General features: G+C 41.4%; 2 protein-coding genes, 1 long non-coding RNA gene and 1 other non-coding gene across 5 annotated transcripts; 2 read left to right on the top strand and 2 right to left on the bottom strand.

Moving 5' to 3' along the window:
* Window positions 1–27,616: 27,616 nt before the first annotated feature.
* LOC120017906 (hydroxycarboxylic acid receptor 2-like) lies at window positions 27,617–29,839 on the bottom strand. The gene is made up of 2 exons (XM_038960863.1): window positions 29,661–29,839; window positions 27,617–29,107 (listed from the first exon to the last, which is right to left on the bottom strand). Exon 2 carries the CDS (start codon window positions 29,007–29,009, stop codon window positions 28,002–28,004), a length of 1,008 nt encoding a protein of 335 aa, XP_038816791.1. The 5' UTR covers window positions 29,010–29,107; window positions 29,661–29,839; the 3' UTR covers window positions 27,617–28,001.
* A 3,621-nt stretch (window positions 29,840–33,460) lies between these two features.
* On the top strand, window positions 33,461–44,088 carry LOC120017560 (transmembrane protein 229B-like). The gene is made up of 2 exons (XM_038960402.1): window positions 33,461–33,766; window positions 42,813–44,088. Exons 1-2 carry the CDS (start codon window positions 33,715–33,717, stop codon window positions 43,295–43,297), a joined length of 537 nt encoding a protein of 178 aa, XP_038816330.1. The 5' UTR covers window positions 33,461–33,714; the 3' UTR covers window positions 43,298–44,088.
* Window positions 44,089–44,310: 222 nt separating this feature from the next.
* LOC120017561 lies at window positions 44,311–48,311 on the bottom strand. Of its 2 annotated transcripts, XR_005472123.1 has the most exons (5): window positions 48,055–48,311; window positions 47,622–47,695; window positions 45,180–45,248; window positions 44,944–45,027; window positions 44,311–44,712 (listed from the first exon to the last, which is right to left on the bottom strand). It is a non-coding gene; the product is annotated as an uncharacterized LOC120017561 (long non-coding RNA). The 2 variants fall into 2 exon arrangements; XR_005472122.1 differs by having other exon boundaries at window positions 44,311–45,027.
* An 8,977-nt stretch (window positions 48,312–57,288) lies between these two features.
* trnai-uau lies at window positions 57,289–57,382 on the top strand. Its single transcript has 2 exons — window positions 57,289–57,326; window positions 57,347–57,382. It is a non-coding gene; the product is annotated as a tRNA-Ile (tRNA).
* The last annotated feature ends 14,707 nt before the right edge of the window (window positions 57,383–72,089 follow it).

Genomic DNA, 72,089 nt, shown 5'->3' with positions numbered 1-72,089 from the left:
AGTCTAGTTCGTTTTCTGTCTTAGTTGTTTTGTCGTGTCTTTATTAAATCATGTCATTTCACAAAGCTGCGCCTTGGTTCAATCACTACTCCTCCTCTTCGGTTGAAGAGGAGGAGAACTACCGTTACAAGTCTTTCTTAGTAAAGGAAGTAAAGTCAAAGCTGGAATCCTTAATTGGTGAAACTGCCACGTCTGTTTGGAATATTTCAACAACAAAGAAGTTACTGCGAGCAATGAACACAGTTTTCACTCTGACATCACTGCGTGTACGTTCGAACAGCAGTGTTCAAAACCTGCTGTCGTAACTTTCATGTCCGTTACATGAACTAAGCACAGACGTGGTTGTTTGTGAAAAAAAGAGATAAGAAGAATAACATGCTTAGAGATCTGCATAATGTACATCCAGAAGTGTCTGCATGTGATTACTTCATGCGTATGTGTGTTTGAGCGAGTGTGTGTGTGTGTGTGTGTGTGGTTGGGTGGATTTTTGTGAGTTCACAAAGAGGGTTATTCTGTCATGTATTTCACATTCAAACTTCCGAGCTTGGAAGGACTTGATGCAATGTGCTCCTGGTCAACATTAACAGACAGATAGTTACACAAGATAAAACAAGATCAAAGACTTGAATAAATGATTGAACTCAAGAAGATCTTGGAACCAGAGACATGTAGGATTCTCATCTCTACACGCAGCAAATAAGGGAATATTTTATGCCTCCCATGCTGGGCAGACAGATCAACACACACATGCACACAGACACACCAACACGCTCACGCACACACACACATGCACACCAACTACCCATCTTCTCACCCACTCACAGACAGCTTTGCCTTGGCCTCTCTCTCCTTCAGCCAGAGCTACAGCAGACCACGGACAGGTCGAGATCGCTCTCACACTGTGTCTAATCAGTGAGTAATGCTTGGCCAGGTACAGCGTCATCAAACATAGGCCTGCTTTGCTCTCCTCTCCCCTGACCATAACTCGTTTGTCTCCCTGTTATGGATTTTATGTATAATGACTAAATGATGTATACGTTTAAAGTAATGATAGGACTCTAACTAACAGAATTCTACCCTGTCTCTGTATAATGATTTGAATGTTTGTGCAGAGGAAAAGAGGAACTGTGGACAGACAACTTGTGACAGGCAACTTGTGTCCACTGTGAAACTGGTAACAGGAAGAAAGTCTCCCCACTCAGGGAGGGGAGAAACTGTTAGGCTTGCAGTAGATTATGTAACATGATGCAGAATATGATAAGCAATGTATGTGTTGGTCACTGCAAAGTAGGCCTATTGAATACCGATCGCTGTCCATGGTGCTGAAATTGTGAGATGTCTATGCGGCTGCTTGCCTATCGATTCGATCATAGGCTTTCTGTGGTGCCAGGGTATGTATAGCTTTGCTTTCGCTAAGGGATAAATGTTTATTTTCTCATGTTAAGCCTTACATTTCATGACGCTATACACGGTGTCACAATGCTGCCATTTTTCGACTGCTTCTCTCCCAGCTTGGATAGAAAGTTGTTCTGAGTAAAACCCAACTCTCTCACAGTCTCACTTCAGAATTAGATGTTGATCAATGGTTCTCAAACGTCAAATTTCATAGTTGTTGCAAACGTCACATTTCGAAGTGTTTAAGGTTAAGTTTAGCATTCATTTTGAATTGTTAAGATTAGGGTTAAGTTTAGGCATTAAGTCCAAATGGTTAAGGTAGAGGTCAAGGTTAGGGATAGGCTTAAAACAAAAAACGCAAAATAATCTTTCTATTTCTGGATTCAAACTTGCAACCTTTGGAATCAGAGGCAGATGCTTCCCATCCCATCCCCATCCACAATTCCCTACCAAAACTGAAACCTACTTGAAGGTAACAGCACTCACTGTTGCCCCTAGTGGCCGGTTTCCACGTCATCTCCAGACGTCCTCAGATAAGGATGGACATCGAATACTGACTTGTATCATGGGTGACCTGGCTGGTAAAACCAGTCTATTAGTGCTAAATAATACAGTCAGTCAACAATTTAAAAAAAAATAGCTTACTAGGAATTGTTTCATTATGCAGTGTATTAGCTATAGCTATATACTGTATTTAGCTGCTTTTTATAAACGTTTTACAAAAATAATAAATCAAATAGCCTAACAATGAGGATTTCATTTTCTAAACTCATAAAGAACACCCTAAAAAGCATTAGGCTCTCGGACTGATGTGCACTTTTTAACACCTGAGTAAGATCCACACATTGCACTGGCTCCGTCGCAGCCTTGATCATGACATTTGTTCACCGATATCCCCTTATGCTTTCATTCAGTTAAAAAGGCCTGAGACACTTTTTCCAGTCACATTCCTGAATCCCAAGAAACAAACACTTAGCTTCCTAGTAAATATGGAAATTAAAAAAGTTCAGGAATTACTTTTTGAAGGGTTACTGTCAAAATTATTTATAATTTTATTTTATTTTAAATTACATTGATATCAGGCGCATGGGCCCCCAGAGCTCTTGGGCCCCACCGCCTTGTGGGAGCTACAGGAGTGTCCAGTATACCAGTGGCAAAATCATTGTGCAAAGTGGGAAAATGTACCATTAAAACCTCATCACAATCTGGCAGCATAATTTAATTTGAAACTTTTCTACACCAACGGGTGCTATAAAGAGTCAACTATTTATTTATTGCTCAGTTTGCAAAATTCTAGAGAAATAATTGCCTCCTTATAAAACATATTGTTAAAGAAAAGTTTCAAATTAAATCACACTGCCAGGTTCTAATGAGGTTTAAGATATTTTTTGCACTTTGGACTGCTGAAATATTGCTATGACATATGAATGAATCCCTTCTTGGATACCTACACTACATAACCAAAATTATGTGGACACCTGCTCATCGAACGTCTCATTCCAAAATCATGGGCATTATTTTGGAGTTGGGCCCCCCCACTCTTCTGGGAAGGCTTTCCACTAGATGTTGGAACATTGCTGAGAGAACGTGCTTCCATTCAGCCACAAGAGCATTAATGAGGTCGGGCACTGATGTTAGGCGATTAGGCCTGACACGCAGTCGGCATTCCAATTCATCCCAAGGGTGTTCGATGGGGTTGAGGTCAGGGATCTGTGCAGGCCAGTCAAGTTCTTCCACACCAATCTTGACAAACCATTTCTGTATGAACCTCGCTTTGTGCACGGGGGCATTGTCATGCTGAAACAGGAAAGGGCATTCCCCAAACTGTTGGCACAAAGTTGGAAGCACAGAAAAGTGTAGAATGTCATTGTATGCTGTAGCATTAAGATTTCCCTTCATTGGAAATAAGAGGCCTAGCCCGAACCATGAAAAACAGCCCCAGACCATTATTCCCCCTCCACCAAACTCTACAGTTGGCACTATGCATTGGGGCAGGTGGGGTTCTCCTGGCATCGGCCAAACCCAGATTCGTTCGTCGGATTGCCAGATGGTGAAGTGTGATTCATCACTCCAGAGAACGCATTTCCACTGCTTCAGAGGCCAATGGCGGCGAGCTTTACAACACTCCAGCCGACGCTTGGCATTTCGCATGGTGATCTTAGGCTTTTGTGCAGCTGCTCGGCCATGGAAACACATTTTATGAAGCTCCTGATGAACAGTTCTTGTGCTGATTTTGCTTCCAGAGGCAGTTTGAACTCGGCAGTGAGTGTTGCAACCAAATACAGACATATCTTTTTTCTACGCGGTCCCGTTCTGTGAACTTGTGTGGCCTACCACTTCTCGGCTGAGCCATTGTCACTCCTAGATGTTTCCACTTCACAATAACAGCACTTACAGTTGACCAGGGAAGCTGTAGCAGGGCAGACATTTGGCAAACTGACTTGTTGGAAAGCTGGCACCCTATGACGGTGCCACATTGAAAGTTGCTGAGCTCTTCAGTAAGCCAACTCTACTGCCAATGTTTGTCTATGGAGATTGCATGGCTGTGTCCTCGATTTTATACACCTGTCAGCAACGGGTGTGGCTGAAATAGCCGAGTCCACTAATTTGAAAGGGTGTCCACATACTTTGTATATCTGGTATCTAGAGCTTTGGAACAGTGAACCTCGAAATTCCACAAAATTTGTTAGGGTCCCAAGTTGTTCATTCATTCCCAAAGCCTGTGCATAGACAGGGGTGAAGAGGATCAAAGTAAATTAAATAAAATTACGATTTTTAAATCCTGCTATAGATCATAAGGAAATACGTAGGAGTGAAATTATATGTAAATAATTTGTATTTCATGTGTCACATGTTTGCAAAAGGGGGTTACTGTGATTTGTAAACGACGTGTCAATCTCATGCTATTAACCCACCCCTTTGTGTGTAAGTGAGCCCAAATCATGTTAGGTTGCCTCTGATTACCTGAACGGGCGCACATGTTTCGCTGCTCTTATAATGAGAGATGGACGGACACGCCTTCCTCTGATCAAGCGCGTGAAGCAAGACGGTGGGTGGTGGTTGGAAGAGCGTGCCTGTTTGAAATGGAAAAGTGTTGCGGTAGCTTTTGATAAAGAAGAACATCAAGACGAAACAGCTGCTTTATAAGTGGGATGCACTGTTGAGCGCTATATCCTGAGGGGTTCGTGCTGACTGTACGGAGATTGTGACAGCCGGTTAAATGGCTGTTGCGGCCCTTGAGAAGGCAAGAACAAGATGTATGTCAGGAGAAGTGCAGTATTATCATAAGGAGACGTATACTTGGAATACGGAGGAGGAATGGAGGGAAAAAGAGAGGCAGAGGAGGTCTAAGAGAGAGAGGGAGGAAGAGGGTGAGCTTGAGCCGGTTAAAAATGGCAGGAAAACGGGAGATGGTTTGTTAAAGAGGAATGGTAGAAAGTGTAAGCAGAATGAGCTGAAGACAGGAGGAGAAATGGAAGTGTATGAGGTCAAAGTATCGGAGGTGGTAGGTGTGGTGAAGTTCTCGGAGCCCGAGGCTTGCACCGAGGGTCAGGATAAAGATGCGTCTGTGACAGTAGGAGTGAAGTTTTTGGAAAAAGTGGACTCTTGCCTTTTGGCTGATCTATTTGTGGTTTCAGGGTGGGTGAAAACAGAGTTGGGTGCTGTGGAATCAGTGAGGGTAACCAGAAGTGGTCTTGTAATAATGGTTTGTGTTTCTGCTGGTCTGACAGAGAAGGCTCTCCGCGTTTAACAAATTGTTTTGCTCTCAAGAAAAGGGCGCCATTGAAAGGAGTGATTACTGGGGTAGCGGTAAATGTAGAAGTTGACCCGCTGGAGGGGAAGATTCCTGGGGTGTGTGATGCTCGTTGTTCGGTGCAACGCAGACAGGGTGGCGTGAGTGGTGAAACAGAAGAATCGTTGTCTGCTCTTTTGAGTTTTGATGTTTGGGCAGAACAGAACCAGTGCCGAAACAAACACAGATGAGAAGTAGACGAATAGAAACAGACGGATAGAAGCAGATTGCACCACGTATACTCCACAAGTCGCAACACCACACTCACTGGGAGTTTGACAGGGCCCATCGATTCCTGGGCCTCTGGTGAGCTTGTCCAGACCTTGAGTGTTTGCTGAAGTGTGGAGGAGATACGTAATTAATGAAGAGGCCAAGAATTGCTGTGGTAGCCTACTTGTAGCAGGTGGTAGAATTTGTGTGTGTGTGTTCATTGACTAGCGGAGTGAGTGAGCACTGGAGTAAGTGTGGGTTTTAGACATAGTTATTAGTTTAATTGTTGCCACCTTTTGTGGTTTTACTGTTTTTGATTTGGTTAAGTCCTTGGGCATATTGTAAATCTTTTTTTCTTTTCTTTTTTTTCTGTCAATTTAATAGACTGAATTATTCAGGATTCAGACATTATACTGTCACCAGTTTTCTGTCTTTCATTTCTTATGTGAATGTTGTGAGTGGCCCTGAAGCGAGCCCAGGAACTCTGAACGATCGCCACGCCAATTCCTCAAATGCACTACTGCTAATCTGTTTGATATCAGTTTTTTTGGTTGAAGTGTGATTAAATTACTGACCAGTTATCTAAATGCTACTTATTTAATAGAAACAAATCTATATAAACACGTGCATAGTGTTTGTGGGCCGTGCACCCATTGCATATAAAACATATGAACCATTACAACAATTAATATTGGAGTAATGGTCTTTTTCAGCAGGGTTTGCATGATTCAGTTTAGCACACTTGGCAAACAGCTGGCAGAGCTCACCAAAGCAGGGTCAGGGTCTTGTGGCATTTTGTACCCAGTCAACACACTGGGCTCAGGCCTATTCCGTTTGAGACCCTGGGGATTTGGCCTGGACTGTGACTCAGGGTGGGCTTCATGCAGGCCGAGCTCTTCCCGAATCCGGCAGAATCATATTACTCTGGGCTCCGGGTAATGGTACTCGGGCCGAGTCCACTTCAGCTTATCCGGTCCTATTAACTTTTTCAGGAGTAAAGACATTTTGAGGTTTTCATTTGGCAGGTGATGAAATGCCAATTTTTTTTAAACTAAGAAATATGATATATTTCACCTCCAAGTCATCGAATTTGCTAGTTCATTAAAAGCTCAAATTTGTGATAGCTATAGGACTGCAGAGACTATCAGAGATGGTCCCTACAGCTATAGATCCCCCCGCTCAGGCAGCCTGCTCAAGCACATCTGTCAACATTCTGTATGGCAGTTGTTTGGGATTATAATGATACCCAGCAGTTTCAATTTAGCTAGCTATCTAGCTAACGTTAATGGCATTCATATAAATTATCAATCAGATTGTTAACTAGCAAATATATTGTCCCCTCCTATCTAAAGCTGCCTGATAAAGCTAGCCAGTTGATGGTAAAGCTAAGATCAATGTCAGAGGCCAGTAACTGTAACTCAGTAAAATCTTTGAAATTGTTGCATGTTGCGTTTATATTTTTGTTCAGTATAGAACCCTTTTCACAGAGGGTTCTACCTGGAACCCAAAAAGGTTCTACCTGGAACCAAAAAGGGTCCTCCTATTGGGACAGCCGAAGAAACTATTTTGGAACCCTTTTTTCTAAGAGTGTTGTGTAAGTAGATCCAATTGAAATAGCACCCCTTCTAATAATATAAGATTGTAAAGCAAATCCAATTTTAACTTGCCTTTTTTTTAAGTGCAAAAGGTGATTAAACAGACAGTTCCCTTGGTGAGAAATGTAATGTTTCTCCCATTTCTCTCTTGCTCATTCTCTATGTCGCTCACTCAAACTTAAACGTGTGGAGTTACAGAGAAGAGGAAGAGATTAACCAAGTACACCCATTTCTAACACTGTTTGTTGCAGGAATGTTTAAGTAGATTTGTAGAATGGCACCGAAGAGGATGGCTGACGTTTTACGTGTTCTTAACCAACTGTATTATTATTTATTTATTTTTTTGCGTTCTTTGTAACATATTTTTTTACTTATTTTGTACATAATGTTGCTGCTACCGTCTTTTATGACTGAAAATAACTTCTGGACATCAGAACAGCGATTACTCACCACGAAATGGAAGAAGTTTTTTCGTTTAACGAGTCCGACGAGAAGGACATACTGCTTTCCCTGGAACAGGCCCAAATCCCCGAAATTTGCATTAAGAGAAGACGGAGGAAAAGGGGGCGGAAGTCGGGCTGCCTTTTGAGAATTCGTAGGCGATCGAGAGACAAAAAAAACATTGCCATCCGTTTTATTGGCCAACGTGCAATCATTAGGAAATCAAATCGATGACCTACGAGCAAGATTAAACTACCAACGGGACATTAAAAACTGTAATATCTTACAGTGGCTGAACGACGACATGAATAACATACAGCTGGCTGGTTTTAACAGCAGCCTCTGGTAAGACAAGGGGTGGTGGTCCATGTATATTTGTAAACAACAGCTGGTGCACGATATCTAAGGCAGTCTCAAGGTTTTTCTCGCCTGAGGTAGAGTATCTCATGATAAGCTGTAGACCACACTATCTACCTAGAGAGTTTTCATCTGTATTTTTCGTAGCTGTCTACATACCACCACAGACCGATGCTGGCACTAAGACCGCACTTAATGAGCTGTATACCGCCATAAGCACACAGGAAAAAGCTCACCCGGAGGCGGCGCTCCTAGTGGCTGGGGACTTTAATGCAGGGAAACTAAAATCCTTTTTACCAAATTTCTACCAGTGTGTTAAATGTGCAACCAGAGGGAAAACAAATCTAGACCACCTTTACTCCACACACAGAGTGCAGACAAATCTCTCCCTCGCCCTCCATTTGGCAAATCTGACCATAATTCTATCCACCTGATTCATGCTTACAAGCAAAAATTAAAGCAGGAAGCACCAGCGACTCTGTCAATAAAAAAGTGGTCAGATGAAGCAAATGCTAAGCTTTAGGACTGTTTTGCTAGCACACTGGAAAATGTTCCAGGGTTCTTCCGATGGCATTGAGGAGTACACCACATCAGTCACTGGCTTCATCAATAAATGCATCGAGGGTGGACAAAATGGCGCCGTAGAGAGAACACTGTGTTTCAGCGAGCTCCCGTGGCATTCGTAAATTTATATTTTTTCATTCATCTCCTAGCTTGAAAAAGTGGTAGAATTGGCTAAATAAGTTATCCTACAATGAGTCTTGACGGCTATTTCTCAAAAATCTCCGACAACATGCCCAACAGAACTACTAAGAACTCGACCAAAACCACCATCCCTGTAGATGTGCAGGAGGAGCTAGCTTACGTTAGCGAAGCTAACACCATTGCGGATCGAGGCACAATGGACCTGGTGATTCAAAAGATGACGGATAACATAACTAAAGGGATCAATGTTAAGATAAGAACGGTCTTGGAAGCAATAGCAGGCCATTCAGCTGAACTACAGAGGGTTGTCAAACGTGTTGATGAGGCGGAAGGAAGAATTGCTACAGTGGAAACTTCAACTACATCTATGGACACTAAGATAAAAGCACTTGAGAAACAGGTGCGCAAAATGGCGGAACACATTGACGACTTGGACTTAATCGAGGACGCAGATGCAATATTCGTGTTGTGGGACTCTCCGAAAATGCTGAAGGGACACGTTCAGTAATTTTTTTTGAGGAATGGATCCCTGACTACCTACAAATGGACACTAAGGCTGGTCGTGTGAAGCTGGACAGAGCCCATCGCTCTCAAGCACCGATACCCGGTCCCAACCAGCGCCCACGGCCAGTGGTTATAAAGTTTCACAACTTCACTGACAAGCAGCGCGTCATGGATGCGGCTAGAAACATCGGTCCTGACGGTAGTCAACGTAAAGGTCCAAAGGTCTCATTCTTCAATGATTATTCCACAGCGGTTGCACGAAGACGCAAAAGGTTTGATGAGGCGAAGGCTCGACTCAAGAGAATGAAGATGGACTACGCACTGCTGTACCCGACCACATTGAAGATTATGGTCAACGGATCGCCTAAAAACTCTACACACCTGAAGAGGCTGCTGCGTTTATTGACTCTCTCGGGTAAATAACTTTAAGCTGCACCTCCGCAGCATTGGATAACTTTTTTAAAAATTTGAATCTGATCATGAGACAGTGGTGTGAGTTCTCACGTGCTTCGGTTCAGTAATATTCGTATCTTTATTATTTTTCTTGCTAAAGTAACTGCCGCTATAGCTCAGGCTGAGAAATGGGTGAATCTATATAGGTGCCCAGGCTTGGTTTTAGGTGGAAGAGCCTCAATCTTCTTCTATTGATTTTAATTTCCATATATATAAAGGATGAGGCTATTGAGTGGCAATGCAGACTTAAGAGTCTACATTGGAAAGTGGAAATCCCCTGCTAGCTAGTGGGAAAACCCCCTTTTGGATCTTTACATGTTTAATTTTTGGGTTTGGTATAGTTCGAGTTCAGGGTTCATATTGTTTGTTTATGCTCGGTGAGATAGAAGAGAGTTCAACACATGGAAAAAGGTACCACCCCACTTTTACAGTAGGATTCAGTCTAGATATTGAATGGTCAAAGTGCAATGGCAGGTAACAGACTGCGTGTATGTATATGGAACATTAGAGGGAGCCATAACCCCATTAAAAGGAAGAAGGTACTGCCTTTTTTGAAAAAATAAAATATTGATATTGCCCTGTTGCAAGAAACTCATTTGGATGATAAGGAGCATCTAAAATTACAACAAGGGGGGTTTGGTCAAGTGTTTTTCTCATCATTTACATCCAGAAGTAGAGGTGTAGCAATTCTTGTGAAAAAGAACTTACCACTTAAGGTCTTGAATTGTGTGAAAGATACATTTGGTCGCTTTGTTATAATTAATGGTACTTTACAAGGGCAGAACATTTCCATAATGAATATTTACTTCACCCCTGCCCATCCCCCTGATTTCCTCACTAAGGTATTTCTAGACTTTTCAGAATTAAACTCAGACACTGCAGTGGTTGGAGGAGATTTTAATTGTTTGTTGAACCCCCTTATTGATAAGTTTCCCAGCGGTATAGCTTCACTCTCTCCTCGAGCTAAGTCACTTAAAGCTATTTGTGATGATCTGGGGTATGCTGATGTTTGGAGAACTTTTCACCCCTCCAACAGAGAGTTAACTTTTTTCTCTGCACCTCATGGATGTCAGACTAGAATAGATTACTTTTTTATGCCCAGGACGTCTTTGCAGTCTGTTGTATCCGCTAGGATAGGAAGCATAGTCATATCTGATCATGCGGAGGTGATCCTGGACATAAAACTCAACGGGGCATTCAATCTGTCAAGACATTGGAGGTTGAATAATACCATCCTTAAAGACCATACATTCACATCATATTTCATTACAGAGTTTAAAGCATTTTTCTCTATTAACTCTCAATCAACAGATAACCCCTCGCTCCTTTGGGAAACCTGTAAAGCGTACGCCAGGGGTCTGATTATGTCATACACAGCCACTAAGAGGCGGAAAAAGCGTGAAAAGCAAAAAACGTTAGAGGGTGAATTAAGAACTAAAGAGAAGGACTATATTAAAACTCCCACTCCTGCCCTATTAAAGGAAATATCAGTTCTTAGATCAACGTTGGACTCTCTCTTAACACAGGACGCTGAAAAGAAAATGAGATTTGTCAGGCAAAAGCTATATGAACATGGCGATAAGCCAGGAAAGTACTTGGCGTACCTAGCTAAAAAGAGAGCTGACTCACAGTCAATTGCTACTATTACTGATTCTGATGGCAGTCATTTATATGAAAATAAATTGATAAATGACTAATTTAACCTGTTTGGGCTGCAGGGGCAGTATTGAGTAGCCGGATAAAAGGTGCCCATTTCAAACGGCCTCGTACTCAATTCTTGCTCGTACAATATGTATATTATTATTACTATTGGATAGAAAACACTCTCTAGTTTCTAAAACCATTTGAATTATATCTGTGAGTAAAACAGAACTCCTTTTGCAGCAAACTTCCTGACAGGAAGTGGAAAATCTGAAATCGATGCTCTCTTCTAGGGCCTGCCTATTAAAGTCCTTGATATTTATTCGTTTAGATGCACTTCATACGTCTTCCACTAGATGTCGACAAGTAGTGAGAGAAGAAATTGAGTGTGTAACTTGATCTGGGCTCGAATTATAGCTCTTGGCATGACGTGTCACCAGTTTCCTGTTTTCTGGAGAGCGCGAGCAGGGACCTGGATTTGCCTTCTGATAAGCTGTCGTTATGGACGACTAATATCTCCGGCTTTGATTTTATTTGATACATGTGACAATATCATCGTAAAGTATGTTTTTTCAATCTAGTTTAATCAGATTATTGAAATTTTTTTGGGAGTTTTGCCGTGTTCCGTTCTCTGACTTTGTTGACGATGGAGAGATTCGCGCCACTTGGCAAGTGTGCTTGCTAAATCGAGAGGGAAAAAGGCCGTTCTAAATCCAAACAACGATTGTTCTTGACAAAGGACCCCTTGTACAACATTCTGATGAAAGATCAGCAAAAGTAGGACCCATTTTATGATGCTATTTCATATATCTGTCGAACATGTTGTGCTAGTCGTTTGCGCCCAGCTTTTGGGTACTCTCTCGCTATACCTAAGCTGGATGTCGTAATGAAGTTATTTTTAGAATTCTAACACGGCGATTGCATTAAGAACTAGTGTATCTATCATTTCCTATACAACATGTATTTTTTAGTTATGTTTATGAATAGTTATTTGGTCAGAATATGTGTGTCAGAAAAAGTGTCAGAAAAATATCCGGACGTTGTGGGAAAAAGATGCTACGTTAGCACAATGTATAACCACTGATTTCAGCTCTAAATATGCACATTTTCGAACAAAACATAAGTGTATGTATAACCTGATGTTATAGGACTGTCATCTGATGAAGCTTATCAAGGTTAGTCAAAAATTATATATCTTTTGCTGGTTTGTTACGATCGCTAACTTTTGCTACTGGGGAATGGCTTGTGTTTCTGGCTATTGTGGTAAGCTAATATAACGCTATATTGTGTTTTCGCTGTAAAACACTTAAGAAATCGGAAATATTTGCTGGATTCACAAGATGCTTGTCTTTCATTTGCTGTACACTATGTATTTTTCAGAAATGTTTTATGATGAGTATTTAGGTATTTGACGTTGGTGTCTGTAATTATTCTGGCTGCTTTCGGTGCAATTTCTGATTGTAGCTGCAATGTAAACTATGATTTATACCTGAAATATGCACATTTTTCAAACAAAACATAGATTTATTGAATAACATGTTATAAGACTGTCATCTGATGAAGTTGTTTGTTGGTTAGTTTGGTTGGTTCTTGGTTAGTTAGGTTGGCTTTGTGCATGCTACCTGTGCTGTGAAAAATGTCTGTCCTTTTTTGTATTTGGTGGTGAGCTAACATAAATATACGTGCTGTTTTCGCTGTAAAACATTTTTAAAATCGGACATGTTGGCTGGATTCACAAGATGTGTACCTTTCATTTGCTGTATTGGACTTGTTAATGTGTGAAAGTTAAATATTTCTAAAAAATATATTTTGAATTTCGCGCCCTGCACTTAAAGTGGCTGTTGTCATATTGTGGCCGGCTTCGGGCTTGTAGCCCAAAGAAGTTAAGAAATTTTATGCAAATCTTTATGCCTCAGAACTGCCAAATGATGCACCCAAATTAATGGAGAACTTATTTTCTAAGATTGAGCTCCCTACTATCTCCGAAGAACAGAGGTCTCTCCTTAATGCCCCTATTACCGAGGAAGAGATCATGTTCGCAATTAAGAATCTGCAAAATGGTAAGGCCCCAGGACCAGACGGGTTTTGTAGTGAGTTCTATAAAGAGTTCCATGGCCTGATCCTTGAGCCATTGCGTGATATGTTTAACCACTCATTTTCAAATGACCAGCTCCCTCAAACGCTGAGAGAAGCCAACATATCCCTTATTCTCAAAAAGGGAAATGTCCAGAGTCTTGTTCCTCATACAGACCAATTTCCCTTCTGAATGTGGATAGAAAATTGCTTTCTAAAATTCTAGCCACAAGATTAGAGGACTCACTGCCACTAATTGTGAAAGGAGACCAAACTGGCTTCATTAAGGGCCGTAAGTCATGCAACAATGTCAGGCGGCTTCTTAATGTAATTCAAGCCTACCAACAAAGTGCTATGGATGGTCTTGTGCTCTCCCTAGATGCTGAGAAGGCATTTGATCGTGTGGAGTGGTCTTACCTATTCTTTGCTCTAAATAAATTTGGTCTAGGGGACAACTTTATAAAATGGGTGAAAGTTTTATATGATGATCCTCAGGCTACTGTCCTTACTAATGGCCTAAGGTCAAATAGCTTCTCTATATACAGAGGTACCAGACAGGGCTGTCCTTTGTCCCCTCTCCTATTTGCACTCGCCTGCTATACAGGGGCTGCTCATTGGTGATGTTCACCATAAAATAAGCCTGTATGCTGATGATGTCCTGATATTCATCTCTAGTCCCGAGACTTACACTACATCTCTTATTAATATTATTGAATTATTCAGCGAATTCTCAGGCTACAAGATTAACTTAACTAAATCAGAGGCTATGCCACTTGGTAACCTTCACTCTGTACCTAATACTTCTCCCCCTTCCCTTTTAAATGGTCTCCCTCAGGTTTTACGTATCTGGGTATATTTGTAACTCCTAAATTCCAGCAAATGTACAAAGCCAATTTTGTTCCCTTGTTTGATACAATAAGATAGGATCTGGAGCGCTGGAACTCTCTCCCGATTTCTTGGTTGGGTAGAATATCCCTCTTGAAAATGAACATTTTACCTGGACTACTTTACCCAATCCAAATGATCCCAGTATTACTCTCCAATAAGATAATAAAGGATGTAAATGGATGGCTAAGTTCCTTTATATGGAGTAAACGCAAGCCAAGACTTAAGATGGCAATATTGCAGCTGCCAAGTTCTATGGGTGGCTTGGATCTGCCCAATAGCAGGTTCTATCAGTGGTGTGCCCACCTATGTAATATCTATGATTGGATCACAAACGATGACTCCTCTATTTGGTTAGACATTGAGACTTCTCTTTCAAAATACCCCTTACAGGATCTTTTATTTTTCAGAAGTTTCAAGTCTGTAGAAGATCACTGCAATAATCCTATTACACTTAACACACTCAAAGTATGGAGGTCAGTTCAACGCTTCCTGGGAAGGTCCAAACTAACCTCTGCTCTTACCCCAATTCTTAACAACCCAAATTTTGGTCCAGGATTGCTGGATGCTGGCTGTAACTTTTGGCTTAATAAGGGCATATGCAGACTAAATGACTTATTTGCTGATAAGATTTTATTGTCATTTGAGCAGATGGTCGAGAAATATCGACTCCCAAAGCAGGACTTTTTCCGCTTCCTACAAGTAAGACATTATATTGTGAAGAGCACCACCTTAATTCGTAACCCTGATATGTCTGTCATTGAAAGAATGCTTTTTTTCCCACGAAGGAAAATGTCTGTAAGTCTGTTTTATGATGCTTTAAGGTCATTTTCTGCTGTCGACACACAGAGGGTGAAACAAGTGTGGGAGAAAGAATTGTCTGTTACTATTGATGAAGAGATGTGGGAGGACATTTGGAGATATGCAAAAACAATATCTATATGTAATCGTACTAGAGCAATCCAATTAAGAATAATACACAGATTGCATATATCCCCAAATCGCAGACATGCTTTTAGCCCCTCTTCCTCTTCTCCTCAGTGTCTTAAATGCAAAACTGATACAGGCACCCTAACACATTGTTTATGGTCATGTACCAAAATACAAAGATACTGGTCTGGTGTTCTGCAAGAATTTGAAAAGATCCTAGGGGTTGATCTAGAATTGGACCCAGTTTCTTTACTGTTGGGTCTCCCTAGTAGGCATGTTACTTCTGTGGGTAAGAGGAGGCTTTACAACATCCTTACCTTTGCAGCAAGGAAAAACATCATTTTACAGTGTATTAGTGATAAGGTTCCTTCTATTAAAGATTGGCATAAGATACTATTTGAATGGGTGCCTCTGGAATATCTGACATGTACATTGCACTCTAAAACAGATCAGTTCTACAAATTATGGGAACCTTATCTAAATGACCTAGAACCTGAGGTATCAGCTATTATGCTGCAAGGATTCTCTTAGAATGGTGGTGATCTATGTATTTCAGAATTACACTGTACGTTCCATGTGTGGAACCTAACTTCTTAGTTTAAACTGAGCTTTTTTGTTTAATTTCTGTTTGTAAGTTTGTTTAAAATGTATGTATTGAGAGACGCAATGATGGGGATGGGGTGAGAGAAGCGCCGAGTGGGGAGAGGAAAATGGTGTACAAATGTATGGGTGTGTATGTGTATGTATGTATGTATGTATATGTGTAGGTATGCGTATGTATGTATGTATGTATGTATGTATGTATGTATATATATATATATATATATATATATATATATATATATATATATATATATATATAGTGGGGAGAAGAAGTATTTGATATACTGCCGATTTTGCAGGTTTTCCTACTTACAAAGCATGTAGAGGTCTGTAATTTTTTATCATAGGTACACTTCAACTGTGAGAGACGGGATCTAAAACAAAAATCCAGAAAATCACATTGTATGATTTTTAAGTAATAATTTGCATTTTATTTGGCATGGGTCCTCAGATCCTCAAAAGATTCTACAGCTGCACCATCGAGAGCATCCTGACTGTTTGCATCACTGCCTGGTATGACAACTGCTCGGCCTTCGACTGCAAGGCGCTACAGAGGGTAGTTTGTGCAGCCCAGTACACCACCAGGGCCAAGCGTCCTGCCATACAGGACCTCTACACTTCCGTTCAAAAGTTTGGGGTCACTTAGAAATGTCCTTGTTTTTGAAAGAAAAGCAAAAACAATTGTCCATTAAAATAACATCAAATTGATCAGAGATACAGTGTAGACAATGTTAATGTTGTAAATTACTATTGTAGCTGGAAACGGCTGATTTTTAACGGAATATCTACATAGGCGTACAGAGGACCATTATCAGCAACCATCACTCATGTGTTCCAATGGCACGTTGTGTTAGCTAATCCAAGTTTATAATTCTAAAAGGTTAATTGATCATTAGAAAACCTTTTGCAAGTATGTTAACACAGCTGAAAACAGTTGTGCTGATTAAAGAAGCAATAAATCTGGCCTTTAGACTAGTTGAGTATCTGGAGCATTTGTGGGTTCGATTACAGGCTCAAAATGGCCAGAAACAAAGCACTTTTTTATGAAACTCAACAGTCTATTCTTGTTCTGAGAAATGACGGCTACTCCATGCCAGATCCTTAAAGAGGATCTACCCCATCACACCACTCTTATTAATCAAATATAACAATGCGCCTTTATACCCCCCCCAAAAAATATACTTTATGTACATAACTAGCCAGACTCTTTCCTATGAGAGTCGAAATTGAGATCAGGTGCGTCTTGCTTCCATTGATCATCCTTGACAGGAGTCAACCTGTGGTAAATCCAATTGATTGCACATGATTTGGAAGGCACACAATTGTCTATATAAGGTCCCACAGTTGAGAGTGCATGTCAGAACAAAAACCAAGCGATGCGGTCGAAGGAATTGTCCGTAGAGCTCTGAGACAGGATTGTGTTGAGGCACAGATCTGGGGAAGGGTACCAAAACATATCTGCAGCATTGAAGGTCCCCAAGAACACAGTGGCCTCCATTCTTAAATGGAAGAAGTTTGTAACCACCAAGACTCTTCCTAGAGCTGGCCACTCGGCCAAACTTAGCAATTGGGGGAGAAGGGTCTTGGTCAGGGAGGTGACCAAGAACCCGATGGTCACTCTGACGGAGCTCCAGACTTCCTCTGTGGAGATGGTAGAACCTTCCAGAAGGACAACCATCTCTGCAGCGCTCCACCAATCAGGCCTTTATGGTAGAGTGGCCAGACGGAAGCCACTCCTCAGTAAAAGGCACATGGCAGCCCGGTTGGAGTTTGCCTAAAAGCATCCAAAGGCCTCTCAGACCATGAAAAACAAGATTCTCTGGTCTGATGAAACCAAGATTGAACTCTTTGTTCTGAATGCCAAGCGTGACGTCTGGAGGAAACCTGGCACCATCCCTACAGTGAATCATGGTGGTGGCAGCATCATGCTGTGGGGATGTTTTTCAGTGGCATGGACTGGGAGACTAGTCAGGATCGAGGGAAAGATGAATGGAGCAAAGTACAGAGAGATCCTTGATGAAAACCTGCTCCAGAGCGCTCAGTCTCTGAATGTCCTTGTGTGGCCCAGCCAGAGCCCGGACTTGAACTCAATCCAACATCTCTGGAGAGACCTGAAAATAGCTGAGAGAGCTTGAGAGGATCTGCAGAGAAGAATGGAAGAAAGTCCCCAAATACAGGTGTGCCAAGCTTGTAGTGTCATACCCAAGAAGACCCGAGGCTGTAATCACTGCCAAAGGTGCTTCAACAAGGTAATGAAAAAAGGGTCTGAATACTTAAGTAAATGTGATATCAGTTTTACATTTTTTTGTAAATGTGCAAAAATGTCTAAACCTGTTTTTGCTTTGTCATTATGGGGTATTATGTGTAGATTGATGAGGGAAATAAGGCTGTAATGTAACAATGTGGAAGAAGTCTATGGGTCTGAATACGTTCCGAGTGCACTGTGTCTATGCATTTATTTTCTGTGAGTGAATTCTGAAACAATTACTGTATGCAGATGTGTGAAGAATTGTGATGTAGATTTGTTTTTGCCATTGCTTTTTCTATTTTAAATGTATGGAAATAAAAGGGTTATTTGGCTGTCCCCATAGGATAACACTTTGAAGAACCCTGTTTGGTTCCAGGTAAACCCCTTTTGGGTTCCATGTAGGACCCTTTCCAGAGAGGGTTCTATATAGAAACCAAAAGCCTTCTCCGTGGTTAACATACTTGCGTGGATCCAAAAAGGCTTATTCTATGGGGACAGCCAAATAACCCTTTTGGAACCCTTTTTTTCTAAGAGTGTAGGTAATAAATTGTTGTCAGGTGGTCATTCTCAGGTTATGATGAGGTCTTAACTATGACCAGTTGGCTACATAATATAGCACATAATAAAGTGGTCACAATTATGACCCACTAGTCATATGGTGGTCAAGAAAAATATGTTAACTTCCTTTTTCAACCAGTTTGCGACCAGAATAAGATGTCATACTGATGTCTTTTGTTGTGGTAATTTCCTGTATTACTCAATAAAAAGAGAGAGAGAGAGCCAACCACACACAAGTCAGAGTTATATTATAAAGCACATTTTTAATATATATACAAGCTTCACCAAAGCCCTTTTTTGACTCTCAGATCAATTCAGTGTCTATAAATGAATTCTCTGAGAGTGCTTACAAAACAATTCTTAGTTTCATTTATAGCCAAGATACACCCCTCTCAACTTACAAAGAATCCTTTACCCGAAAAAGGAGTATCATATCGCTAGACCGCATCAGCTATAAATCATCGTTCAGTTTGATCTCCCAAGACAAGGTTTCAATCTCATGCTTGGTACTTCACTGTCTACCAACCATTACCTCATCCAATGGCATATATCAATTGTCATTTGAGATGCTCCCATCTCAAATACACCCCCTCCTGGATAAGCTCAGAAAAGACAGTGGGCCTCTTAGGTCATATACTAGATCAAGATAATGGCAACCTCAGAGGGGAAATACAATGGTTCCAAACACTGCCAAACTCCTTCCCCCTATGAGAAAAGTAGGGAGTGACTCGCGTACAGACATTGTATGAGATAACTAACTGGTTCCCCAATTAATAACTCCATCCCGTCACATGGTTTAGGAATAGTTACAGACATGTTCCCATAAGAAAACAACGTTCCCATAAGAAAACAACGTTCCATTCTGTCCTCCTCCCCTTCTGATATTCTACTTAGCACCACATGGTTTAACAGATACATTGACTTATGAAGACAAGCCTGACCTCTCCCCTCTCTGGCCCCAAGTTACTAATCCCTAGCTCAGAAGATTCCAATGACAAGTATCTCACAAGCATATGATGAAAATAACATCTTATCTATCTATGTTACCTAGCTAAATCTGATTCTGCCACGACACTTTTCAACCAGGTTTTGCCCACTGGGATAATCCATATTAATTAATGAGAATGTTATTTCGGTCTCTGCCTCTTCCCTGGGTAAACAGTTTGACCTCCCACTAGCTATATGAACATGTATTATTTGTATGGTTAGGCTTAGCCCCTTGCTCTGGTTAAAGTTAACCAGTGGGTGGTGTAGAATCGGCTACTTTTTTATTATCCTTTACTTAACCAGGTAGACCAGTTGAGAACAAGTTCTCATTTACAACTGCGACCTGGCCAAGATAAAGCACAGCAGTGCGACAAAAACAACAACACAGAGTTACACGTAAAAAAATGTACAGTCAATAACACAATATAAAAATCTATGTACAGTGTGTGCAAATGTAGAAGAGTAGGGAGGTAAGGCAACAAAGGCCATAGAGGCAAAATAATTACAATTTAGCATTAACACTGGAGTGATAGATTTGCAGATAATGTGCAAGTAGAGATACAGGTGTGCAAAAGAAGAAGAAGATAATTTACAATTTGGGGATGAGGTAGTTGGGTGTGCTATTTACAGATTGGCTGTGTACAGGTACAGTGATCGGTATGCTGCTCTGACAGCTGATGTTTAAAGTTAGAGAGGGAGATATGTCACCAGCTTCAGTGATCTTTGCAATTCGTTCCAGTCATTGGCAGCAGAGAACTGGAAGGAAAGGCGGCCAAGGGAAGTGTTGGCTTTGGGGATGACCAGTGAAATATACCTGCTGGAGCGCGTGCTACGGTGGGTGTTGCTATGGTGACCAGTGAGCTGAGATAAGGCGGGGCTACACTTATTTCCTCTATCACCTCGCAGTTAGATCATGGTATTGCTGGTGAAAGTTGAGGACTTCTCATTCTGCAGACAGACATATTCATGTTGGTGTGTTAGTAAACACAATGTTAGTAACTACTAACAGAAATCAACTCGTACATAACAAACTGCTGACAATGAAACCACATAAAGCTATGAACAATTCTATAATACTTTTTATTTAGGGGGTAGATCAGCTTTAATATTGCAAATAGATTGTGGCTTCTCTCAATGTAATTGTCTGCATTACTTCCAATCCCCCATCTATATTATTTTTTATAAAGATACAGTATATAGAGTTGAAGTGGGAAGTGTACATACACTTCGGTTGGAGTCATTAAAACTCATTTTTCAACCACTCCACAAATTTCTTGTTAACAAACTATACTTTTGGCAAGTCGGTTAGGACATCTACTTTGTGCATGACACAAGTAATTTTTCCAACAATTGTTGACAGACAGATTATTTCACTTATAATTCACTGTATCACAATTCCAGTGGGTCAGAAGTTTACGTACAGTAAGTTGACTGTACCTTTAAACAGCTTGGAAAATTCCAGAAAATTATGTAATAGCTTTAGAAGCTTCTGATAGGCTAATCGACATAATTTGAGTCAATTGGAGGTGTACCTGTGGATGTATTTCAAGGCCTACCTTCAAACTCAGTGCCTTTTTGCTTGACATCATGGGAACATCTAAAGAAATCAGCCAAGACCTAAAAAAAAAAAAAAATGTAGACCTCTACAAGTCTGGTTCATCCTTGGGAGCAATTTCCAAACACCTGAAAGTACCACGTTCATCTGTACAAACAATAGTACGCAAGTATAAACGGCATAAACGGCGGCAGGGTAGCCTAGTGGTTAGAGCGTTGGACTAGTAACCGAAAGGTTGCAAGTTCAAATCCCCGAGCTGACAAGGTACAAATCTGTCGTTCTGCCCCTGAACAGGCAGTTAACCCACTGTTCCTAGGCCGTCATTGAAAAATAAGAATTTGTTCTTAACTGACTTGCCTAGTTAAATATAAAAAAAAAAGGTACATTTGTAAGTCGCTCTGGATAAGAGTGTCTGCTAAATGACTTAAATGTAAATGTAAATACTGCTCAGGAAGGTGACGCATTCTGTCTCCTAGAGATGAACGTACTTTGGTGTGAAAAGTGCAAATCAATCCCAGAACAACAACAAAGGACCTTGTGAAGATGCTGGAGGAAACAGGTACAAAAGTATCTATATCCACATTAAAACGAGTCCTATATCGACATAACCTGAAAGGCCGCTCAGCAAGGAAGAAGCCACTGCTCCAAAACCACCATAAAAAAGCCAGACTACGGTTTGCAACTGCACATGGGGACAAAGATCGTACTGTTTGGAGAAATGTCCTCTGGCCTCTGAAACAAAAATAGAACTGTTTGGCCATAATGACCATCGTTATGTTTGGTGGAAAAAGGGGGAGGCTTGCAAGCCGAAGAACACCATCCCAATCGTGAAGCACGAGGGTGGCAGCATCATGTTGTGGGGGTGCTTTGCTGCAGGAGGGACTGGTGCACTTCACAAAATAGATGGCATCACGTGGAAGGAAAATGATGTGGATATATGCTGTTTCTGTACAGCACTTCGAGATATTAGCTGATGTACGAAGGGCTATATAAAATAAACTTGATTGATATTGAAGCAACATCTCAAGACATCAGTCAGGAAGTTAAAGCTTGGTCATAAATGGGTCTTCCAAATGGACAATGACCCCAAGCATACTTCCAAATGGCATAAGGACATCAAAATCAAGGTATTGGAGTGGCCATCACAAAGCCCTGACCTCAATCCTGTAGAAAATTTGTGGGCAGAACTGAAAAAGCGTGTGCAAGCTAGGAGTATTTTCATTCTTTTTTTTAACCTTTAACTAGGCAAGTCAGTTAAGAACAAATACTTATTTGCAATGACGCCTACCCCGCCCAAACCTGTACGATGCTGGGCCAATTGTGCGCCACCCTACCGGACTCCCAATCACGGCCGGATGTGATGCAGCCTGGATTCGACCCAGCTGCTGCAGTGTGTTAGACCACTGCGCCAGTCGGGAGCCCAAAGTGTATTGTATGTTGACTTTTACATGTTGTGGCTTTCGAGTGCCTTGTTTGCTATTCATACAGATATTTCATTAGGGATTATAAACTCAGCAAAAAAAGAAACGTCCCTTTTTCATGACCCTGTCTTTCAAAGATAATTCGTAAAAATCCAAATAACTTCACAGATCTTCATTGTAAAAGGTGTAAACATTGTTTCCCATGCTTATTAAATGAACCGTAAACAATTCATGAACACGCATCTGTGGAACGGTCGTTAAGACACTAACAGTTTACAGACGGTAGGCAATTAAGGTCACAGTTATGAACATTTAGGACACTGAAGAGGCCTTTCTACTTCTTTCTAACACCAAAAGAAAGAAGCCCAGGGTGCTTGCTCATCTGTGCGAACGTGCCTTAGGCATGCTGCAAAAAGAATGAGAACTGCAGATGTGGCCAGGGCAATAAATTGCGATGTCCGTACTGTGAGACGCCTAAGACAGCGCTACAGGGAGACAGGACAGACTTTCCAGTGGATATACTGAATGCAGAATCATATAGCAAAGGCTAGTTACTTTTTAGAGTAACTAAAGATAGAGGAATAAATACAAAAGTAATTTGACTGATTGAAACAGCGTTTAGCGTTCGAAGTTGAACGTTTTTAGGATATGAAAAGGGATTTTATCAAACTACACTACATTTTATCTCTGGGTCCCTTAGGATGACAAATCAGAGCAAGATTTCAGAATGTAATTCAATTATTTACCTTCAGATGTGAATGTATCAAACCTGTCGCTGTGATACAAGTGTTTTGTTGTTGTGCACTTAAACAATAGCATGGTATTTTTGCGATGTAATAGCTGCTATAAATTGGACAATGCAGTTATTGAAGCATTATGCCCATATAAGACACTTCTATGTACCAAATTTTAGTTTTTGTTTAAAACAATATTTTAGTCACATTATGCATATTGAGCAACAACTGTCCCGTTGACGGGACACCGATCCATAGCAACATTATACTTCTGAATTTATTTAGGCTTGCCATAACAAAGGGGTTGAATACTTATTGTGTCATGTCTCTATTTTGGTTTGGTCAGGGTGTGATTTAGGTGGGCATTCTATGTTCTATTTTCTATGTTTTTGTATTTCTTTGTATTGGCCGGGTATGGTTCTCAATCAGGGACAGCTGTCTATCGTTGTCTCTGATTGGGAACCATACTTAGGTAGCCTCAGGTAGCCTCCTTTCAGTGTGGGTAGTTGTCTTTGTTTGTGGCACTATAGCCCTTAAGCTTCACGGTCGGTTTTGTATTAATTATTGTTTTTGTTGGCGTCATTCCACAATAAAAGTCATGTACGCCTACGACGCTGCACCTCGGTCCGCTTCTTCCAGCATCGGCCGTGACAGAACTACCCACCACCAAGGGACCAAGCAGTGTGCGCCAACCTGGAGGACGAGCTGGACCGGGGAGGAGAGAATGGCAGGGGACAAGACCCGGTCACGGAAGCCCGAGAGGCAGACGGGGAGATTGGCGGAGTTTAGACCTGAGCCAACTCCCCGTGCTTACCGCGGGGAGCATGTGACTGGTCAGGCACCGTGTTATGGGGTGATGCGCATGGTGTCTCGAGTGAGCATTCACAGGCCGGTGTGCTCTGTGCCAGCGTCTCGCATTTGCCGGGTGGAAGTGGGCATCCAGCCAGAACGGGTTGTGCCAGCTCTGCGCTCGAGACCTCCAGTGCGCCTCCAAGGCCCAGTGTATCCGGTGCCAGCACCAGGAACCAAGCCTCCTGTATGTCTCCCCAGCCTGGTGAGCCCTGATGGCAGCTCCACGTACCAGACTGCCCATACGTCTCCTCACTCCAGTGATGATCCATGTCACGAAGCCTCCAGTGATGATCCATAGCACGAAGCCTCCAGTGATGATCCATGGCAAGAAGCCTCCAGTCATGATTCATGGCACGAAGCCGCAACGAGGGTGCCCAGTCCGGGGCCCGCAACGAGGGTATCCAGTCCGGGGCCCGCAACGAGGGTGCCAAGTCCGGGGCCCACAACGAGGGTCCCCAGTCCAGGGCCCGCAACGAGGGTCCCCGCACCAGAGGTGCCACCAAAGTGGGGTGAGCCAGTGGTGGAGCGGGGTCTGCGTCCTGCACCTGAGCCGCCACCGCATATAGATGCCCACCCAGACCCTCCCCTATAGGTTCAGGTTTTGCAGCCGGAGTCCGCACCTTTGGGGGGGGGGGGGGGGGGGGTACTGTCACGCCCTGACCTTAGAGAGCCTTTTTATGTCTCTATTTGGTTTGGTCAGGGTGTGATTTGGGGTGGGCATTCTATGTTTTGTTTTCTATAATTTTGTGTTTCTATGTTTTGGCCGGGTATGGTTCTCAATCAGGGACAGCTGTCTATCGTTGTTTCTGATTGGGAACCATACTTAGGTAGCCCTTTTTCCCTCCTTTCAGTGTGGGTAGTTGTCTTTGTTTGTGGCACTATAGCCCTTAAGCTTCACGGTCGGTTTTGTATTGTTTATTGTTTTTGTTGTCGTCATTTTTAATAAAAGGAAAAAGTACGCTAACCACGCTGCGCTTTGGTCTTCTTCCAGCATCGGCCGTGACATATTGACTCAAGACATTTCAGATTTGCGTTTTTTATTAATTTGTAAAAATGTAAAAAACAATCCCAGTTACATAATTTAAAAGAAATTGCTTTAACACAACAAAATTTGGAAAAAGTCAAGTGGTGGAAATACTTTCTGAAGGTATTGTATAGCATAATAAGCAACTAATTCTAAAACACTGATAAATATTCAAATGTAATCAATTACAAATTGCATGACCCTCCCCTGGACTTGATTTAGAAAATACTAACCCCGACTGAAATAGAAAGCATGTCCCTTCCCCATTCTCCTTCTGGTCGCCGTTCTGTACATTGTGAAACATCCCTAAACACTGCATCTGGTAAAAATGGTGTATTTGATAGACATTACCAAATCAAGACAAAAACATAATGGCACTCTACATCATTCAGTTATAAAAAATAACCATTCAGTAGAATGAAGGCTTTCTTTTTCCTGTCTTTGTTTCACATACAGTTCTTCCATTTTCTAATAATTGCGCCAACAGTTGTTGCCTTCTCACCAAGCTGCTTGCCTATTGTCCTGTAGCCCATCCCAGCCTTGTGCAGGTCTACCATTTTATCCCTGATGTCCTTACACAGCTCTCTGGTCTTGGCCATTGTGGAGAGGTTGGAGTCTGTTTGATTGAGTGTGTGGACAGGTGTCTTTTATACAGGTAACGAGTTCAAACAGGTGCAGTTAATACAGGTAATGAGTGGAGAACAGGAGGGCTTCTTAACCTTTTCTTAATAGGGGGGCGCTGTTTTCACTTTGTAAAAAATCGTTCCCAAATTAAACTGCCTCGTACTCAATTCTTGCTCGTACAATATGCATATTATTATTACTATTGGATAGAAAACACTCTCTAGTTTCTAAAACCGTTTGAAGTATATCTGTGAGTAAAACAGAACTCATTTTGCAGCAAACTTCCTGTCAGGAACTGAAAAAATCTGAAATCGGGGGCTCTGTTCCAGGGCCATCCTATTAATTTGCATGAAATCTATGGGTCTACATGCACTGCATACGCTTTCCACTAGATGTCAATAGACAGTGAGAGGTGGAATGGGGTGTATAGCTTTATCTGAGGCCGAATAAGACCTCTTGGAATGACGAGACCAGTCTTTTCACCGTTCAGCTTGGCGCGAGAAGGACCTCTGGATTGCGTTCTGAAAAGCTTTCGTTATAGACGTTAGATATCTCCGGCTCTGATTTTATTTGATATGTGTTAAAAACATCATAAACTAGTTATTTTAAACCGACATATCAGTTTATATCAGTTTATTGCGATTTTCGGTATTTTCTTTGTTTTGCGTCATGGTGAGTTGGACACTCCTGCGCCACATGGCTAGCTTTGTTAGCTATTTCGACAGATGAAGACGACATTCTACAACCGAATAACGATTATTCTGGACAAAGGACACCTTGTACAAGATTCTGATGGAAGCTCATCAAATAGTAGGAACCATTTATGATGTTATTTCGTATTTCTGTCGAAAATGTTTAGACGTATATTCCGCCCTGATTTTGGGCGCTGTCTCGCTATAACGTAAGCTGTATGTCGTACTAAAGTTATTTTTTTTAAATCTAACACAGCGGTTGCATGAAGAACTAGTGTATCTTTAATTTGCTGTCCAACATGTATTTTTTTGTAAAGTTTATGATTAGTTATTTGATTAGATTACGTGCCTCTCCAAGATTTCTCCGGACAATATTTCTGAAATTTGACTACGTATTCACATTGTAAAACCACGATTTGTGCCGCTAAATATGCACATTTTCGAACAAACCATATATGTATTGTGTAATATGATGTTATAGGACTGTCATCTGATGAAGTTTGTGAAGGTTAGTGAAAAAATGTATATCTTTTGCTGGTTTATTCGCTATCGCTAACGTTGCGTTGAATGAATGCGGTTGTGTGGTAGGCTATTGTCATAAGCTAATGCTATATTGTGTTTTCACTGTAAAACACTTAAAAAATCTGAAATATTGGCTGGATTCACAAGATGTTTGTCTTTCATTTGCTGTACACCATGTATTTTTCATAAATGTTTTATGATGAGTATTTAGGTATTTCACGTTGGTCTCTGTAGTTATTCTAGCTGCTTTGGTGAGATTTGTGATGGTGGCTGCAATGTAAAACTATGATTTATACCTGAAATATGCACATTTTTCAAACAAAACATATGCTATACAATAAATCTGTTATAAGACTGTCATCTGATGAAGTTGTTTCTTGGTTAGTCACTATTTATATCTTTATTTGGTCGAATTTGTGATAGCTACCTATGCGGTAAAAAAATTGTGAAAATATGCGGTTGAGTCTTTTGCTATCGTGGTTAGCTAATAGAAATACATATTGTGTTTTCTCGCTGTAAAACATTTTAAAAATCGGAAATGATGGCTGGATTCACAAGATGTGTATCTTTCATCTGGTGTCTTGGACTTGTGATTTCATGATATTTAGATGCTAGTATTTACTTGTGGCGCTATGCTAGGCTATGCTAGTCAGCTTTATTTACTGATGAGGGTGCTCCCGGATCCGGGATTGTGACCAAGTAGAAGTTTTAAAGAAAAACTAACAGGTCTGTGAGAGCTGGAATTCTTACTGGTTGGTAGGTGATCAAATACTTATGTCATGCAATAAAATGCAAATGAATTACTTAAAAATCATACAATGTGATTTTCTGGATTTTTGTAAAATACTTGTTCTCCCCACTGTACATATACACACATACACACATACTCAGTCCTTTCAAGTATGTATCCCACATAGCTACAGAATCGGAGCGAATCCCCAAGCTGACAAGGTAAAAATGTGTCGTTCTGCCCCTGAACAAGGCTGTTAACCCACTGTTCCTAGAACGTCATTGAAAATAAGAATTTGTTCTTAACTGACTTGCCTAGTTAAATGAAGGTAAAATAAAAATATTAAAATAATATGGCTTGTTAATTGTAGCTGTAAAATTTCAATGTCTAGTCTCCATTCGATTCACAGCCATGAAATCTGCTCCTGTTCTCCTTTATAGGGCCTTCTAGAAGGTGGGTGCCTCGCTCTTCATCCATCGCTGGCCATGCTTCCCCGTCGACTCAGCCTCATCTCCACCAGGCCCAGCTTATTGATGGAGCTCTTGAGGGAGTTTCGGAACATGGAACTGGAAAAACAGTAGATGACTGGGTCCAAGGCACTGTTAAGGTAGGTAAATCCAATGGACAGGCTGAAGAGCTGCGCAGCCATGTTGTAAGACACACAGTCCTCGGGTCTGACCTCCTTGATATAGACCGTACTCAGGCCTGTGGCGATGCCGGGAAAGAAACACAGCACAAACACAGCCACGATCAGCCCAACCACCCGGATGGCCCGCCGCACCTTCTGCTCCTTGTCCAGTTGCCGTTCGCGCAAGATGCAGGCAATCCTGGCTGAGCAGAAGAGCAAGAGCAGCAGGGGCAGGAAGAACTCTCCGATGAACACCATGTTGTGTATCTTGATTGCCAGGGGAGTAACAGTGTAGGAGCTGAAGCTGCGACACAGCGACGTGTTGCCATTCTGCTTGAGGAGGTCGGTGGTCAGCAGGGGGAGCCGCAGGGAGATCACCACCGCCCAGATGCCCCCCGCCACCCATCCTGCCTGGGTAGATGTCATGTGGTTGACTAGGTGGTGTGGGTGGACCACCTTGAAGTAGCGGTCGAAGGCCACGGTAGTCATGAAGGCGATGCTGGCCGAGCGGTTGACAGCGAGCATGAAGAGGTTGATCCGGCACCAGGCTTCGCCAAACACCCAGTGTTCCCCACGGAACAGGTTGTCAATGCGGAATGGCAGGCAGATGAGCAGTAGGAAGTCTGCCAGGACCAAGTTAAAGAGGAACAGGGTGTTGGCCCTCCAAGTCTTCAGACGGCAGGTGAAGATCCACAGGGCTATTACGTTGCCTGGCAAGCCCACTAGGAGCTCTATAATCAGGACAGGAGGCAGTATGTTGGCCACCAGATCCTGAGGGGCCAGGCAGTGGAAGGGCTGGTTCAGTCTTCCGGTAGAGTTACTGTGCACTACTGTTGTTTCTTCAACCATCGTTAGATTGAGTATGTTTTTGCTTCCAGGAAACCTCAGAGTTGGTATTTTTCACACAGTCTGCCTCTTCCTCTTTTCAGAGCATCTCAGGGGGATATCTGCACAATCAAGGCAAATGTGAGAAAATATCATCAAATTTGCCAGGGTAATGCATTCAAGACAGACGAAGAGCTGTTTTCTACAAATAGTCTGTTCATATGCCTACCTCTTTGTAAAAAAAAAAAGGAAGCTAATTGGAGGTTCCTCTATTACAGGGCTTGGGTAAAACCGTTTTCAGTCAGGCTGTGTGTTCCTTCGACCTCATTGCTTGGTTGTTGCTCAGACATGCACTGTCAACAGTGGGACCTTATGTAGAAAGGTGTGTGCCTTTCTAAATCATGTCCAATCTAGTTGCAAAAAAAATGAAACTGGATGCACCTGAGCTCAATTTCAAGTCTCATAGCAATACTTATGAATACTTCTAGAAAATTTGGGAATGAACTGTAATAAAACTATATATTTTCTATGCTCAAAATTGACTCCCTCAGTGCATGTTCAATGAAAATGCTTGCCATGTTCGCCTTACACAATTGATGAGAAACATGAAACAAATATGACAAAATGTCAAAACAACATACAGACAAGATAACTTTTCGCATATTCACTACTCACCAGTTGAGTGTTTGGGGTCAATGACTGCATTTGGGGTTGAAGAGCAGTTTAGAATCCTGTAGGTGACTTTGAATGTCCTCAACAGAGTTGATCTCCTCTCTTGTGTGTTTCCACTGTTCAGACTTTTCTGTTGTTTTTCTAGAGGAGCGTCTTGACAGACACTTTAAGACTGACTTCCTCTGAGGGCTGGCCAGAGCCAACATGACATCACAAGTGTGATCTCTGAGATAATTCAGGGAGTTTGCAATCACAACCAAACCCTAATTTTATTGTCTTCTAGTTCAGCCACATCTGCATATATAGTGCCTTCAGAAAGTATTCACACCCCTTGACTTATTCCACATTTTGTTGTTTTACAGCCTGAATTCAAAATAAATTCAATCAATTTGTTTTCTCACCCATCTACACACAATACCCCATAATGACAAAGGGAAAACAGCTTTGTCAAAATGTTTGCTAATTTATTAAAATTAAACATAAATACCTTATTTACATAATTATTCAAACCATTTTGCTATGACACTCCAAATTGAGCTCCTTTGATCATCCTTGAGATGTCACTCCAACTTGATTGGAGTCCACCTGTGGCCAATTAAATTGTTTGGACATGAACCCAATTACCACTCTGACAGAACTACAGAGTTCCTTGGCTGAGATGGGAGAACCTGCCAGAAGGACAGCAGTCTCCACAGCACCTCACCAATCTGGGCTTTATGGGAGAGTGGCCAGACTGAAGCCACTCCTGAGAAAAAGGCACATGACAGCATGCCTGGAGTTTGCAAAAAGACTGAGAGCATAAGGTAAATGAGTCTGTGGTCTGAGACAACAATTGAACTCTTTGGCCTGAAAGCAAAGCATTATGTCTGAAGAAAACCAGGCATCACTTGTCTAATACCATCCCTACCGTAAAGCATGGTGTTTGCAGCATCATGCTAAGGGGATGCTTTTCAGCGGCAGGGACTGGGAGACTGGTAAGGATAGTGGGAACAATGAATGCAGACAAATAAAGGCAAATCATTGATGAGAACCTGCATCAGAGAGCAAATGACCTCAGACTGGGGTGAAGATTTACAATGACCCCAAGCATACAGCCAAATCAACGCTGGAACACTTGAAGATTGCTGTTCACCGCCACTCCCCATCTAACTTAACAGCGCTTGAAAAAATCTGCAAGGAAGAATGGGAGAAAATCCCCAAATCCAGATATGCAAAGCTGATACTGACACACCCAAGACAACTCAAAGCTGTAATCGGCACCGAAGGTGCTTCTACAAAGTATTGACTTAGCACCTATTTTTCTAAGTGTGTATCTAGAAGAATCCTTTATTTAGATGTCACCATAGGAGAACTGTTTTTGATTCCAAGTAGAACCTTTTTGGTTCTAGGTAGAACCGTTTTGAGTTCCATGTACAACCCTTTACACAGAGGGTTTTATATGAAAGCCAAAATAGTTCTACCTGGAACCAAAAAGGGTTCTACATGAAACCAAAAGGTTTCTCCTATGGGTACAGCTGAATAACACTTTGGAACCCTTTTTTCTACAAGTGCGGTGGTGTGAATACTTTTGTCAATGAGATTTCTGTATTTACTTTTCAATACATTTGCAAACATTTCCAAAAACATGTTTTGACTTTGTCATTATTGTGTGTAGATGGTTGAGTAGAAAATATTTAATCAATTTCGAATTCAGGCTGTAACACAAAATGTGTAATAAGTCAAGGGGTATGAATACTTTCTGAAGGCTCTGTACTTCTGTATGACAGGGGGACTTTGCTTTATCTGAGGTATCATTGTGGTTATTTTAACATGCAACTGCTTGTTCGCAGCGATAGGGGATGTTTGTCAAAATACCAGTAAGTCAAGATATAGATGTATTATGAGGAATAAGAGAAGGTGAAATGTGCTGTCCTCATAAGAACAAAAACCAGGCATACAAATGAGGGAAGACTTTTTCCTGAAGCATACAGTTGCACTATTACCCATGAGTCATGACATTTGAGCAACATATACTGTATCAACCCAGAAGCTCCTTTTCAACCTAATTCCCCCTGGATCCCGCTATACTGTGGTCTATGAATCAGTCCATGGATTGCACCTGGCTGAGAACAGTGATTAAGCTCATAGCAGCGATTAGGGGACTACTTCAATTTTTCAAGAATGAGTTTGGGTGTCTTAAAGGGGCATTCTGGGATTGCTACATCCGTTTTAAGACTTGTAAATGAATGATATATAGCCATTGATTCTTGAAAAGAAAAAAAGAAAAATAGTCTGATCTATGAATAATGTCATAATATAACCATATACATCTCAAGGTAAAAATCCCCTAGCATGTGACAACAGACAGTGTTACTCTGAACAAAGTTCAGTACTCTGATCAAAGTCCATAAGAAATGATTTAGAAATGTTCAGATGACAGCACTATCTGTCAGCGATGTCTCAAGTCCTCTGTCGTCAGTCATTTTGAGGTTGCCGGTCTCACTAACTCTATTTCACAGAGCACAGAAGTAGCACATATTGTGAAAAATAAATAGGGGCACACGACCGCACCCACCGACTTTCACACTTTCAAAACGACTTCCCTGCATGCACAAATACTCTGCAATACATTAGTGTATTTGTGTTGATAGGCAGATGTTAACCCTATGGTGGTGGTGCCTCTTTTACGGCCTCTGTTTTGTGTGTGGTGTAATAAAGTAGGAAAATAAGAGACCAGAGTCCAGCATGCACACACACACACACACACACACACACACACACACACACACACACACACACACACACACACACACACACACACACACACACACACACACACACACACACACACACACACACACACACACACACAAAAACACGCAGCAGCAGGCAGCAAACACTGTGGGAGGCCTAGGAGGTGGACCATACTCACAGGGGAGTCATTTACCACTAAGTCATTCCCCTCTGTCTGTCTGTAAATTACTGTAAAAGTAGTTGAATTGCAATGTTTTGAGAGCCTTTTGAGGGGAAGCAATGTAGTTTGTGAAAAGGACCTGTGCTAGATAACCTATGACATTTCTGGCACAGAACTGAAAGATATTATGCAAACTGTCTCAAAAGCGTACTTCCATTAGCTTTTCACAAAATTCACAAATGTAAATTGTTAGATATTGGACAGATCAGCTTTGTACCAATATCTTGGTCACTGTGTAAACAGGGTACAGTGTACTACACTCTTAGAAAAAAGGGTTCCAAAAGGGTTCTTCAGCCGTCCCCATAGGATAACCCTTTTTGGTTCCAGGTAGAACCCGCTGTGGAAAGGGGTTCTACATGGAACCAAAAAGGGTTCTTCAAAGGCTTATCCTATGGGGACAGCCAACAAACACTTTTAGGTTCTAGAAGATAGCACCTTTTTTTGCTAAGAGTGTAGGCCCTACTTGCATGTTAGACATCCCACATTAACACATACCCACAATTCTCCCATCCCATGTAAATGTACACATCACACATTAAACCAGCCTGGGAGGCAGACAATGGTGATCCTCTCTGTAACTCCAGAGGACCTAGATGTAATGTCATGGCTAGCCCATCCTTATCAGTCTCCCATAAGGTCATGTCCCTCACTCCCTTCGCCTGTCCTCAACTGATAAGCCTCACGCAGCCTGCTCTGAGACAGTAGAGAAAGGACCCCCAAAGCCTTAGTAAAGTTTACTTTGGCGACAGTGACACGCAGGCACGCATACACACACACACACACACACACACACACACACACACACACACACACACACACACACACACACACACACACACACACACACACACACACACACACACACACACTGTTTGTCACTGATGGCCCAGGTGAGTGGTAAACCTGGTTGGCTCTCCTCCCCACCGCCTCCGCACTCCACCCTGACCTTAGACTGGAGAAGAGATGTCGCTCTGTACCTCTGATAGCATGGACTGGCTTAATGTTTAGCCTAGGGTCTAAACACACACACACATAGACACAAAGAGGCAGACCGGGAAGCAGTATAAAAGGCAAAGTAACCACAGAGACATACACGGCTCAGGGATGGAGTCAGGAACACTACACGTAAGGAGGGTACTAGGCGGTAAAACTTTGGGTGAGTAATTGAGTCATTTTTTGGGGAGTTGATTTTATAGGATTGCATTTGTATCACAAATAATTTCAAATAACAACCATGACTATCAGCTAATCAATTTGTTACAGTGGACCTACAGCCATAAATGTTTCTATGCTGAAATAAAACTTGTTCAGTTCTTTCCTAAGCTGAGTCTTTTACAGTAACAGCCTGATCCATAACAATCACAGACAAAGTCAATTGTTTGTCTGTTAAATGAAGAACAATAGGCTCTATAGACCATAACAATGCTGACATAGTATAAGCACATTTCTTAAACTTTGCATGGAATATCATAGAGACTTTTTAATAGGAAAGCATGTAGTGAAATCGTCTGTGTTTCCCCCGTGAGTCAATAGAAGACAAAGGTTATTGACTTGCACCCACCTCCCCAATGTCAAAAATATTTTCACATGACACTCCCCTTGTACTGTAAAAAAAAAAAAAAAAAAAAAAATGCAACCAAGGTAAAGACAGTTTCAAGTTGGATATTCAACGGATATTCCCGCTTTCAAACCTCAATAGCTTTCAAACCACTTGAGCCACAGACTCCAAATACTTGTCATGATGTTGGAAAAATTACTCACAACATTGCACAGGTCTTATTTTCACGATTTGGACATTAATTTGCTTTCCAAAGCTAATAAACATGTGGAAATGTGAGCAGCATTTTGAATTCATAATTGAATTAGTTAGGGAGCGTAAACAAAGTACACACTTTTTTTACATTCGAATTTCAATAGCTCCTTGGTCATGTGACCAAGGTGCTATAGTTTGTCAATTTTCATCTCACATGATTTTACAAGAATTTTTCTAAATGTAAAATGTCAATAGCTCCTTGGTCATGTGACCTAATGACTTCAAACAAGGTTGAGAATGTCCACTCAGTGGGCTTACATATTGCACACCCTTTAGTTTGTCCATTTTCATCTCACATGATTTTACATTAATTTTTCTAAATTTAAAATTTCAATAGCTCCTTGGTCATGTGACCTACTGACTTCAAACAAGGTCGAGAATGTCCACTCAGTGGGCCTACATATTGTACACCCTTTAGTTTGTCCATTTTCATCTCACAAGATTTTACAGGAATTGTTCTAAATTTAAAATTCCAATAGCTCCTTGGTCATGTGATGTAATGACTTCAAAAAAGGTTCAGAATGTCCACTGACTACCCTTTTATATTGCACACCCTTTAGTTTGTCCATTTTCATCTCACATGATTCTACATGAATTTTTCTCAATTTTAAATGTCAATAGCTCCTTGGTCATGTGACCTACTGACTTCAAACAAGGTTCAGAATGTCCACTCAGTGGGCCTACACATTGCACACCCTTGACTTTGTCCATTTTAATCTCACATGATTTTACATGCATTTTGAAACTTTCAAATTTCAATAGCTCCTTGGTCATGTGACCTACTGACTTCAAACAAGGTACAGAATGTACACTGACTACCCTTCTATATTGCACACTTCTTGTTTGTGTACTGTAAAATCATGTGGTGTAACGTACATTTGTCATAGTTTTAAATTGCAATAGCTCCTTGGTCATGTCAATTACACACATAAGAAGCGTGCAGTGGATATACACCCATATTGCATAACCTCTAGTCATGTATCTTCTATATTGTTGTACATTATTATTAGTTCAGTCCAGTTCTTTAATATTTTTTATCTATAATAATTGGTAGTTCTAATGACTTATTTTCCCTGTTTTTTATTTTGCCACAGTATTTAACAGCGGTACACAATAGGAGAGAGACAGATAATATATCCTTTCATCGTTAATATCAACCATAAAGGAAAAGGGCAAAGTACGAGAGTCATGTTATTACTTGTCCAAAGCAGGGATGGAGAGTGAACTGGTGAGGTAGGCTGCAGTGGGTTTGCTGGTCAATACATATACTGAACATGTAACCACAGTCATAGTGGCCAGTAAATCAATGAATAAAAAATGTATATTGACAAATTAAACAGAAATTGTAGACCTTTAATCTTTTCCAACATGTCAACAGATACTTTACTTCAAATAAGTACGAAACATTTCACCATGTTAACTTTCTCTTTAACCCTGGTTGATGTACATTTCAGAGCCTCTTCAGTGTGGATGGGGTATAGCATACATTTTCAACAACAAAGACTGCACTTCCAGTTTGTGTTCTTTACTCTGTTGAACTCTTTTGTCTTCATTCCTAGGCACAGCACATGGAACCACCGTTGGCATGCAAAACATTCTATCAAAACAAAACAAAGCCTAACGCGTTATAAATAATATCAAATATCAATGCAGAATGACAAATTAGCCATCCATTGTGTTACATCATAAATTGTCTTACACGTTACTAACCCAGTCAGTCTTTGGGCCACATCCAGGTTCTTTATCAGTGGCACACACAAAGCAGTTGTTGAACTCTGAAATCATAGGCATGACCTGAACATATGGCTGTCCCACACAACTACATACAAATATACATAACATAATTTACTTTGAATTAAATGTCATTACATACCAGACATTTTTAGTAGAACCTCAAGCCATTTCTTTTCGCAGTTGCTCCATGTGTTATTGAAGGTTCTATATCAATTTGGGAGGGGAAGTTCTGTGCAACTTCCTTGGCCATCTACACCAAAAATAAAATAGAGTTTTTGACCTAATTGTCACATAACAGCTAACCATTCATTATTGAAAATATAACTGTCAAACCTGCATTAAAGACCCAACAGCTGAAGGTGTCCTGCTGCATGGTGGGAGTTATTTCCCCTCCTTTCCACTTTATGTCCGCCCAGTCGTCTTTTCCATGGCAGGATCTTCTCATTTTGAAGTATTCTCTTTTTTATGTAAACATAATGGAATTCTGATTAATATAGGCAAATTAATACACAGGCCAAAAATGTATGCTGTTTTCATTATCACTGTAATTTAGTAGAGGTATATTCCTTTATGCCCCATTCTACACACAGCCTAAATTATAGGCACTGAACCATTTACAGGACAATAATAAAAGTAGCATATAGGATCCAACCCTATCACAGAGTGAATAAATGTAGAGCGTTTGTAGACTTTAAGAAAAAAATATTAAGGGACAGTTTCATCAGTACGTGCTTAAAGAAAGTCATATCACAAAGATCACAAATGACAGTGCCCACCAAATCAATGACGATAGAGAATGAATTGTAAGCACCAAAGTGTGTTAAAGTGTGTTTGTCAAAATAATATCTGAAAATGTCAGTTGTTGAACACAATACTTCTATTTGCAATAGAAATGTATGATATATGCAGTTGAGGAATATTCCATGTACCAACACTACATGTAGATCGGACATTCCCACATACAGTAGACACATACATAGAGGCATTTTTCAGCTATGATTTTACCACTCAGAATCCAGAATGTATATGACAATGGGGCCAGCACAGGATGTAATACACCCTTACAACAATCTACTGTTTGTTCTTCTTGACTTGTTATCTGGTAAACTGCTACTATGTGTCAAGAAAAGAGCCCCAATTAGGGGTTAGTGTACTCCAGTAAAAAAGGGCTGGTTTAGATTAAAAACTATTGCCCTGTGTCCCCGTTCATAGGGGCATGAGAGACTCGTCACTGGTAGAATTGAGTTGGCACTTTATTGACCCAAACACCCACAGACCCACAAGGTTGAGGTTATTCATTGCCAGTAATTAGTATATATATTTTTTTTTGCATTGATGCAGTGTGTCTTCTAACTGTCCAAGAATAGGATCCAAAGCGATAGAAAATATTTGTTCCCATAAATACAATGGAGGATGTCTCTCCTCATACCTCTGGCACTTTAGTCAGACTGCCAGACTGTGTAAAAAATTTATGATGGGGCCGGCAACGGAGTTCCTATTGACTAAGCACCACAGAGCCAATCAGGAGAGAATACACAGGTCAAGGGTGCCAATTGAATGTCAAGCGGTGTGTCTGTGCCTTTTGGACTACTCTCTCTTTACAGAGAACCCCTGTGGTTCAAGTCTGCTCTGCGCATGTCTGAAAGTGACAGAGCCAGCAGCCAAGAGAGTTTTTCACAGTATGTCATAAAAAATTAGGGCCATAAATATTCAAGTGTACGTCATCAGAAACATTCAGCTCCAATTCCAGTTAACTACATAATGATATTACATGTCCTTATACTTGGTTAGGTGCACATCTAATGTACTTCTATGTTCATCCTTCATACTGTATGATTTTTACACAATTATTACACAATATGTTTAGAATTGTGATTTAAAAAAAAAAATGCTTATTGCCATGTTATGACTAGTATTTATTACCTCACCCACAAGCCATTTGTAGGGCTGCAGAGTTTTAAACTCTGAATGATGGAGAAGGAAAGAGGACTTTTTGTCTGTAGACCTCACAACAGCAACCGTCACCTCGCAATTGTTTCTTCGCCACAGAGCTGTGACCTGCAATATGGAAAGGAAACACATTTAGAAGAGATATTGTCCTCTTAAACATGAACTGAAAATCACAATCCTTTGACATTTAAAAAAAACAAAAACATTGTCACTTCGTGATTGTTTGTCATCTTTCCTGTCCTCTAGAGTCTCTCTGCCCTCACCTTCTGTCCCTCTGTCTCTGGAGTAAGGATCTAGATGGTGTTGACTGAATTTCTGGACATCATCAATATTTCCCTTTCCATTGTCATCTTTATTTGCCAGTTTCATGACTCGCTCTGTCTCTAATGTGTTGTTAACTCGGTCATTTTGTTGTTGTTGTATGTTTTCTGTAATGACATTCAAATGTAATTCATCACTATGTCGATACCTTTACGTCACTCAGAAATACAAAAAGCTATCAAAATGTAAGTTGATCACTTCACAGGAAAAAACTGTAGTTTCAACGTGTAGTTGTGGTGTGAATGTTATACATTTTGGTGTTACACTAAAGACATAGGAATCTATTTTCCCAGTTAGAAATAGTAGGCCATGCATCAAATAACTATTTTCATCAGAAAAACGAACCCTCAAATGCACTTTAGCATTTTGTAAGTTGTCTGCAGATGGCTTGTTGTGAATGCACTCAAATATCAAGTCATTTTCAGGTTATATAAACTGCGTTCTAATTCTCAACGTAGAAGGATTTGTCTTAATGTACAGTATATGAAAGTGATGCTATAAAAAGGATTCTTTCACGTTATCAAGCTCACTGTGACTGACAAATCCCTGCCTATTACTGTGATTAAAAAGAGCACATGAAACACTGTTTTTCATGAGGCCTACCTGAGCGCCCTCCTTTAAGCACCTCTGTTTGAACACCTCTCCTGTCCTTGATCCATTCCACATACAGCCATTTGCGGATCTTTTCAGTGTCCATGTGAAAGATAGTTATTGCGAGGATGGAACATTTGTTAACTTCCCCAAAAAATGTTGAACCCCCATGTAAAATGAAGGCCTGCAAAGCTTAGAGATTTAAGTCTAATAGCATGAGATGAAAGTAGACAAACATCAGGGTGTGCAATGTGTAGGCCCACTGAGTGAACATTCTGAACCTTGTTTGAAGTCAGTAGGTGACCAATGACCAATGAGCTATTGAAATTCAAAAATCGAAATAAATAATTTAAAATAGTGCGAGATGTAAATCAAAAAAAGAAAGTGTGTGCAATGTGAGTCTATGCCATCGGGTTAGCTACAACTAGTTTTGAAAGTTTTAGGAGTAATGGTTAAAGAGCTATTGAAATTTGAAAAATGTGATTTGTCACTATGTTGACGGTCCCTAACGGCTGTTGGTGGATGTAAGGAAAACTACAGGCGAATATCCGTCGAATATCCAACCTGAAACTGTCTTTACCTCGGTAAGGTCTAGGGGAAGGACTAGCTAACATGTCTTTACCTCAGTAAAAATGCACACCCTCCCCCTCATACTTATAGAATTAACCCAAAACAATGTTTACGACCACAAATAACAATAACTGCAGCGACCCTGTGTTTTAAAACGTGGATATCGTCTTCGCCACTTCAGCATTGCTTTTGTGGCACAGTCGATACCATGCAGGGCTACGGGCCAGAAGGTTGAGGGTTCGCAGACCACCACGGACAAGTTAACTCTCCCTACCTGTTTCACTACACTACGATCAGAGCCGGCTGCAGACAATGATCAGCTAGGTAGGAATCCGATTTACAAAATGTTGATGCAATATTTATAATTATATAAAACATATGCAATTAATTTTCAACCACCAGGTTTCTGTGCCAATGCACCACAGAACCAATAAGCCAAGCATATCGACTTAGGGCGCCTCAACATCATGGTTTGCGTTTTCAACACCACAATCAAATAGACTTGTAAATCTCGACAAACAGAATATATAGGTCTACATCCCTCCCTAACTTGTAGGCCTACCCAGTATCGAAGGCTTGGCTTGACAATCTCTGAATGTCATTACACTTTTTGGTGTTTTGTAACAGTCGTCTCTGTTTCCATTGAACTAGCCTAATCAGATTAATACATTGTGACTGTTTGTGTTCATGCCACACATGAAAGGTAATACATTTAAAAAGTCAAATTACAAATACAGACTATATTAAAGCGTAAGTTTGTAGAGAGGAAGCAGAGCAGTTTAAGCTTTCCTTTCTTAGCTGGGCCTGCTGGGAGCATACAGTACTAGTCAAAAGTTTGGACACACCTACTCATTAAAGGGTTTTTCTTTATTTTTACTATTTTCTACATTGTAGAATAGTAGTGAAGACATCAAAACTATGAAATAACACATATGTAACCAAAAAAGTGTGAAATAAATTAAAATATATTTTATATTTGAGATTCTTCAAAGTAGCCACCCTTTGCCTTGATGACAGCTTTGCACACTCTTGGCATTCTCTCAACCAGCTTCACCTGGAATGCTTTTCCAACAGTCTTGAAGGAGATTCCACATATGCTGAGCAATTGTTGGCTGCTTTTCCTTCAATCTGCGGTCCAACTCATCCCAAACCATCTGAATTGAGTTGAGGTCAGGTGACTGTGGAGGCCAGGTCATCTGATGCAGCACTCCATCACTCTCCTTCTTGGTCAAATAGCCTTTACACAGCCTGGAGGTGTGTTGGGTCATTGTCCTGTTGAAAAACAAATGATAGTCCCACTGAGCACAAACCAGATGGGATGGCGTATTGCTGCAGAACGCTGTGGTAGCCATGCTGGTTAAGTGTGCCTTGAATTCTAAATAAATCACAGACCGTGTCACCAGAAAAGCACCCCCACACCATAACACCTCCTCCTCCATGCTTCACGTGTGAACCACACATGCGGAGATCATCCGTTCACCTACTCTGCGTCTCACAATGACACGGCTGTTGGAACCAAAAATCACAAATTTGGACTGATCAGACCAAAGGACAGATTTCCACCGATTTCAACCATTTCTCGTGTTTCTTGGACCAATCAAGTCTCTTCTTATTGGTGTCCTTTAGTAGTGGTTTCTTTGCAACAATTTGACCATCAGGCCTGATTCAAACATACTCCTCTGAACAGTTGATTTTAAGATGTGTCTGTTGCTTGAACTCTGTGAAGCATTTATTTGGGCTGCAATTTCTGAGGCTGGTAACTTTAATGAACTTATCCTCGCAGCAGAGGTAACTGGGTCTTCCTTTCCAGTGGAGGTCCTCATGAGAGCCAGTTTCATCAAAGCGCTTGATGGTTTTTGCGACTGCACTTGAAGAAACTTTCCAAGTTCCTGAACTTTTCCGGATTGACTGACCTTCATGTCTTAAAGTAATGATGGACTGTCATTTCTCTTTGCTTATTTGAGCTGTTCTTGGTTTTTTACCAAATATATACCACCCCTACCTTGTCACAACACAACTGATTGGCTCAAATGCATTAAGAAGGAAAGAAATTCCACTAATTAACTTTTAACAAGGCACACCTGTTTATTGAAATGCATTCCAGGTGACTACCTCATGGAGCTGGTTGAGAGAATGACAAGAGTGTGCAAAGCTGTCATCAAGGGTGGCTACTTTGAAGAATCTCAAATCCCAAATATATTTTAATTTGTTTTACGCTTTTTTTTACTACATGTTTCCATGTGTTATTTCATAGTTTTCGCTACTCATAGTCTTCGCTATTATTATACAATGTAGAAAATAGTTCAAATAAAGAATGAGTAGGTGTGTCCAACCTTTTGACTGGTACTGTATGTGGCCACATTATTATAGGACGACTTGGGAGAATGATGATCCACAAAATACAGCAGACTGGCCTGCTACTGTGCCTTTTCAGACCGTATAAACTGTCGAGAGCAGACCCACAACTGATCCAAATGGAATGCAATATTCAAATCACAGGGCCGTTGTTCAAATGACATTTTCACTGCAGTTTACAGCCTTGGTGCAGCTTTGAATGATTTTACAGTTAGCCTATTGCAGATCTGGACAAACGATCCACCTACCACTATTGTCACTATGAATGGTGGATAGAGGGCAGAATAGACAGACTTGTAGACTATATTGACCTGTGGTGTAGTTAGCTAATGGAAAAGCATAGTGCATAGGGGAAGTAACAAAACATTTTGACATAGGGGAGGCGCATGAAAGCAGATGAGAAAATGTGTCTAAGATGGACTCAATGATATAGCAAAACCTGCAAAAGGGCGAATGCAAACCAAGGAAGAAACATTCTCTTAAACATTCACACTCATCATAGCATCTTCAGTGGTGGTTTCCTTCTTCTTTGGCTGACAGTACCAAGTGAGAAAGTTAATCAAAATAGCTTCCCTTATCTCAGTAGCACTTGGCTGGGTTTGCAGGATAATTCATGGGTCACTCACCCCTTACACCCAGTAAAGTTTGCTCTTTACTAAATGGTTTTAAGAATACACTCTACAAATATTCTACCACTAAAATGATATAGTTATACATAATAGATATATGCTTACTACTGTATTTGTAGCTCCACCCATGAATTATCCTGCAAACCCAGCCAAGTGCTACTGAGATAAGGGAAGCTACTTGTGAGGTGAGAAATACTTAATGGCATGCGACAAGTCTTGATCTTCTCTTCCTGTGACAGAGGCTGGTGATGACGAGGAGGCCCCACCAGAGCCACCAGAGCGGGTGACCCATCATCCCCTGTCCCCTCTGTCCCGCCTCTATGTCTACGCCCTGCACGGCTGCCTGTGTGAGGTGGGCTTCACCGCTGTATGGGACTGGTGGGAGACCAAGGACAGGAGGCTGGCAGGACACACCAGCCTTTGGGCCCTCCCCATGTATGCCTTGGCCATCTTCCTCATGGAGGGCCTGCGTGGCAGGCTTTTGGCCCAGCGCTGCCCCCTGCTGCTGCGCATGCTGGTCTACACCCTGTTCATCTACTTGTGGGAGTTTAGCTGGGGTGTGGTGCTGAGGTTTCTAGGAGCCTGTCCATGGGACTACTCTGGGTTTAGCTATAACCTGGCAGGGCTGGTGACTCTTGAGTACGCCCTGCCCTGGGCCCTGGCCTCACTAATAGCAGAGCAGCATGTCATCAGAAAAACTCTGAGAGTACGACTGGCTAACTGATGACTCTCTGTAGAGGATTACCAAGTCATACAGTCTCACCTACATCCTATTATATACACAGCATACTTAAGCAATAAGTCCCGAGGGGGTGTGGTATATGGCCGTTCTTGAGCATGACGCAACGTGGAGTGCCTGGAAACAGCCCTTAGCGGTGGTATGTATATTGGCCATATATCACAAACCCCCGAGGTGCCTTATTGCTATTATAAACTGGTTAACAATGTAATTAGAGCATTAAAAATAAATGTTTTGCATACCCGTGGTACACAGTCTGAAATACCACAGCTGTCAGCCAATCAGCATTCAGGACCTGAACCACCCAGTTTCTAAATAGAAACACACCATGTCATTGACAGTGTCCTCGCAAACCCTTAATTCCATCGTTTTAAGTAAGCGTGGTAATAAACTGTCAACATGCAAACATTTTTACTGAGAGATCGCTAGTCGGTTGCCATGGCAGCGAATAACAAGTGCACTATCAAGCGTCAAATGAGGCAAGCTGGAACATGACAGAATGTATCAGTCATCTGCTCTGTGGGCAGTACACTGTGCTGGAAAGAGAATCTACTGTAGGGCCACTGTCACAAACCCACACACCACATTCAGTTGAACAACCTAAGTACTGTTCAAACATCCTAAGGATCAAAGGCTTCATATTAAAAAAATATTTTAATTAGTAGGTACATCAAATATCTAGACTAAATTTTTGTGAATTGCTGATTTCTATTTTGTTCTGCTATCTTACATACGTCAGGTTTGGACTACAGATAAATAAAAGGAGTTATTCTGAACTCTGGGTTTAAGTTGGTTAAATGTATGTTGTTAAACGAATCTAATGCAGCATTGCATCAATGGAAGATAAAAGTTATGCTTCAGTGTGTGGTTTACATGAAGGGAAGTATTACAGGAAGTACGTGTGAACTTCCTCATTCAACCATCCTGACTGCTGGGAAGTGCTAACGAAACCATTTGGTGTGTTAACAAATAAGAGATCACATACCATATTTGTATTTATTTATGAACACTTGTACAAATTGTACAAATGTACAATTCAGTTTGGATACATATCAACACTGATTCAGGTGTTCATGAAATGGTTTAATTCCGAAAGCATATTGTTGCGTTAATCATATTGTTGCGTTTATTTGTCAAGATGTTCTATTACAGTTTGCTTGACTTCCTCTTTTACTCAACACCTACCCAAATCTTTTCTTTGAGTTCCTTACAGAGTGTTAATCTTTAACGTCATTTATGACTCAGGGTTACAATCACGCTCTCTGTAGCAAAAGAACATGCAATCTCTTTCGCTGACCCTCCTTTTTCCTTGTGCGTCGCAGCAGAGAGTGGGCTCGTCAGAGGTCATGCACGTTTCCTCCCTGGGTTTTGAGTGACAAACAGGGAAATTCTCCCCTCCACTGGTACCGGCAGCGTCAGAATCATACAAACAGAAATTCAAACGTATTCCTCTAGCAAACCACAAAATAATAGCATCTACTGTATGATTGACAACCTCTTTCTTCTTGTGTTACTTGAATACAACATTCTTTCTCTAAAGCCATTATTTATTGGGGCAATTCACAAACATGCACATATCCACTCTATCTTCCATTTCCTTTTCTTATTACCACACTCATCATCCCACTCACTGGCTATGTCCCGGAATGAGTAGACTGTCTCCTGTGGACTGAGGGAACTCTTGGCCATCCAGAGTCACATGGGGGGGATCCCTCCTGAGAGAGGAAAAGAGGGTGAGAGAGAAAGTGCAAATAGACAGAAGGAAGCAGAGCAGAGTAAATAAGCAGAGTAAGCAGAGTAAATAAATAGTGAAGGCATGATGACGTGACAGAAATGCAAATTCTCGAATAGATTAGTGATACTGTACCTGCTGCCATAACCAGACATCAGTTTCTCGTTTACAAACCTCTGTCTGCCCGGGCCCATACAGAATGGTCTGTCACAGAGTAGTAGAAGTAACATCAGCACCACCATCATCATCTTTACATTCACTAGTCTGATAAACCAGACCTATAGCTCACTTCCCTCCTACTACACTAGTGATTAACTTACTGTAACTTTCAATATTAGCAAGTCATGAATTTGAATCAGTGGGGAGCTCAGTCTAGACTGGTTGTTGGTCGCTTTGAAAGGTTTCCATGAACGTAAAAGGTCAACAAATAGCTAAGTCATCATTGGGATATTCCAGGGTCACCTCCGTCTCAAACTGGGCCCCGAACATGTAGATGGGGTGTCAGCTGGCCAGGGAGGGACGCTGTTTTCCACTCAGTCTCTGAAGTGGAAGGGGGTCATCACATGCAAGGTGTTCTGAGGCTGTCTGAAGTCTAGACAGACAGAAAATGATAGCACATTGGCCAACAGGGTTTTCGTGTAGTGGGATACACTTGCACAGCAAAATATCCACAAACCCGATGTAAAACCACACAAAAAAATAAAAGTAATGTGCAACACCTATTGAAGCCCACCTTTCCCATTGTCACTTTGTGAGAGGGGGAGTCACCCGGGTTTAACTTGCCTGTTCTGTGCTGCCCCGCCGCAAAAAAAAAACTGAGGACCACAGCATCTGCTCAGTATTCCCTGCCGAGCACTAATGTTCACAAAAAAAGTGTTCTATTTAATGCCGGACTAAAATCAATGACATGCGTCTCACTTTTGAATCACTGGCACCAGCTGGGTCCTCAGGTTTTCACAGTAAAACCCTCTCAAAATGTCTGTAGTGTCATTCACACAGTACCTGAAACCACGAAGAGGCATGATTTACCACCCCCCCCCCCCACCCACGCATTCTCCGAGCTGGGAGCAGAAATGTCTGAGGACCAGATATGGACACAGGAGGACATGGGGTGTGTGTGACACAAACACAAACCTAAAAAATCTGCATTGTTTTTATGGCACTATCACTTATGTTAAACAGTAGACTTGGCGAGAGATGCTTGGAATAAATGTTGTTTCTCTCACCGGTGCCTTATGGATATGCACAAGCTCCCGAGTGGTGCAGGGCTCTAAGGCACTGCATCTCAGTGCAAGAGGTGTCACTACAGTCCCTGGTTTGAATCCCGGCTGTATCACATCCGGCTGTGATTGGGAGTCCCCTAGGGTGGCGCACAATTGGCCCAGCGTTGTCTGGATTTGGCCGGAGTAGGCCGTCATTGTAAATAAGAATATTTTCTTAACTGACTTGCCAAGTTAAATGTATGTTTACCATTCTCTACCACCTTCAGACATATGTCCCCTTCCACCTAGTAGAGCTGCACAAAACAAGACAGGAAGAGGACATGACAGTGAAAAGCAATAACTACAGACTAGAAAAAACACAGATACATCATATGGAGGATATCTTAGGCCTCATATCACATTCAAGTGCTCACTAAGCTATGAATGTGCTTATGCTGACCTCCAGTGGCTAGATTATATTCTTGAAAATGCAAGTACAATCCTCTGCTTTGTAAATACACTGAGTACACAAAACATTAGGAACACCTGCTCTTTCCATGATGTAGACTGACTAGGTGAATCCAGGTGAAAGATATGATCCCTTATTGATGTCACCTGTTAAATCCACTTCAATCAGTGTAGATGAAGGGGAGGAGACAGGTTAAAGAAGGATGTTTAAACCTTCAGACATTTGAGACATGGATTGTGTATGTGTGCCATTCAGAGGGTGAATGGGCAAGACAAAATATTTAAGTGCCTTTGAATGGGGAATGGTAGTAGGTGCCAGGCGCATCGCTTTGAGTGTGTCAAGAACTGCAACACTGCTGGGTTTTACACACTCAACAGTTTCCCGTGTGTATCAAGAATGGTCCACCACCCAAAGGACATCCAGCCAACTTGACACAACTATGGGAAGCATTAGGGTCAACAGCCAGCATCCCCGTGGAACACTTTTGACACCTTGTAGTCCATACCCTGACGAATTGAGACTAAGTCAATATTAGGAAGATGTTCCTAATGTTTTGTACACTCATTGTATAAAGTCTTTACACAGCGCAAATAAGTCTTATAAGTCTTATATCCCATACATAATATCTCTTAGTCGTTTGAATGCCCATTGTCTGCAAGTGCTTGAGATATCATTCCTATGCAATGTCCCTATCTGAAAGTAAGCAACTGATGCAAGGACATTACCACGCTAGTTAGTTAGCAATCAGTCAGCCACAGTAGTAACTTTCCTGACCCACGTGCCTAACCTTCTCACATAAACTCAGTCAGAAGCTTAGCCAATGGGCACACAAAAATCAAGAACTTCACTCAATCCTTCCACAGTATTTGGTCAATGTCATAGGTGAATGCTGGCCTTTTCTCTTACCTCCTCCCCTTCCTCTATGTGTTAATCATTTGTTGGGACCTCCGACAAACACGATGTTCAGCTGACAAAAATGCCTAACGGAGAAAGAAAATATGAAAGCATGCACTTGCTCACATTCATTACCTTTGTCAATCTTTGCCAACATATCGTGAATCATTACTCTTTGACTACTAAAGATAGTCAGGGGGTAAACAGTACTTCTTTTTTTTTTTTTTTACAGCTCAACATGATAATAGCATGGTCCCGTTTTAAAATAACAACAGATGCTTTATATAAATCTTATAGACGATTTGTGAAGCACCTATGCTTATGAACACATTATATGAAGACTTTATCAGTTATAGTTTGTTTAATCTAGTGACACCAGAGTGTGCAACTAAAACTGAAACTATAACTATGTCTATAAACAAAACTAGCCTAGGCTGCTACTCACATGAGTTTGTTGCACACTGGTGGTAAAAAGGCCTTTTCGTTCTCTGCAATCCATTCGTCCACGTTCACAAGAAGTGGTTTCCCACTCATTATTGCAAAGTGATGTGAAAATTATAACCGAAATAATAACTCTTTGTGTATTGAATCACTTAGTTCTGTGTGTTTTTGGGGGGGGTTTCAGAGAGACTGAGAGTCCAAAATACAGAAGTGGGATAACTAGGGTAGGAGTCCGGTGTGATCGGTGAAAGGTTGCTTACATTCCCACAATAAGAAAACTAGTGACAGTGGTGTGGGCGGTCATATAAAACCAAAGCGGAAACACTTGTCAGTAAAGTGATGGAGTGAAGTGATGAGGGGAAGAGGGGTGCACATGTTAATGAGTAGGAGGGAAGCAGGAATCACATTACAATTAGCACTGCAGTCTCTGCAGTCTCATAGAATGTACATGAATAAGCAATGTATATTATAAAAGGTACAATTAAATGAGTTGTATGTTTTTTTATGTTTTAAAAAAACATTTTAAATTGACTGTACTCTATGTTTGAACCAATAGCCTACTGTTTCATTGGCTGAGTTCATCACCTTAAAATCCCCTTCTTTTACCATTTACCACAACATCAGCAAGACAAAGGAGCTGATCGTGGACTACAGGAAACAGAGGGCTGAGCACTTCCCCATTGACATCGACGGGGCTTTAGTGGACCGGGTCGAGAGTTCCTCTGTGTCTACATAACTTAGGAATTAGCATGGTCCACACACACCAAAACAGTTGTGAAAAAGCCACGACAACGCCTCTTCCCTCTCAGGAGGCTAAACAGATTTGGCATGGGCCCTCAGATCCTCAGAAAGTTCTACAGCTGCACTATTGAGAGCATCTTGACTGGCTGCATCACAAATCACAAAAAGCATGTGACAAATACAATTTGATTTGATTTTGATTTGATCTAAAATGTGCATATGACTTACTATTCTACTATCAGCTCTTACTGTCTGGGTCCAGATTGACGACACACAACCAGGGTGATGACATCAGAGGTCAGGGCTGTGTAAGATGAATAGGGCAACCCCCTCAGCCCACCTCCACTGTTAACTAAGAAATAGACAATTTAATTGATTATTTCTCTTTTACTTTCTCATACACTAGCTAATTCCTGTATTCTAAAGAAAACTGACTCACTGGCTGTGTCCACGAATGATCAGACTCCTGTAGACAGAGGGAATCTTGAGGGAGGAGGAAAGGGTGAGAGGTAGAAAGAGAGAGAAAAATGTGAGCAAAGTAGCATTAACAGCTAAGTAGCTGAAAAGTGGTGATCAAATCAAATCAAAGTTAATTTGTCACGTGCGCTGAATACAACAGGTCTAGTAGACCTTACAGTGAAATGCTTACTTACAGGCTCTAACCAATAGCGCAAAAAAGGTATTAGGTGAACAATATGTAGGTAAAGAAATAAAACATCAGTAAAAAGACAGGCTATATACAGTAGCGAGGCTATAAAAGTAGCGAGGCTACATACAGACACCGGTTAGTCAGGCTCATTGAGGTAGTATGTACATGTAGATATGGTTAAAGTGACTATGCATATATGATGAACAGAGAGTAGCAGTAGCGTAAAAGAGGGGTTGGCGGGTGGTGGGTGGGACACAATGCAGATCGGGTCATTCATGCTTGGGGAAGACACATACCAGTTGCAGATCCACAAATTAGTTTCTCTTCTCATCCCCTCAGTCTCTCGTGGCCAATAGAGAAGGGTATGTCATGGGAAGAGCAGGGCAATATGACATCATCATCATCATCATCATCATCACACTCTCTAATCAAGCCCCAGGTGGACTAAAGAGCAGTTTCTCACATTTTCCTTTCCCATCAATTTGTTAAGGATCGGCCCCTTTCCCTCTTAAGGATCGGCCCCTTTTTTTAAATTTTGGCCTAAAATGACATACCCGAATCTAACTGCCTGTAGCTCAGGCCCTGAAGTAAGGATATCCATTTTCTTGGTACCATTTGAAAGGAAACACTTTGAAGTTTGTGGAAATGTGGAAGGAATGTAGGAGAATATAACACATTAGATCTGGTAAAAGATAATACAAAGAAAAAAACTACAGTTTTTTTTGTTTTTTGTACCATCATCTTTGAAATGCAAGAGAAAGGCCATAATGTATTATTCCAGCCCGGATGCAATTTAGATATTGGCCACTAGATGGCAGCATTGCATGTGCAAAGTTTTAGACTGATCCAATGAACCATTGCATTTCTATTCACAATGTTGTATCAAAACTGCCCAAATGTGCCTAATATGTTTATTAATAACTTTTCATGTTCAAAACTGTGCACTCTCCTCAAACAATAGCATGGTATTCTTTCACTGTAATAGCTACTGTAAATTGGACAGTGCAGTTAGAATAACAAGAATTTAATATTTCTGCCAATATCAGATAGGTCTATGTTCTGGGAAATGTTCTTGTTACTTACAGCCTCATGCTAATCGCATTAGCCTATGTTAGCTCAACCGTCCCGCCAATCCTGAAGAAGTTAATGAGCTCCATCTCTCCACACTACATCCCCTCTTCGTCGATATCCTGGAGCTTGGCAGGAGCCACAGTCTGCTGGGAGCTCAGTCTAGACATGTATTTGTGAAATCAGATTAGTTCTTGCTAATCTGCCTCCTTGGAGAGGAAGGTCATGTGACAGATTTATCTCCCAAGCATATGTTAAAGACGGCTGCTACATATGTCACATTTTCATCCCTCCCTCCCTCTCTCCCTCCATCTATCCGTCCATCCAGATACAAGACAGATGATTGCTTAAGTTAGTGGATAGATGATAATGATCTGAATTCATGTTGTCAAGTATGGTTGTTGACATGTTGAATTGTGATCCTCCAATAAACTATCCCTACCATACATGTCTAGACTAGCAGTGTTTTTCATTCAGTTTACAATGTTAACATAACCATACTACAATAAAACAATGGACTCTTTTTCGAAAATAGATTATTATACACAAGCAAAACTGCATCATGTTATAGAGGGTAGCCTGAAGAAAAAGAACATGTTTAGTCAACATAGCCGTGGGAAGTAGTTTTGGGGTGGGGGTGCTGCAGGACTAACACAGGACTAGTGCACTACTTTTGTGAAAAAAAGTTCAACTAAATGTATTTGAGTGTTTACCAGCATGTGTAACTTCAGTCTGATAATTATCTGTGCAAAACAGTTAATCTGTTAATACTTGTGGAATTCTTGCTTGATATTTATTTTCCAGTTTCTTGAAATACTTTGCAAATGCAACTTATTTCGTTGTGAAAACTGAAGGTGTCTACTCAGTTGTTTTACAATTTAGTAGACACCCTTATCCAAAGCAACTTACAGTAGTGAGTGCATGTATTGCATACTAATCCCCCATGGGAATTGAACCCCCAACCCTAGAGTTGAAAGCATCATTCTCTACTACCAACTGATCCACAGCATCACATCACAAACCAGTTGATGTGTCAATGTACTCAATCAATTACTGTATTGTGCATTGTCTTTATGGTGATCGAAAGTCCACAGGTATAAATCTTAATGACCAGCCTATGTTTTGTTCCAAGATGGCATAGCAGTTCAGACGTCTTTTTTGTCCTCGTATTGTCGTGTCCTGTATACATATATATTTACACCTTTCTTCGCATATCTTTATATATTTTATTATCCAAGAACTCAACTACAAAAGCTTTCCTGCAACCCGCCTCACCAATTACAAAAAAAAGTATTATTTACCTCAAATCTGAAAATCCACAGTGGTAGCTAGCCAGAGGCTAACCAGAAGCCGGCCGAAACTAGCCAGAAGCTAGCCGGAAGCTACCCAGAAGCTAACTAGAAGCTAGCCAGTAGCTGATCTGAAGCTGCCCAGAAGTTACCCGGTTTGCTGGCTAGCGTTGGAGTTTCAGCTGCCCACGTTTTGTGGTCTTCAGCTATTCCTTTAGCTCGATAATCTATCGGCACTTTTGTGCAACGCGACTCGGACCGGAGCATACCGGGCCTATTTTTCTCAGTGTCCCCGGATTTCAGCCGCAGGCTCTGGACGTTTGCACCTTGATTTCGCAGCTAGCTAGCTGCAAACCGTGTGACTATTGGCTTACGTCGATCCCGGAGCAAACTTAAATTATTCCGAAGCTAGCCAGCTGAGGAGTTCCATCAGCCATTCCTGGGCTACAGTCACCTATCCGGACCCGTTTTTTTTTTGCTGCAGATGCGGAGCCCCATCGGGCCTTCACGACTGACTGCCGACATTATCTGCCCGAGGGAGTTATCCAACTGGCACCTCCGTCGCAACGTTACCTGAACGCTCATCTGGGGCCCGCTAATCGTTAGCTGTCTTATTGGCTGCTATCTGAATAAGTATATCGGACAATTTTTCTTGGGTCACTATATCTATTTTGCCAATTGGATTGATCCCCTCTACTACACGGAACCCCACTAATCTACCGACGGAAACGCACGAGGTGTCTAAAAAAAAATAGACTTCCATCCTATGCTATCTTGCTACCGATAGCCATCTACCCGGCCAGCTGTCTGGATCGCCGTGACCCCAACCAACCTCTACTCACTGGACCCTTATGATCACTCGATTAAGCATGCCTCTCCTTAATGTAAATATGCCTTGTCCATTGCTGTTCTGTTTAGTGTTTATTGGCTTATTTCACTGTAGAGCCTCTAGCCCTGTTCACTATACCATATCCAACCTTTCAGTTCCACCACCCACATATGCGATGACATCACCTGGTTTCAATGATGTTTCTAGAGACAATATCTCTCTCATCATCACTCAATACCTAGGTTTACCTCCACTGTATTCACATCCTGCCATACCTTTGTCTGTACATTATTCCTTGAAGCTATTTTATCGCCCCCAGAAACTTCCTTTTACTCTCTGTTCTAGACGTTCTAGACGACCAATTCTCATAGCTTTTAGCCGTACCCTTATCCTACTCCTCCTCTGTTCCTCTGGTGATGTAGAGGTGAACCCAGGCCCTGCAGTACCTAGCTCCACTCCTATTCCCCAGGCGCTCTCTTTTGATGACTTCTGTAACCGTAATAGCCTTGGTTTCATGCATGTTAACATTAGAAGCCTCCTCCCTACGTTTGTTTTGTTCACTGCTTTAGCACACTCTGCCAACCCGGATGTTTTAGCCGTGTCTGAATCCTGGCTTAGGAAGACCACCAAAAATTCTGACATTTTCATCCCTAATTACAACATTTTCAGACAAGATAGAACGGCCAAAGGGGGCGGTGTTGCAATCTACTGCAAAGATTGCCTGCAGAGTTCTGTTTTACTATCCAGGTCTGTTCCCAAACAATTTGAACTTCTACTTTTAAAAATCCACCTCTCTAAAAACAAGTCTCTCACCGTTGCCGCCTGCTATAGACCACCCTCTGCCCCCAGCTGTGCTCTGGACACCATATGTGAACTGATTGCCCCCCATCTATCTTCAGAGCTCGTGCTGCTAGGCGACCTAAATTGGAACATGCTTAACACCCCAGCCATCCTACAATCTAAGCTTGATGCCCTCAATCTCACACAAATTATCAATGAACCTACCAGGTACCACCCCAATTCCGTAAACACGGGTACCCTCATAGATATCATCCTAACCAACTTGCCCTCCAAATACACCTCTGCTGTTTTCAACCAAGATCTCAGCGATCACTGCCTCATTGCCTGCATCCGTAATGGGTCAGCGGTCAAACGACCTCCACTCATCACTGTCAAACGCTCCCTGAAACACTTCAGCGAGCAGGCCTTTCTAATCAACCTGGCCGAGGTATCCTGGAAGGATATTGATCTTATCCCGTCAGTAGAGGATGCCTGGATATTTTTTTCAAATGCCTTCCTCACCATCTTGAATAAGCATGCCTCATTCAAGAAATTTAGAACCAGGAACAGATATAGCCCTTGGTTCTCTCCTGACCTGACTGCCCTTAACCAACAGAAAAACATCCTATGGCGTTCTGCATTAGCATCGAACAGCCCCCGTGATATGCAACTTTTCAGGGAAGCTAGGAACCAATATACACAGGCAGTTAGAAAAGCCAAGGCTAGCTTTTTCAAGCAGAAATTTGCTTCCTGCAACACAAACTCAAAAAAGTTCTGGGACACTGTAAAGTCCATGGAGAATAAGAACACCTCCTCCCAGCTTCCAACTGCACTGAAGATAGGAAACACTGTCACCACCGACAAATCCACTATAATTGAGAATTTCAATAAGCATTTTTCTACGGCTGGTCATGCTTTCCACCTGGCTACCCCTACCCCGGTCAACAGCACTGCACCCCCCACAGCAACTCGCCCAAGCCTTCCCCATTTCTCTTTCTCCCAAATACAGTCAGCTGATGTTCTGAAAGAGCTGCAAAATCTGGACCCTTACAAATCAGCCGGGCTAGATAATCTGGACCCTTTCTTTCTAAAACTATCTGCTGAAATTGTTGCCACCCCTATTACTAGCCTTTTCAACCTCTCTTTCGTGTCATCTGAGATTCCCAAAGATTGGAAAGCAGCTGCGGTTGTCCCCCTCTTCAAAGGGGGGGACACTCTTGACCCAAACAGCTACAGACCCATATCTATCCTACCCTGCCTTTCTAAGGTCTTCGAAAGCCAAGTTAACAAACAGATTACCGACCATTTCGAATCCCACCATACCTTCTCCGCTATGCAATCTGGTTTCAGAGCTGGTCATGGGTGCACCTCAGCCACGCTCAAGGTCATAAACGATATCTTAACCGCCATCGATAGGAAACAATACTGTGCAGCCGTATTCATTGACCTGGCCAAGGCTTTTGACTCTGTCAATCACCACATCCTCATCGGCAGACTCGACAGCCTTGGTTTCTCTAATGATTGCCTCGCCTGGTTCACCAACTACTTCTCTGATCGAGTTCAGTGTGTCAAATCGGAGGGTCTGTTGTCCGGGCCTCTGGCAGTCTCTATGGGGGTGCCACAGGGTTCAATTCTTGGACCGACTCTCTTCTCTGTATACATCAATGATGTCGCTCTTGCTGCTGGTGAGTCTCTGATCCACCTCTACGCAGACGACACTATTCTGTATACTTCTGGCCCTTCTTTTGACACTGTGTTAACAACCCTCCAGGCGAGCTTCAATGCCATACAACTCTCCTTCCGTGGCCTCCAATTGCTCTTAAATACAAGTAAAACTAAATGCATGCTCTTCAACCGATCGCTGCCTGCACCTGCCCGCCTGTCCAACATCACTACTCTAGACGGCTTTGACTTAGAATATGTGGACAACTACAAATACCTAGGTGTCTGGTTAGACTGTAAACTCTCCTTCCAGACTCACATCAAACATCTCCAATCCAAAGTTAAATCTAGAATTGGCTTCCTATTCCGCAACAAAGCATCCTTCACTCATGCTGCCAAACATACCCTTGTAAAACTGACCATCCTACCAATCCTCGACTTCGGTGATGTCATTTACAAAATAGCCTCCAATACCCTACTCAATAAATTGGATGCAGTCTATCACAGTGCCATCCGTTTTGTCACCAAAGCCCCTTACACTACCCACCACTGCGACCTGTACACTCTCGTTGGCTGGCCCTTGCTTCATACTCGTCGCCAAACCCACTGGCTCCAGGTCATCTACAAGACCCTGCTAGGTAAAGTCCCCCCTTATCTCAGCTCGCTGGTCACCATAGCAGCACCTACCTGTAGCACGCGCTCCAGCAGGTATATCTCTCTGGTCACCCCCAAAACCAATTTCTTCCTTTGGCCGCCTCTCCTTCCAGTTCTCTGCTGCCAATGACTGGAACGAACTACAAAAATCTCTGAAATTGGAAACACTTATCTCCCTCACTAGCTTTAAGCACCAGCTGTCAGAGCAGCTCATAGATTACTGCACCTGTACATAGCCCATCTATAATTTAGCCCAAACAACTACCTCTTTACCTACTGTATTCATTTATTTATTTTTGCTCCTTTGCACCCCATTATTTCTATCTCTACTTTGCACTTTCTTCCACTGCAAACCAACCATTCCAGTGTTTTTTTTACTTGCTATATTGTATTTACTTCGCCACCATGGCCTTTTTATATTTTTTATTTATTTTTATATATATTTTGTTTGCCTTCACCTCCCTTATCTCACCTCACTTGCTCACATTGTATATAGACTTATTTTTTCACTGTATTATTGACTGTATGTTTGTTCTACTCCATGTGTAACTATGTGTTGTTGTATGTATCGAACTGCTTTGCTTTATCTTGGCCAGGTCGCAATTGTAAATGAGAACGTGTTCTCAATTTGCCTACCTGGTTAAATAAAGGTGAAATAAAAAATAAATAAATAAAATGTACAATACAGTAATGTACATTTACATTAAGTGGTTTGTAAGGATGGCAAATTAATACTGCACAAAAAATGCTTGTTTTATTTGATCAAGATAAATATTTAATTTGATGTGGATCTTTTGGGTATTTGCCCATAACTTTGCACATTTTGATGTAAATATTTAATGAAAGGGTTTTGTTCTTTCTGGATTCAAGTAGAATAACGACCACAGAGAAAGGGACAGGGCAACAACTCTTACAATTCCAACTGTTGAATCCTGCAAGATACTGTTTTATACAGCTACCTTTTTTGCCAAACCAGCAATGCTGACATTGTTCCTTAATTTAAGGTTAGGGCTAGAATTAATGTTAGCAGTGTTGTTAAGGTTAGGGTTACGGTTAGGAACATAAACTGTAGAACTATGTGGGGTTTAGCCATAACTTTGTGGCTGTGGTAACTAGTAACGACCCTGTAGCAGCCAGGATTTCACAGAAAGCATTAGCAACTTGTTATGAAATTAATATTCATACTACAACCACACAGTATAATATCACTTTCCAGATTAACTGTCAAATACACACGGCCAATATAGGAAAATACAATTTAGTCACAATAGACTCGACAACGGACAGATCTCTATCCATCCAGTGATCAGTTCAGGCGAACTAACGTTAGCAAGCTAAGTTAGTTAGCTATGTTCAAACAACGCAAACGACTGATTCGGCAAATCAGTAATTTGTTAAAGGTTAGTCGGGTCTTGGTCGGTTTCTATGGGTGATGCTGCATGGTTCTGTTTGTGTTGTAACACATAACAGAAAATATAATTACCGATAAATAAATCATTAAAAAAAGAGATGATAGCATCCGGTTTAGACTGTTCATAATCTCTATTGCTGAGCCATAGTAGTGGAGCTCCAGTGGCGCAATCGGTTAGCGCGCGGTACTTATATGACAGTACATTGTAGAGCTATGCCGAGGTTGTGAGTTCGAGCCTCACCTGGAGCAGTATTTTTACTGCTGCAGAAAAGTGAATAGGTATCTGTTGAATTTGAGATAATATTGAATACGTGAACCAGCCTCTCTGTACCTACCTAAACTGTCAGTGACTGACAATTAATCCGTGTAGACAAAGATGATATCAGGTAGGGACTTTCTTCTCTAACATATTTTTTTTGCCTAAACCTAGTAGAGATACAAACATGTAGGTAGAGTAGCCTAGATATTACTGCACTGTGGGAACTAGAGGCACAAGCATTTCGCTACACTCGCAATAACATCTGCTAACCACGTGTATGTTACCAATACAATTTGATTCGATTTAATCACGATTTGTCATGTCTTAGCTACATGCTATTTCTTAGCTACATGTTATCATTAACATATATTCCTGTTGTTTTATGTTGCGCTGATCAAGGCACGTGCACATGGGTATTTGGGTGAGTGATGATCACATTCACATCCATGCGTGCTTCGAAATGAAGACATACAACAAAATAGCTATTATCCACACTCCCATCGTGGGGGAAAGTCGTGTATATCCCTAACGGACATTTTGGTGACCTTATTTGACTTTTTCTGCTGCTTTTGAGACACGGTTCGATCCCCCCTTGGGACACTACTTGATTGAGTAAATAAAACACAAAACAATCACAGTACAGTAAGTATTGGTCACTCTATTATGCATTATTATTGTAATATGTATTCATCATAGAATTGTGTCAGTTATTAATGATAAACCTTTAAACTGCACTCTTCCTCTCCTCCCTATTTTTCAGCTCCAGATGACAAAACCTACACAGTCCAAGGATTGCAGGTCTGCCGACTTCCTTCTGGTCACACATTGTATTCAGAGAAATATCCAATAAACCAAAGACATTGCTTTAACTGTGATTGTAGTTTATTGCAGATATTTTCCTCAAATAAAATGTAGCATACATAAAATAAACAAGTTATTACAATTTATTTACATTGGGTCTAATGTGGGTGTGTGAGAGGGAGACATGTTTTTCAACTCAGAAAAAAGCACACAGAATTTCCTCAAACTGTAAACATTAAGCCATAGTCTTTTACAATATTATCAATCACACTTTGATTTGATAGATATTTAGAGTAATTATGTAGATATTGAGAATGGATATGAAGGAGTAGATATCTCCAATACTAAAATAAAATGGACCAAACATTAAATAAACAAGTAATTACAACTTATTTACATTGTGGATAATGTGTGTGAGTGCATGTTGTTTTATTTTTCCTTGTCAGCCACCCATCTCTGCTTGTCAGTCTTAATAGGCCCAGTGTACGCACTTCTGGGTGAGGCTGTCAGGCAGTGGTGGAGTGCATGGCAGATCTGAAAGAGAGATGCACAAAGTGACAGTAAGTACAGTGGGGAGAACAAGTATTTGATACACTGCCGATTTTGCAGGTTTTCCTACTTACAAAGCATGTATAGGTCTGTAATTTTTACACTTCAACTGTGAGAGACAGAATCTAAAACAAAAATCCAGAAAATCACATTGTATGATTTTTAAGTAATTAATTTGCATTTTATTGCATGACATAAGTATTTGATACACCAGAAAAGCAGAACTTAATATTTGGTACAGAAACCTTTGTTTGCAATTACAGAGATCATACGTTTCCTGTAGTTCTTGACCAGGTTTGCACACACTGCAGCAGGGATTTTGGCCCACTCCTCCATACAGACCTTCTCCAGATCCTTCAGGTTTCGGGGCTGTCGCTGATGTTATTGCGACCACACCCTGACCACACCCTTGTAGTAGGCCATTCGGTGATTAGCCTGGGAAAAATTACTATCAACCATGTACAGTAAAGAGGATCTGGATTGACAAGTAGGCTAAATCATGTGAAGTTACAAACCTCTAGGGCTTAGTCTACACTCAATTTAAATAAAGGATGCAGGACATGAGCTCTAGGACCATGCCTCAGGACTACCTGGCCTGACGACTCCTGGCTGTCCCTGTCTCCAGTCCACCTAGTCGTGCTGCTCATCCAGTCTCTGCTGTTTCTGTCTGCAGCTATGGAACCCTGACCTGCTCAAGGCTCATCGGAGATACTAACTTGTCCCAGACCCGCTGTTTGACCCTGTCTCCCTCTACCGGACCTACTGTCTCAACATCTAAATGCTCAGCTATGAAGAGCCAACTGGCATTTACTCCTGAGTTGCTGAACTATTGCACCCTCTATAACCCTCTTATTTGACACTGCTGGTCATCTATGAACATTTAAACGTCTTGAAGAATAATCTGGCTAAATAGCTGTACTCTTTTATAATCTCCACCTGCACAGCCAGAAGAGGACTGGCCAACCCTCAGAGCCTGGTTCCTCCTAGGTTTCTTCCTAGGTTCCTGCCTTTCTGGGGAGTTTTTCCTAGCCACTGTGCTTCTACGTCTGCATTGCTTGCTCTTTGGGGTTTTAGGCTGGGTATCTGTATAAGCACTACTGCTGATGTAAAATGGGTTTTTATCAAATACATTTGATAGATTGCTTGTATATGCTTCTATTCATGTCAGTAACTCTAAATCTAAATGTGACATTGAGTTGTCTTATATTTCCTCAATAGGAAGCTGTACCTTAAACTAACACTTTTCCCTGGTCTTTCCTACTGGGTACAGGGGGCTTCAGGTTTGGGAATGTAGGGCCTAGAGAATTGGAATGTTAACAATAATTAGTGTCCACAATTATGAATGAACTTCATCATGGGTTCGCTGTGTATCTCAACTGATTGAGAATTGCTGATCATATACTGTATATGTCTATTTCTTTAGAAAATCTGACACCAAACCACACAATTGTATCCAGTGAGAGTGCACACAACCATTATGTTATTTTTGACTTGGTAAAATAAGCTAACATCGACGCTAGCCTACTACACCCCATATCAACCAACTAGCCAACTAGGTGTACCAAGGCTATAGTATACTGTAACGTTACTGTAGACAACTGTACATTACATTATTATCCACCTAGCTAGCTAGTGATAGCTTAGCTAGCTCCAAAGAAACAACCAATGAATGACATCAGGTTTTTTAACAAAAGATCTATCTATCTATCTAGCTTGTATGATTATGTAAAACAACTTTACAGATGATTACAACGTTTGAAAGCAAAGTTGACTTACCAGTATGCTGCTCTCTCGGGAACTAGAGTGCATCCAGATATGAGTTTAGCTAGCGCCGTTAGCATTAGCTAGCTAGCAGCGCCACCATGTTAGGTATGAAAGTATCTATCCAGCAACAATGTCGAGGTCAAAGACGAAAGAAACTATGTTAAGCCATGCTGACTTCGTAAGATAAATACTTAAAGGCTAAATACTTAAAGGCTGAACGTACATTTATGTGACTAACTAGCTAACTAGCTTGCCAGCTCAGTGACCGGTGATGCACCTATTCCTGTTTACAGAGTGTGCGTCCCTCCCCCTCCCATGTCCCGTATGGAGAAGCGCCACTGAGTCAACATGTGGCCTGAATCGTATTACATCCGGGTTGGTTTACAAAGCCCATTGACAATTCATGGGAAACTGTTTAGGGCCGTTTAGCCGCGCGGGAGGCAGGGGCGGGTACCAGTTATCTTGTAGCACACCTCAATGTGTAGGCCTAGCAATTTTCTAGTTATTCTGTTTTTGTGACACTATTTGGTGGGAGGACTTTGCTAAGGCCTAATATAAAGTGCAAATATATTATTTGTTTTTAGCTGTATGTGTAAGAAGTGTGTTTCTAACTCACACACTATTTAATCAACTGAGCTGAAGTAGTTCCCTCTCATTATCTATATATAGGAGGCAGCATTTGAACTTGGACAAGGTGAGAGTGACTGTAGTTGAGGTAATTTACCAGTATTACATTAGAATGGTGTATTTAGTATACTTCTCTGGCTAGCCTGTAATGTCCTGTATCAAGTTCCACTCGGGGGCGCTGTTGTCCATGCTATGAGTGGGGTGTGCCATCTCTAGTTAAGTACATCAATGAGGCTTGGTGGCTGGTAGTGACTGGCAACGCCTCTCTTTAGTTGAATGATTTAGACACATTTGATTGATGCATCATTCGCAACCTTTCTGTTGACATGAATACCGTTTCTTTTAAATGTCAGAATGTTGTCCTATACTGATTTGTCTGTGTGCGCATGTTTGAGAATGCTCCCTGAACTTTATCAGAATGTTCTCCTATACTGATTCAATGTTGAACACATCCTACTGTATACATTACACTATAGAAAACATGGTCAAATGTAAATGTTGCGGGGAAGAACGTGTAAAACAAATAGACGTTAGGGGAATGTGAAAAAGCTGATGAGAAAACTCTTTAGAAATAGGCTATAAGCTGTTATTTAGGTAACACCTAATTAATTTAGACAACTGTGTGTGAGTGGATGGATCCATTATGAAGAAAAGTAACACATGATAGAGGAGAGAGATTTTACGGTAGAAAAAACTGAGCACTGAGAGCTTTGGCAGCTGGCCTCCCCCTCCCCTCCGCTCCACTCCCCTCCCCTCTCTCCCTCCTCCTCTTCCCGACCCCAATACACACACCCAGGATTTGACATCATCTCAAATTAAATGACTCCAAGATTCATATAATTGACTCTTACACGGAAAGAACACAGCTGATTTAAAAAACATTCGGTGTCGAGGGATTTAACCTTTTGTCCATTTAGTGCCCTCCCAGGAACACTTGAACGCTAAATGCAATTAGCATGAGATCAGTGGAAACAAGGTCACAACAGGTGATGAACTTGTCCCTCTTGTACTGCAAAAATGAAAAGTCTTCTCCCCACCAGTACTTCCAAGACTCTCACAAGCTCTGTAGCTGTATGGAGGAGTTTTTCAATTTAACATCAGGCCCGAGGACCCCAGCAAAAATCTGCATTTTTTTCACTGCTTATATTTAGCATCCCATTGAAGTATTTTACTTTCAGGAAAACCAGGCCTACAAGTACAACACAAAACATGACATAAACAGTTGCATTCATGAGTTTTATTGACAAATGTCAACAACAAAAAATAAAATAAGGTACACCAAGCAAAAACCTGATAAGAATTAATTTAGGAGAATAGAAATGGTTAGGTAGGAAATTAATATCCAACTAGTCAGTGACAACTGTGTGGAGTTTGGAGTTTGTGACAGCAACTATGTGAGTTTATTACAGTATTATAGGCACTATGTCCTGGGATTTCCAATCACCTTCTATGTAGAAGAATCTCTTTACCTTTTAACTACTCTGAGCATCATAGAGCAAGACAGATCACATGTACGTGTTTGTGAGAGTTTCAGCTTTTCATAGCTGGGTCATAATATAGCACAAACCATTCGGGACTCTACAGACGTTTTTGTGAGAAGACACACGCTCATCCCAAATTGAATGACTAAGAACTATATAATTGACTGCCCTTGTCTCACAAAAACCACTCTAGCTCAGCCCCCGTTTATCACACAGACTAATGGCTGGTATCTATGGATGCAAAATAAATAGACAAATTCAACGGTACAACCCCAAAGTCTGTAGCGCAAATGTTTAAAAGGGGTTAGAAGTCCAAAACGTGCCGGCGATACGGTGGGACTCAAGGAGTTTAAAATATTAGCCTAAACAATATATGCTGACAAAAGCACATATCACAGCATACTACAGGTGACAGATGGATCTACAATTTTTGGGGGGGCGTATGACTGTGAGATGGTCTAAAATATAATTTCCCCCTCCAGAATTGAGCCCAATAACATTTTGGTCCATGTTATCAGGGAGGTGTGCTATTCAACAATAAACATTATCACCTGCTGTAGCCCAACTGATGAGGAATATTGGCTATAAATAAATAGGTTGGGGTTGCCCATCTGCATTTAGCTAGATCAAACTCTAAGCATTATCTTGTTGCTAGTTAGCAACATATTGAAGGCTTGAATGTACCCCCAAAAAGCTCCACTGGCACTCAGCCAGGATCATGTACTGTGAATATAATGTAGGCCTCCATGTTACACCTGACCCGTGTTACATTTAGTAACACGCTATGTGCGCATAAACCATGCCGCTGCTAAAAACTCAGGTTCTAAAATGGTTCCTAAATTTGGGGGATTTGAGAAATAAGTGTACACTAGAAAGCTCTGTGATCCTCCTCTTTTAACAGTGGCCATCAAAACTGCTTTCAAATGTGTTTTCCCGCGACTGCATTAAGAACGTTGTAGGCTACAATGCATGCATGTTTCTCTTCCTGTGCGGCACTCAAAATGAATATAATGTTCTTGCATACAGTAGAATGCGAAAGTCTGACCAATTGAATAGTTAAACGATTCTACTATGGGGTTGTCTAATTTTGCTGTTGCTTACTTGTGTTGTTGGGAGAGGAAAATGAACAACACATTTTCATGAGAAAATTCAAATTTTGTATTACCAAAGGAAATGGGTGTCAGCTCCGCCTGGCTCTCATTTGGATCATAGGTGTCAGGTCCCGGACCCAGCAGGACCCGGCCCAATTTAATACCTGGTTATCGAGGTAATTTCCTTCGTAGGCGACTTTAGAGGTCAGCATGTGGGAGAAGTTGGAGCTCAGGGATGATGGACAGGTTTCCTACTAGTAGGCTAATTACCAGTTGGAGGGTGTTGAAGTGGATTTTTCCCAGTCATATGTAGTAAATACTACCTTCCCACTTGATTATGAATGCAGAGTAACCCCATTAAGACACATGTTCTTGTACTGTACTCTGGGAGTCTTAGGCCGATCTGCTGCTCTCTGCCCATATAGGCCTTCTCCTAAGTCACACACACACACATTACCATATCTCCATTTGTGGAGACAGTGTATTGTATGAAAGCTTGTCGGTTCAGCATAGACAGGTTTTGATGGAGACATGCCAAACACACCATCATCACCACAACACACGTGTTTGTCTATCCAATCATTTCCAGGAATGTTTTTTCTTTTTTTTCTCCGATTGTTCTTTTTTTCTCTCCTCACTTCACGCTCAACTCAAATGTGCCCTTGGGTAAATTAGGCCTGAGTTTCTTCTCTGACATATTTTGTGTGGATTGTGTTGGCTAAATGATGAACAGGACTGTAGTGAAACACTGAATGTGTGTTTGTGTTGTTCATGTAGTTGCTTGTGTGCACATCTTTTGTGACACAGGTATGTGTTCCAGTGAAATGGCACCCATAGTTTTCCCTTTCTAGTTTTATCATGTTTGAACAGTACTTGTTGGATGGTGATCTGTCGCATTGATTTCACAAGGTCTCCATATATCAAAGCTAAAATCCCCTCAAAATCTCCTTCCTCAGTCTTACGACTAAATGGGGCATGATGTAGGCCTAGCAGCGTATGTACGGGTTTGGTTCGTCATCATATTGGTATAGATTTTTTTTTAACGAAGTTATTCTCATTGAGATTAAAAATCTATTTTTAAGAGCGACCTGGCCAAAATAGCAGCATATAACATTTTATACAAATACACACTTACAAAGCACAGTTGGAAAACAGACATTTACCACTTGATCAGGCATGATGCTCTGGAGAGGTGTGGTGCATCTAGGGGGTCAAACAGAAGCTCTATCTTTTTCGGTGAAAAAAGCCCTGTGAAAGGGTGAGATAGTGGTGAGACTTGGGAATGAACAGCAGGTGAAGGGTTTTTGAGCGTGGTGGTGGGGCCCGTTCCTTTATCTCCTCCTTCATCTGCCCTGGGGTGACCGAACTGTCATTCATTGGAAAATAAATCACTTTCTCTGCTCTGACTCATCTTTAACCCTAACAACACTGAGTAACATAGTCATGGGCAGGGCTCTAAAGTGCGACCAGTTTTATCACATATGCTCATTTTTATTTTGCTGTGCGACTTGGAATTTGAATTTGGGAGCACCAGTGACGCGTAGTAAAATAATCTGCCAGAATAATTAGGCTTCGCTGTAGGGGAGAGTGGGGTAAGTTGAGACATTTTATTACATTCAGCTTTTTTTACATACACTCTGTCAAGGGAAATACAATATTCTTTCTAACAAAGTTATATACATACAGTACCTTCAGAAAGTATTCATACCCCTTGACTTATTCCACATTTTGTGTTAAAGCTTAAATTCAAAATGGATGAAATAGATTTTTTTCTCTCACCCATCTACACACAATACCCCATAATGACAGTGTTTTTAGAAAGTCTTGCAAACTTATTGAAAATGAAAAACAGAAATATCAAATTTACATGAGTATTCAATACTTTGTAGAACTACCTTTGGTGACGATTACAGCTTTGTCATATGTCTGTATCAGCTTTGCACATCTGGATTCGGGGATTTTCTCCCATTCTTCCTTGGAGATTTTCTCAAGCACTGTTAAGTTAGATGGTAGCGGCAGTGAACAACAATCTTCAAGTTTTCCCCCAGATGTTCAATGGGATTCAAGTTTGGGCTTCGGCTGGGCCACTCAAGGACTTTCACATTCTTGTTCTAAAGCCATTAAAGCATTGCTTTGGATGTATGCTTGGGTTCATTGTCCTGTTGGAATGTAAATCTTCGCCCCAGTCTAAGGTCGTTTGCACTCTGAAGCAGGTTCTCATCAAGGATTTTCCTGTATTTGGCTCCATGTCTCCATTCATTGTTCCCTCTATTCTTTCCAGTCTCCCAGTCACTGCCACTGAAAAGCATCCCCATAGCATGATGCTGCCACCACAATGCTTCACAGTAGGGATGGTGTTAGATGGATGGTGAGCTGTGCCTGATTTTCTCCAGACATAGCACTTTGCATTCAGGCCAAATAGTAAAATATTTGTCTCATCAGACCATAGAATCTTTTGCCTATGATCTCAGAGTCTTTCACGTGCCTTTTTGCAAACTCCAGGCATGCTGTCATGTGCTTTTTTTTCTCAGGAATGGCTTCCGTCTTGCCACTCTCCTATAAAGCCCAGATTGGTGAAATGCTGTAGAGGCTGTTGTCCTTCTGGCAGGTTCTCACATCTCAGCCAAGGAACTATGTAATTCTGTCAGAGCAGTCATTGGCCTCTTGGTTACCTCCCTGACCAAGGTCCTTCTTGCCCAGTTGCTCAGTTTGGTCGGACAGCCAGCTCTGGTCTGGTCTGGGTAGTTCCATATTTTGAGACCACTGTGCTCTTGGAAACTTTCAATACTCTAGAAAATGTTTTATACTCTTCCCCAGATATATGCCTCATCACAATTCTATCTTGGAGATCTATGGACAGTTCCTTGTACTTCATGGTATAGTTTCTGCTCTGACACGTACTGTCAACTGTGGGACCTTAAATAGACAGGTGTGTTTCTTTTTAAATCATGTCCAAACAATTGAATTGGTCACAGGTGGACTCCAATCAAGTTTTAGTGACATCTCAAGGATGATCAAAAGTAAATTGGATGTGCATGAGCTCAATTTGGAGTGTCATAGCAAAAGGGGTGTTAATACTTAAATAAATTAGATATTTATGCATTTCATTTTCAATACATCTGCAAAAATCTGTAAAAACACATTTTCACTTTGTCATTATAGCGTATTGTGTGTAGATGGGTGAGAAAAAGGCTACATTTGTGTAGCAATTGTGTACGGGTGTTCGCCCTGTGCACACCTAAATACAAGCTTTGAACAACTGCTTTTTGGGGGACACAGGTCAAAAAGTTTGAGAACCACTGAGCTAGCAAACAGATTGCTGATGTGCTGTACATCTATAGGACCAGTCATGTTACCTCATTAACTAGTTAAAGAGCTTCTCCAGTACTTTTATATACTTTTTAGACAGTAGTTCTGAAAGGAGGGCTCATGAGCCAAAAGTTGTCCCTGAAAAATTGCATACTACGTCACATATGTGCAGATATGTGCACGAGATCATTGCTTTCGCTCTCGCTCTGCTGAATGTGAATCTTGCTAGCTGTCACTCAAATGGCGAGGGGCTGAAGCTCATTGGCTCAAACTCGAATTGCTAGGGGGGCTGACCCACGTGGGGGAAAATGTAGGTAAAATGGCACAGCACAGCTTCCAGAGAAAACAGTCACTTTCAAACTAGGGATTTCGTGGCAAAACAGTAATTATGCTCATAGATTATGCATGTATGAACTACACATTGACACATCCAGCCCCAAAATACTTACTAGTCGCCAAAGTTCTGTAGCATGTCTCTACCAACCTGGTAACTTTACTAGTATCCTAACATTTTGAGGCACAGAAAGAATGGAAAAGGGATAGCTTCTTCAGGAGATCAATGATCATAGCAATGAATGAATAACAGATTTGCACATCATCGTTCTTAAAGAGACAGTGTACAATTTTCAATGTAATGCATCTCAATGGACGGGTTAGCTGACAACGTCACAAACTATGCGCACTCTTCAATGGCGCAGAAGTCCATGTGTTGTTGTGATTCTAGATGGCCAGATAGCAAGCAACAATGTCAAGAAGCTGCCATGTTGGGAATTGTAGATGGCTCATTTCAACTATACTGAACAAAAATAGAAACACAGCATGCAACAATTTCAACTATTTTACTAAGTTACAGTTCATGTAAGGAAATCAGTGAATTGAAATAAATTCATTAGGCCCTAATCTATGGATTTCACATGACTGGGCAGGGGCTCAGCCATGGGTGGGCCTGGGGAGCCAATCAGAATGAGTTTTCCCCCACAAACGGCTTTATTACAGACAGAAATACTCCTCAATTTCATCAGCTGTCCGGGTGGCTGGTCTCCGACAATCCCGCAGGTGAAGAAGCCGGATGTGGAGGTGCTGGGCTGGCATGGTTACACGTGGTCTGCGGTTCATTGCCCCCAGCACAAGGTGCACCTGTGTAATGTTCATGCTATTTAATCAGCTTCTTGATATGCCACACCTGTCAGGTGGATGGATTATCTTGGCAAAGGAGAAATGCTCACTAACAGGGATGTAAACAAATTTGTGCACAACATTTGAGAGAAATAAGCTTTTGTGAGTATGGAACATTACTGGGATATTTTATTCCAGAAGAAAAGTTTGTGTTCATACGCACATCCTTAGAAACATAGGTGCTGGGCTAATAAAGAATACTAGTATAAACAAGAAGGCCCGCACCCTGTTTAAAGCTCCCAATTCACTGCTTTATTCAGAACGTGTCAATATTGTATTTCAGCTCATGAAACATGGGACCAACACCTTGCATGTTGCGTTTATATTTTTGTTCAGCATAGTTATATCCTGTTTTTGATGCCATGTCTTGAGGTGTTTTGACTGATGTCACGTCTATGCTAATATGGCAAAATTTTGCTAGCTAGCTTACCAACAACTATAACAATTCTATTTGAGAGACAAAACGTGCTCATTGTGCAAATGTATTTATGTTTTCAATAAACACCGGAAACAAACTATAATTTACATTTTGTCAACAATCTAAGTCAACCCTGTCTGTTTTGCCCCATAGTTGCACACACGTCAGTTTTGTTGCTTAACAACCAACCTGTCTATTGGAAACCTAATATTCCACAAATTACTGTGTAATTTCAATGACAGGTGTTTGTATCAACATTTTAGCTTTTTTAAATGACAAATGTCTTTACAGGGTTACATATTAGTTTCTAGGGCACAACAAGTAGGCCCAATAAAGGCTGTATCTCAATCAATTAAAACATATATTCTGGTGCTCCTAAAGTTTATGTGGTGCTCCTAATTCTTTTAGGAACATTTTAATTTAGAGCCCTGGTCATGGGGAAGTCTGTATGCTGTATGACGGAACAGTCAATATGAGTAGCAATGTAGTGAAGCTTTGCACACAGAGGAAATCCTATAAGGATTTAGTTGTAGATAAAGTTGCTGGAAAAACTTCAGTTGTAGTTGTTTAGTTGTCACGATCACTCATTCATTAAAAGAACAGATGGGTAAAATATTAATTTCCCAATTGGATCAGAGCCCGCACTGGATTCAAAACAGCTATTTTCACCATGCATAGTATTTTTTCTAAGAGCAGTGAACTAGCTGTAGAAAATGGATGTGGGAAATACATCCACTCTAGAAAACAGAACCATTATCACATCTTTTACAGTCAAATTAAACAAAACCCTTCACCATACAATGTCTGTCAGTTCCCCTAATTGTCGAGAGATGTCCCGCAACTCCGTGGGACATAATACAGGCGTTTCAATGTTTTGAAAGGCCTCCTGCAACTGTACACCAAAAATCTTTAGATCTCAGTCCCTTCGTGATTAATGACAGAACTATGTGTCATGAGATATAATTCACGTGTCTTTTGTTAGCGCTGAGTGCTAGCCGTCTGGGAGCAGTGACAGCTCATATAGCCCTGCTGTTATGTATAGTGGCCCGTGGGGCTGTACTCATTATGTGTCAAGGTATAATTATTGTGATTTCTTTCCCACAGAGCCCTGTCAGGTTGGTGATGAGGCTTCTGTCAGAGCACCAAGGGGAAGTTGTCACACCCTGATCTGTTTCACCTGTCTTTGTGATTGTCTCCGCCTCCTTCCAGGTGTTGCCCATCTTCACCATTATTCCCTGTGTATTTATACCTGTGTTCTCTGTTTGTCTGTTGCCAGTTCATTTTGTTTCTTCAAGCCTACCAGCGTTTTTGTACTCAGCGCCTGCTTTTCCCAGTCTCTCTTTTCTCGCCCTCATGGTTTTGACCCTTGCCTGTCTTGACTCTGAGCCTGCCTTCCTGACCACTCTGCCTGCCCCTGAGCCTGCCTGCCAACCTGTACCTGTGCCCCACCTCTGGATTGTTGACCTCTGCCTACTCTGAGCCTGAGCCTGCCTGCCGACCTGTACCTTTGCCTCACCTCTGGTTTACTGACCCCTGCCTGCCTTGACCTGTCTATTGCCTGCCCCGGTTGGAATATTAAACCATTGTCAATTTGACGTGTCTGCATCTGGGCCTTACCTTGATTCCTGATAGAAATAATGTGGTGTAATGATGAGGTGTGATGGTGTGGGGGTGCTTTGCTTATAATTCAAGGCACACTTAAACAGCATGGCTACCACAGCATTCTGCAGCGATACGCCATCCCACCTGGTTTGCGCTCAGAGGGACTATCATTTGTTTTTCAACAGGACAATGACCCAAAATACACCTCCAGGCTGTGTAAAGGCTATTTGACCAAGAAGGAGAGTGATGGAGTGCTGCATCAGTTGACCTGGCCTCCACAATCACCCAACCTCAACCCAATTGAGATGGTCAGGGATGAGTTGGACCGCAGAGTGAAGGAAAAGCAGCCAACAAGTGCTCAGCATATGTGGGAACTCCTTCAAGACTGTTGGAAAAGCATTCCTCATGAAGCTGGTTGAGAGAATGCAAAGAGTGTGCACAGCTGTCATCAAGGCAAAGGGTGGCTACTTTGAAGAATCTCAAAAAGCAATTTTTTGGTTACTACATGATTCCATTTGTGTTTTTTCATAGTTTTGATGTCTTCACTATTATTATACAATGTATAAAATAGTAAAAAATAAAGAAAACCACTTGAATGAGTTGGTATGTCCAAACTTTTGACTGGTACTGTATATGTTTATTTTCTTTTGAAAATCTGCCACTAAACCACACAATTTTAAAAGAAATCAAGGGAGACCTGGCAAACAGGGCAGAGCATTCAAGTAAAAGGCAAATCCATAACATCAGCTATGGTAGGGATAAAGACAATGCGACACCACCACAGCTGCATGAATGTGTTGTCTCTCTATAATGTTGGCTAATTCAACCATTTCCAGACCCAATGAATAACAGAACAGTATGAAGGATACTGTTGCTGTATTGTAGCCTACTCTACTGTATTGTAGCCTACTCTACATTTAGTAATGTTGTACTGTAGCCTACTGTACCCCATATCAACCAACTTGCCGACTAGTAGTGACAAGGCTATATTGTTGTCATTTACTAATGCTGTAACAGGACTGTAGCCTACTGTACACCACTGGAACGAACTGCAAAATCTCTGAAGCTGGAGACTCTTACCTCCCTCACTAGCTTTAAGCACCAGCTATCAGAGCAGCTCACAGATTACTGCTCCTGTACATAGCTCATCTGTAAATAACCCATCCAATCTACCTCCCCATACTGTATTTATTTATTTATTTATCTTGCTCCTTTGCACCCCAGTATCTCAACTTGCACATTCATCTTCTGCACATCCTACCATTCAAGTGTTTAATTGCTGTCACGTTCCTGACCTTATTTCCCTTGTTTTGTATTTATTTAGTATGGTCAGGGCGTGAGTTGGGTGGGTTGTCTATGTGTGTTTTTCTATGTTGGGATTTTGTGTTCGGCCTGGTATGATTCTCAATCAGAGGCAGCTGTCAATCGTTGTCCCTGATTGAGAATCATACTTAGGCAGCCTGGGTTTCACGTTTGGTTTGTGGGTGTTTGTTTCCTGTGTCAGTGTTTGTGCCACACGGGACTGTTACGGTTAGTTCTTTTGTTATTTTGTATTGTGTCTTGTTTTCGTGGATATTAAAATCATGGAAACTTACCACTCTGCACATTGGTCCTCCGATCCTTCTCGCCTCTCCTCGTCCGAGGAGGAGGAAGAAATAGACTGCCGTTACAATTGCTATATTCTAATTTCTTTGCCACCATGGCCTATTTATTGCCTTACTCTCTTATCCTACCTCATTTGCACATGCTGTATATAGATTTTTCTACTGTATTATTGATTGTATGTTTGTTTATTCCATGTGTAACTCTGTGTTGTTGTATGTATCGAACTGCTTTGCTTAATCTTGGCCAGGTCGCAGTTGCAAATGAGAACTTGTTC

This window comes from Salvelinus namaycush, chromosome 22 (genome assembly GCF_016432855.1).
Source record: "Salvelinus namaycush isolate Seneca chromosome 22, SaNama_1.0, whole genome shotgun sequence".
Taxonomy (NCBI): Eukaryota; Metazoa; Chordata; class Actinopteri; order Salmoniformes; family Salmonidae; genus Salvelinus; species Salvelinus namaycush.
This window is presented reverse-complemented; position numbering and strand designations above follow the sequence as displayed.

Coding starts and splice junctions, on each gene's coding strand:
- LOC120017560 (XM_038960402.1), top strand. CDS start 33,715: ATGGAGTCAGGAACACTACACGTAAGGAGGGTACTAGGCGGTAAAACT. Junction 33,767..42,812: donor ACTAGGCGGTAAAACTTTGG/GTGAGTAATTGA, acceptor TTCCTGTGACAG/AGGCTGGTGATGACGAGGAG.
- LOC120017906 (XM_038960863.1), bottom strand. CDS start 29,009: ATGGTTGAAGAAACAACAGTAGTGCACAGTAACTCTACCGGAAGACTG.